The sequence below is a fragment of the Heterodontus francisci genome, unplaced genomic scaffold (assembly GCF_036365525.1).
Source record: "Heterodontus francisci isolate sHetFra1 unplaced genomic scaffold, sHetFra1.hap1 HAP1_SCAFFOLD_405, whole genome shotgun sequence".
In the NCBI taxonomy this organism is placed as follows: Eukaryota; Metazoa; Chordata; class Chondrichthyes; order Heterodontiformes; family Heterodontidae; genus Heterodontus; species Heterodontus francisci.
Genome location: NW_027141857.1, coordinates 555,596 through 626,757, shown reverse-complemented (window position 1 = coordinate 626,757; position 71,162 = coordinate 555,596). Strand labels below are relative to the sequence as shown.

General features: G+C 49.5%; 1 protein-coding gene across 1 annotated transcript; it reads left to right on the top strand.

Annotated features, from left to right (window-relative positions):
* The first annotated feature begins 10,976 nt into the window (after positions 1 to 10,976).
* utp6 (UTP6 small subunit processome component) lies at positions 10,977 to 41,817 on the top strand. The gene is made up of 18 exons (XM_068027951.1): positions 10,977 to 11,082; positions 11,653 to 11,694; positions 11,784 to 11,876; positions 11,981 to 12,028; positions 13,327 to 13,390; positions 13,530 to 13,648; positions 14,160 to 14,237; positions 14,656 to 14,737; positions 16,965 to 17,049; positions 17,605 to 17,783; positions 18,040 to 18,119; positions 18,243 to 18,320; positions 25,147 to 25,326; positions 27,523 to 27,603; positions 27,686 to 27,795; positions 34,991 to 35,057; positions 35,447 to 35,519; positions 40,755 to 41,817. The coding sequence occupies exons 1-18, from the start codon at positions 11,005 to 11,007 to the stop codon at positions 40,946 to 40,948; spliced, it is 1,731 nt and encodes a 576-aa protein (XP_067884052.1). The 5' UTR covers positions 10,977 to 11,004; the 3' UTR covers positions 40,949 to 41,817.
* The last annotated feature ends 29,345 nt before the right edge of the window (positions 41,818 to 71,162 follow it).

The window sequence follows — 71,162 nt, the reverse complement described above, 5'->3', positions numbered from 1 at the left end:
TATGGGAGAGAGAGAGGGAGAGAGTGAGATGGATGGGAGAGAGATGGATGGGAGAGAGAGAGAGAGAGATGGATGGGAGAGAGAGAGAGAGAGATGGATGGGAGAGAGAGAGAGAGAGATGGATGGAGAGAGAGAGAGAGAGATGGATGGGAGAGAGAGAGAGAGAGAGAGATGGATGGAGAGAGAGATGGATGGGAGAGAGAGAGAGAGAGATGGATGGGAGAGAGAGAGAGAGAGATGGATGGAGAGAGAGAGAGAGAGAGAGATGGATGGGAGAGAGAGAGAGAGAGATGGATGGGAGAGAGAGAGAGAGAGATGGATGGGAGAGAGAGAGAGAGAGATGGATGGGAGAGAGAGAGAGAGAGATGGATGGGAGAGAGAGAGAGAGAGATGGATGGGAGAGAGAGAGAGAGAGATGGATGGGAGAGAGAGAGAGAGAGATGGATGGGAGAGAGAGAGAGAGAGATGGATGGGAGAGAGAGAGAGAGAGATGGATGGGAGAGAGAGAGAGAGATGGATGGGGAGAGAGAGAGAGAGAGATGGATGGGAGAGAGAGAGAGAGAGATGGATGGGAGAGAGAGAGAGAGAGATGGATGGGAGAGAGAGAGAGAGAGATGGATGGGAGAGAGAGAGAGAGAGATGGATGGGAGAGAGAGAGAGAGAGATGGATGGGAGAGAGAGAGAGAGAGATGGATGGGAGAGAGAGAGAGAGAGATGGATGGGAGAGAGAGAGAGAGAGATGGATGGGAGAGAGAGAGAGAGAGATGGATGGGAGAGAGAGAGAGAGAGATGGATGGGAGAGAGAGAGAGAGAGATGGATGGGAGAGAGAGAGAGAGATGGATGGGAGAGAGAGAGAGAGAGATGGATGGAGAGAGAGAGAGAGAGGATGGGAGAGAGAGAGAGAGAGATGGATGGGAGAGAGAGAGAGAGAGATGGATGGGAGAGAGAGAGAGAGAGAGAGATGGATGGGAGAGAGAGAGAGAGAGAGAGGAGGGAGAGAGAGAGAGAGAGATGGGAGAGAGAGAGAGAGAGAGATGGATGAGAGAGAGAGAGGAGAGATGGGAGAGAGGGAGAGATGGGAGAGATGGGAGAGATGGGAGAGAGGGAGAGATGGGAGAGAGGAGAGATGGGAGAGAGGGAGAGATGGGAGAGAGGGAGAGATGGAGAGAGGGAGAGATGGGAGAGAGGGAGAGATGGGAGAGAGGGAGAGATGGGAGAGAGGGAGAGATGGGAGAGAGGGAGAGATGGGAGAGAGGGAGAGATGGGAGAGAGGGAGAGATGGGAGAGAGGGAGAGATGGAGAGAGGGAGAGATGGGAGAGAGGGAGAGATGGGAGAGAGGGAGAGATGGGAGAGAGGGAGAGATGGGAGAGAGGGAGAGATGGGAGAGAGGGAGAGAGGGAGAGGAGAGAGGAGAGATGGGAGAGAGGGAGAGATGGGAGAGAGGGAGAGATGGGAGAGATGGGAGAGAGGGAGAGATGGGAGAGAGGGAGAGAGGGAGAGATGGGAGAGAGGGAGAGATGGGAGAGATGGAGAGAGGGAGAGATGAGAGGGAGAGATGGGAGAGATGGGAGAGAGGGAGAGATGGGAGAGAGGGAGAGATGGGAGAGAGGGAGAGATGGGAGAGAGGGAGATGGAGAGAGGGAGAGATGGGAGAGAGGGAGAGATGGGAGAGATGGGAGAGAGGGAGAGGAGGAGATGGGAGAGAGAGAGAGAGAGATGGGAGAGAGAGAGAGAGAGACGGGAGAGAGAGAGAGAGAGACGGGAGAGGAGAGGAGAGAGAGACGGGAGAGGGAGAGAGAGAGACGAGAGGGAGAGGGAGAGACGGGAGAGGGAGAGGGAGAGACGGGAGAGGGAGAGACGGAGAGGAGAGGGAGAGACGGGAGAGGGAGAGACGGGAGAGGGAGAGACGGGAGAGGGGGAGACGGGAGAGGGGGAGACGGGAGAGGGGAGACGGGAGAGGGGGAGACGGGAGAGGGGAGACGGGAGAGGGGGAGACGGGAGAGGGGAGACGGGAGAGGGGAGACGGAGAGGGGAGACGGGAGAGGGGGAGACGGGAGAGGGGAGACGGGAGAGGGGAGACGGGAGAGGGGGAGACGGGAGAGGGGGAGACGGGAATGGGAGAGGGAGAGAGAGAGAGATGGGAATGGGAGAGAGAGAGAGAGATGGGAATGGGAGAGGGAGAGGGAGAGATGGGAATGGGAGAGGGAGAGAGAGAGATGGGAATGGGAGAGAGGGAGAGAGAGAGATGGATGGGAGAGGGAGAGAGAGAGATGGATGGGAGAGAGAGAGAGAGAGATGGATGGGAGAGAGAGAGAGAGAGAGATGGATGGGAGAGAGAGAGAGAGAGATGGATGGGAGAGAGAGAGAGAGAGAGATAGATGGATGGAGAGAGAGATAGAGAGAGAGAGATGGATGGGAGAGAGAGAGAGAGAGAGAGAGATGGATGGGAGAGAGAGAGAGAGAGATGGATGGGAGAGAGAGAGAGAGAGATGGATGGGAGAGAGAGAGAGAGAGAGAGAGAGATGGATGGGAGAGAGAGAGAGAGAGAGAGAGATGGATGGGAGAGAGAGAGAGAGAGAGAGAGAGAGATGGATGGGAGAGAGAGAGAGAGAGATGGATGGGAGAGAGAGAGAGAGAGAGAGAGAGATGGATGGGAGAGAGAGAGAGAGAGAGAGAGAGATGGATGGGAGAGAGAGAGAGAGAGAGAGAGAGATGGATGGGAGAGAGAGAGAGAGAGAGATGGATGGGAGAGAGAGAGAGAGAGAGAGAGAGATGGATGGGAGAGAGAGAGAGAGAGAGAGAGAGATGGATGGGAGAGAGAGAGAGAGAGAGAGAGAGATGGATGGGAGAGAGAGAGAGAGAGATGGATGGGAGAGAGAGAGAGAGAGATGGATGGGAGAGAGAGAGAGAGAGATGGATGGGAGAGAGAGAGAGAGAGATGGATGGGAGAGAGAGAGAGAGAGATGGATGGGAGAGAGAGAGAGAGAGAGATGGATGGGAGAGAGAGAGAGAGAGATGGATGGGAGAGAGAGAGAGAGAGATGGATGGGAGAGAGAGAGAGAGAGATGGATGGGAGAGAGAGAGAGAGAGATGGATGGGAGAGAGAGAGAGAGAGATGGATGGAGAGAGAGAGAGAGAGATGGATGGGAGAGAGAGAGAGAGATGGATGGGAGAGAGAGAGAGAGAGATGGATGGGAGAGAGAGAGAGAGAGAGAGATGGATGGGAGAGAGAGAGAGAGAGATGGATGGGAGAGAGAGAGAGAGAGATGGATGGGAGAGAGAGAGAGAGAGATGGATGGGAGAGAGAGAGAGAGAGATGGATGGGAGAGAGAGAGAGAGAGATGGATGGGAGAGAGAGAGAGAGAGATGGATGGGAGAGAGAGAGAGAGAGATGGATGGGAGAGAGAGAGAGAGAGAGAGAGAGATGGATGGGAGAGAGAGAGAGAGAGAGAGATGGATGGGAGAGAGAGAGAGAGAGATGGATGGGAGAGAGAGAGAGAGATGGATGGGAGAGAGAGAGAGAGAGATGGATGGGAGAGAGAGAGAGAGAGATGGATGGGAGAGAGAGAGAGAGAGATGGATGGGAGAGAGAGAGAGAGAGATGGATGGGAGAGAGAGAGAGAGAGATGGATGGGAGAGAGAGAGAGAGAGATGGATGGGAGAGAGAGAGAGAGAGAGATGGATGGGAGAGAGAGAGAGAGAGAGATGGATGGGAGAGAGAGAGAGAGAGATGGATGGGAGAGAGAGAGAGAGAGATGGATGGGAGAGAGAGAGAGAGAGATGGATGGGAGAGAGAGAGAGAGAGATGGATGGGAGAGAGAGAGAGAGAGAGAGAGAGAGAGAGATGGATGGGAGGGAGAGAGAGAGAGAGATGGATGGGAGAGAGAGAGAGAGAGATGGATGGGAGAGAGAGAGAGAGAGATGGATGGGAGAGAGAGAGACGGGAGGGGAGACAGAGAGAGAGACGGGAGGGGGGGGAGAGAGAGAGAGACGGGAGGGGGGAGAGAGAGAGAGACGGGAGGGGGGGGAGAGAGAGAGACGGGAGGGGGGAGAGAGAGAGAGACGGGAGGGGAGGAGAGAGAGAGAGATGGGAGGGGAGGAGACTGAGGGGGGGGAGAGAGAGAGAGATGGGGGGGGCAGAAGAGAGAGAGGGAGGGGGTCACTCCCCCGCCGTCTCCCCATAACCCTGCACACTCTTCCTTTTCATATGTAATAAAAGCAAAATACTGCAGATGCTGGAAATCTGAAATAAAAACGAGAAATGCTGGAAATACTCAGCAGGTCTGGCAGCATCTGTGGAGAGAGAAGCAGAGTTGACGTTGGTCTTGGGGAGACCAAACGCAGACTGGGTGACCGCTTTGCGGAACACCTCCGTTCAGTCCGCAAGCAGGACCCTGAGCTTCCGGTTGCTTGCCATTTCAGCACTTCCCCCTGCTCTCATGCTCACATCTCTGTCCTGGGATTGCTGCAGTGTTCCAGTGAACATCAACGCAAGCTTGAGGAACAGCATCTCATCTACCGATTAGGCACACTACAGCCTGCCGGACTGAACATTGAGTTCAATCATTTCAGAGCATGACGGGCCCTCCTTTTTACTTTTATTTTGAGTTATTTTTTCTTTTTTACATTTTTTACAACCTTTTTTTGCATTTATTTCATTTCATTGTAGTTTGTTCAGTTTGCTTACCCACTTTTTTTTTCATGTTTGGATTTGCTGCTGTTCAATATTCATTCCTTTAACACCCTATCTGTACTAATGCTTTATCTTTCAACACACCATTAACATATTGTTTGCCTTTGCTCCATGACCTTTTTGTCAGTTATGTGGCCTTGTCCAATCTACACCACCTCCTTTGTTATCTCTTGCCCCACCCCCACCTCACTTGCTTGTAACCTGTGACATTTCTAATATTTGTCAGTTCCGAGGAAGGGTCACTGACCCGAAACGTTAACTCTGCTTCTCTTTCCACAGATGCTGCCAGACCTGCTGAGTGGCTCCAGCATTTCTTTCTTCCTTTTCATATAACTGTCTAATTCCCTTTTGAATGCTTCAATTGAACCTGCCTCCACCACGTTCTCAGGCAGCGCATTCCAGACATTAACCACTTGCTGTGTGATGAAGTTTTTCCTCATGTCACTTTTGCTTCTCTTAGCAAATACTGACAATGCTGCTTTAACATCTCACACTCAAGAGTGCCTGCAGAGTCTCATCGACAGGTTTGCGGCTGCCTGCAATGAATTTGGCCTAACCAGCATCATGGGGCAGGACGTCAGAAATGCTCCATCCATTAATATTGGCGACCACGCTCTGGAAGTGGTTCAAGAGTTTACCTACCCAGGCGCAACTATCACCAGTAACCTGTCTCTAGATGCAGAAATCAACAAGCGCATGGGAAAGGCTTGCACTGCTACGTCCAGACTGGCCAAGAGAGTGTGGGAAAATGGCGCACTGACACGGAACACAAAAGTCCGAGTGTATCAAGCCTGTGTCCTCAGTACCTTGCTCTATGGCAGCGAGGCCTGGACAACGTATGTCAGCCAAGAGCGACGTCTCAATTCATTCCATCTTCGCTGCCTCCGGAGAATACTTGGCATCAGGTTGCAGGACCGTATCTCCAACACAGAAGTCCTCGAGGCGGCCAACATCCCCAGCTTATACACACTACTGAGTCAGTGGCACTTGAGATGGCTTGGCCATGTGAGCCGCATGGAAGATGGCAGGATCCCCAAGGACACATTGTACAGCAAGCTCGCCACTGGTATCAGACCCACCGGCCATCCATGTCTCCGCTTTAAAGACGTCTGCAAACGCGACATGAAATCCTGTGACATTGATCACAAGTCGTGGGAGTCAGTTGCCAGTGATCGCCAGAGCTGGCGGGCAGCCATAAAGGCGGGGCTAAAGTGTGGCGAGTCGAAGAGACTTAGCAGTTGTCAGGAAAAAAGACAGAGGCGCAAGGGGAGAGCCAACTGTGTAACAGCCCCGACAAACAAATTTTTCTGCAGCACCTGTGGAAGAGTCTGTCACTCTAGAATTGGCCTTTATAGCCACTCCAGGCGCTGCTTCACATACCACTGACCACCTCCAGGCGCTTACCCATTATCTCTCGAGACAAGGAGGCCAAAGAAAAGAAGACCCAATACTTCAAATCTGTGCCCTCTCGTTCTCGATCCTTTCACGAGTGGGAATAGTTTCTCTCTATCTACTCTGTCCAGACCCCTCATGATTTTGAATACCTCTATCAAATCACCTCTCAGCCTTCTCTTCTCCAAGGAAAACAGTCCTAACTTCTCCAGTCTATCTTCATAACTGAAATTCCTCATCCCTGGAAACATTCTCCTGAATCTTTTCTCTACTCTCTCCAGTGTCCTCACATCTTCCTCAAATGCGGTGCCCAGAACTGGACGCAATATTCCAGCTGAGGCCGAACTAATGTCTTATACAAGTTCAACATAACTTCCTTACTCTTGTACTCTCTGCACCTCTGTTAATAAAGCCCAGGATACTGTATGCTTTATTAACTGCTCTCTCAACCTGTCCTGCCACCTTCAATGACTTATGCACATACACACCCAGGTCCCTCTGCTCCTGCACCACCTTTAGAATTATACCCTTTATTTTATATGGTCTCTCCAGGTTCTTCCTATCAAAATGAATGACTTCACATTTCTCTGCATTGAACCTCATCTGCCACCTGTCTGCCTATTCCACCAACTTGTCTGTCCTTTTGAAGTTCTACACTATCCTCCTCACAGTTCACAATGCTTCCAAGTTTCGTATCATCTGCAAACTTTGAAATTGTGCCCTGTACACCAAGGTCCAGGTCATTAATATATATCAGGAAAAGCAAGGGTCCCAACACTGATCCCTGGGGAACTCCACTACAAACCTTCCTCCAGCCCAAAAACATCCATTAACCACTACTGTGTTTCCTGTCACTCAGCCACTTTTGTATCCATGTTGCTGCCGTCCCTTTTATTCCATGAGCTATAACTTTGTGCACAAGTCTGTTATGTGACTCTGTATCAAATGCCTTTTGAAGTCCATGTACACCACATCTACCCTCTCTATTACCTCCTCAAAAAACTCCAGCAAGTTAATTAAATCCATGCTGGCTGCCATCCTCCCAAGGTCCCAAGAATCACAAGCCAGTATTAAGTCAATTCGATTCACTCCGCATGTTATCAAGAAACAGCTGAACACACTGAATACTGCAAAGGCTACAGACCCTAATAACATCCTGGCAGTGAACAAAAGAACAGTACATCACAGGAACAGGCCATTCGGCCCTCCAAACCTGCGCCGATCTTGATGCCTGCCTAAACTAAAACCTTCTGCACTTCCGGGACTGTATCCCTCTATTCCCATCCTATTCATGTATTTGTCAAGATGCCTCTTAAATGTCGCTATCGTACCTGCTTCCACCACCTACCCCGGCAGCAAGTTCCAGACACTCACCACCCTCTGTGTAAAAAAACTTACCTCACACATCCCCTCTAAACTTTGCCCCTCTCACCTTAAACCTATGTCCCCTAGTAACTGACTCTTCCACCCTGGGAAAAAGCTTCTGACTATCCACTCTGTCCATGCCGCTCATAACTTTGTAAACCTCTATCATGTCGCCCCTCCACCTCCGTCGTTCCAGTGAAAACTATCCGAGTTTATCCGACCTTTCCTCATAGCTAATGCCCTCCAGACCTTTCCTCATAGCTAATGCCCTCCAGACCAGGCAACATCCTGGTAAACCTCTTCTGTACCCTCTCCAAAGCCTCCACGTCCTTCTGGTAGTGTGGCGACCAGAATTGCACGCAATATTCTAAGTGTGGCCTAACTAAAGTTCTGTACAGCTGCAGCATGACTTGCCAATTTTTATACTCTATGCCCTGACCGATGAAGGCAAGCATGCCGTATGCCTTCTTGACTACCTTATCCACCTGCATTGCCACTTTACGCCCAGATCTCTCTGCCTGTCAATACTCCTAAGGGTTCTGTCATTTACTGTATACTTCCCACCTGCATTAGACCTTCCAAAATGCATTACCTCACATTTGTCCGGATTAAACTCCATCTGCCATTTCTCCACCCAGGTCTCCAACTGATCTATATCCTGCTGTATCCTCTGACAATCCTCATCACTATCCGCAACTCCACCAACCTTTATGTCGTCCGCAAAATTACTAATCAGGCCTGATACATTTTCCTCCAAATTATTTATATATACTACAAACAGCAAAGGTCCCAGCACTGATCCCTGTGGAACACCACTAGTCACATCCCTCCATTCAGAAAAGCACCCTTCCACTGCTACCCACTGTCTTCTAAGACTGAGCCAGTTCTGTATCCATCTTGCCAGCTCACCTCTGATCCCATATGACTTCACCTTTTGTACCAGTCTGCCATGAGGGACCTTGTCAAAGGCTTTACTGAAGTCCATTAAGACAACATCCACTGCTCTTCCTTCATCAATCATCTTCGTCACTTCCTCAAAAAACTCAATCAAATTAGTGAGACAAGACCTCCCCTTCACAAAACCATGCTGCCTCTCGCTAATAAGTCCATTTGTTTCCAAATGGGAGTAAATCCTGTCCCGAAGAATCCTCTCTAATAATTTCCCTACCACTGACGTAAGGCTCACCGGCCTATAATTTCCTGGATTATCCTTGCTACCCTTCTTAAACAAAGGAACAACATTGGCTATTCTCCAGTCCTCTGGGACCTCACCTGTAGCCAATGAGGATGCAAAGATTTCTGTCAAGGCCCCAACAATTTCTTCCCTTGCCTCCCTCAGTATTCTAGGGTAGATCCCATCAGGTCCTGGGGACTTATCTACCTTAATGCTTTGCAATACACCCAACACCACCTCCTTTTTGATAATGAGATGACTGAGACTATCTATACTCCCTTCCCAGCATTTGTTGCCCATCCCTAACTGCCCTTGACAACTGAGTGACTTGTTAGGCCATTTCAGAGGGAAATTAAGAATCAGCCACATTGCTTGAATGGGGAATCCAGCAATGGTAATGCTGTTGAATATCAAGGAGAGGTGGTTAGATTCTCTCGTTGAAGATGGTCATTGCCTGGTACTTGTGTGGCATGAATGTTTCTTGCCACTTATCAGCCCGAGCTTGAAGGTTGTCCAGGTCTTGCTGCATGTGGGCGCAGACTGCTTTGGAATGAGGAGTTGTGAATGGTGCTGAACATTGTGCAATCATCAGTGAACATCCCCACTTCTGATCTTATGTTGAGGAAAGTTCATTGATGAAGCAGCTGAAGATGGTAACTTGGGCGTTACCATTAATTAAGAACTTAACTGGACCAGCCACAAATACTGTGGCTACAAGAGCAGGTCAGAAGCTAGGAATCCTGCATCGAGTAACTCACCTCCTGACTCCCCAAAGCGTGTCCACCATCTACAAGGCACAAGTCAGGAGTGTGATGGAATACTCTCCACTTTCCTGGATGGGTGCAGCTCCAACAACACTCAAGAAGCTCGACACCATCCAGGACAAAGCAGCCCGCTTGATTGGCACCCCATCCACAAACATTCACTCCCTCCACCACCGACGCACAGTGGCAGCAGTGTGTACCATCTACAAGATGCACTGTAGCAACGCACCAAGGCTCCTTAGACAGCACCTTCCAAACCCGCGTCCTCTACCAACTAGAAGGACAAGGGCAGCAGATGCATGGGAACACCACCACCTGCAAGTTCCCCTCCAAGTCACACACCATCCTGACTTGGAACTATATCGTCGTTCCTTCACTGTCGCTGGGTCAAAATCCTGGAACTCCCTTCCTAACAGCACTGTGGGTGTACCTACCTCACATGGACTGCAGCGGTTCAAGAAGGCAGCTCACTACCACCACCTTCAGGGCAATTAGGGATGAGCAATAAATGCTGTTCTGGCCAGCGATGCCCACATCCCATGAACAAATAAATATTTAAAAATCCCGTTCCCTAACACCACCAGTGCTCGCTGACCTACCTTGGCTCCTGGTCAAGTAGCACATCCATTTTAAAATTCTCGTCCTTGTTTTCAAATCCAGGCATTGCCTTACCCTTTGCTATCTCTGTAACCTCCTCCAGCCCCGCAACGCTCCGAGATCTCTGTGTTCATCTAATTCTAGCCTCTTGAACATCCCCAGTTTTAGATATTCCTTTGTTGCTGGCTGTGCCTTCAGCTGCCTGGACTTTAGGCTCTCTAGCTGGGAGGTTATGCTCAAACTATATAAAACGCGAGTTAGGTCACAGCTAAAGCACCATGTACGCTTCTGATCACAACATTACAGGAAGTTGATTGCACTAGAGGGGGTATAGAGGAGATTTGCAAGGATGTTGCCAGGAATGGAAAATTTTTGCTGTGAAGAAAGATTGGATAGACTGGGGCTTTTTTCCATTTGGAATAAAGGAGCCTGAGGGGAGACTTATTTGAGGGGCCTAGATAGAGTGGCTAGGAGGGCCCCTTTTCCCTTCACAGAGCGGTCAGCAACTAGGGGGCAGAGGTTTAAAGTAAATGGTAGTAGAATTAGAGGGGAGTTGAGACTTTTTTTTCACTCAGACGGTGCTGGGGTTCTGGAACTCTGCCTGAAAGGGCAGTCGAGGCAGAAACCCTCATCACACTTAAAACAAAATAAATAAATCAATTTGGATTTGCACTTGAGGTGCTGGAACCTACAGGGCTACGAACCAAGAGCTGGAAAATGGGATTAGGCCGGGTAGCTCTTTCTGGCTGACGCAGACACTATGTGCTGATTGACCTGTTTCTCTGCCGTAAATTTTCTGTGTTTCTACCTCACTTTCTTCCTTCATGACACTCCTAAAACCTACCAATTTGAACAAGCTTTTGGTCATCTGACCTAATAAGTCCTTTTGTGGCTCGGTGTGAAATTGCGCTTGATCACCTTGGGATTTTAAACTCCATTAATATACAAATGCAAGTTGTTGTCTCACTCTGTCTGCCTCTCTGTGATGTTGATTTTGTTTATTTTTGAAGAGCATTAATGAAGAAGGTGACAGCCTTGGAACATAAAGTGCACAGGCGAGCACTCAGTAAGGAGAGCTTCATCAGCTATATCCAGGTGAGTGACGAACATTGGAGCAGCACACACATTAACAAACCTGTAGGGGGTGCCAGGGAGCGTGTTAGTGTATAGCATGGATCTGTCTGACCGGCACAGCGCCAATCGCCCAATCCCCCCCTCGCCCCTTCCCCCCACGCCCAATCCCCCCCATCCCCCCCCGATCCCCCCTCGCCCGATCCTGCCACCCACCACAGCTCTCCCCCTCTACCTGTTCCTACCCTTCCCTCTCTGCCCCCAACCTGCCCACCCTGATCCTACTACCTACCCTCCGCTATCCCTCCATCAGTCCTCCCTCTCCTTTCCCTCAGTTCCTACCCTTCCCTCACTCCCCCCACCCCCATCCCAATCCAACAACCCTGATCCTATCACCCACCCCTGCTATCCCCTCCCGAGCTCCCATTTCCCCAATCCCCACCTAGCCTCGCTCTTGCTATCCCTCCTTCACCTCTTCCCACTCCTCTCCAATCCACCTGCTCTCCACACGTGCTCCCCGCCAGCTGAATGAGGGCTTCATGTGTGGAGTTTGTGCAACTTTTCCATTGAGTGGTGTTTTGATTTATTTTTTAGTATGAAATTAACTTTCTGGAATTGATCAAGAAGAGGCGAGCGGTGAGTGAGAACCAAGTTTCTTTGAAAAGATGAAACTATTTCTGACTGTAATATGACACTTTTTAAACACATTCACTCCCTTGCCACAGCGAGTCGGCTACACCTTTAAGAAAGAGGAGATTGAATACGCCATTGTTAACCGGATTCATGGATTGTTTAAACGAGCCCTGACCAAATGGAAGGTAAGGCTGGGCAGGTCACAGCATCAGTGACAACTCCTCGCGTTAAAGGGATAGTTGAAGGTGCTCACTGCAATTTGACTGAAGGTGTTGACTTTGTGTTACAGGGCGACATTCAATTCTGGTTATCACACATCACCTTCTGCAAGAAATGGGTAAGTATTTCCTTTTCTAACCGCCAGGATTCGTGTCCATCTCTCTTCATCTTAATCCAGCTCCCTCACACTGTCACTCAGTAATCCCTCTCCCCCAGCGCCCTGTGTTACTGACTGTATCTCTACTGATGTTAATCCAGCTCCCTCACACTGTCACTCAGTAATCCCTCTCCCCCAGCACCCTGTGTTACTGACTGTATCTCTACTGATAATCCAGCTCCCTCACACAGTCACTCAGTAACCCCTCTTCCCCCAGCGCCCTGTGTTACTGACTGTATCTCTACTGATAATCCAGCTCCCTCACACAGTCACTCAGTAACCCCTCTCCCCCCAGCGCCCTGTGTTACTGACTGTATCTCTACTGATGTTAATCCAGCTCCCTCACACTGTCACTCAGTAACCCCTCTCCCCCAGCGCCCTGTGTTACTGACTGTATCTCTACTGATGTTAATCCAGCTCCCTCACAGTCACTCAGTAACCCCTCTCCTGCCAGCGCCCTGTGTTACTGACTGTATCTCTACTGATGTTAATCCAGCTCCCTCACACTGTCACTCAGTAACCCCTCTCCTGCCAGTGCCCTGTGTTACTGATTGTATCTCTACTGATGTTAATCTAGCTCCCTCACACTGTCACTCAGTAACCCCTCTCCCCCCAGCGCCCTGTGTTACTGACTGTATCTCGACTGATGTTAATCCAGCTCCCTCACACAGTCACTCAGTAACCCCTCTCCTGCCAGCGCCCTGTGTTACTGACTGTATCTCTACTGATGTTAATCCAGCTCCCTCACACTGTCCCTCAGTAACCCCTCTCCCCCCAGCGCCCTGTGTTACTGACTGTATCTCTACTGATGTTAATCCAGCTCCCTCACACTGTCCCTCAGTAACCCCTCTCCCCCCAGCGCCCTGTGTTACTGACTGTATCTCTACTGATGTTAATCCAGCTCCCTCACACTGTCACTCAGTAATCCCTCTCCCCCCAGCGCCCTGTGTTACTGACTGTATCTCGACTGATGTTAATCCAGCTCCCTCACACTCTCACTCAGTAACCCCTCTCTCCCCAGCGCCCTGTGTTACTGACTGTATCTCGACTGATGTTAATCCAGCTCCCTCACACAGTCACTCAGTAACCCCTCTCCTGCCAGCGCCCTGTGTTACTGACTGTATCTCTACTGATGTTAATCCAGCTCCCTCACACTGTCCCTCAGTAACCCCTCTCCCCCCAGCTCCCTGTGTTACTGACTATATCTCTACGGGTGGATGTTGAAGAGACAGATGTTACAGTTGTTGTTCCTTTCGCAGAATGCCAAGATGAAGCTGAGCAAGGTTTTTTCTGCCATGTTGGCCATTCACCCAGACAAACCAGGTAAGATAGGTGCCCATTTTGTGCGGTCCATACCCAGTGTGGGTAAGTTTAGCATCTCGGACCAGTGGTCTAACCTGTGCCAGACATTGTGCCCGGTGCCTTTCCTGCATCTTTATTTATTCCTTTCATCTACTTCCAGCTTTATGGATCATGGCAGCAAAGTGGGAAATGGAGGATCGATTATCGTCTGAGAACGCGAGGCATTTGTTCTTGCGAGCTTTGCGCTTCCACCCAGACTCTCAGAAACTGTATCAGGAGGTAGGGGCTGTTCTAGGAATGGGTTCCTTTACTTGCCTTTTCTAACCTGAACCTGCACCCGAAGAGGAGCATGGAAAGAGGGGGCAGGGCTGCCGGTCCGGCGGTTGATGGGAACCAGTCCGGGGAACAGGGTCGCTAGTCTGCAGGACGGGGGAACAAGTCCGGGGTGGGGGGGAACAGGGTCGCTAGTCTGCGGGATGGGGGAACCAGTCCGGTGGGGGGCCAGGGTCGCTAGTCTGCGGTGTGGGGGGAGCCAGTCCGGGGTGGGGGGAACAGGGTCGCTAGTCTGCGGGACGGGGGAACCAGTCCGGGGTGGGGGGAACAGGGTCGCTAGTCTGCGGGGTGGGGGGAACAGGGTCGCTAGTCTGCGGGACGGGGGAACCAGTCCGGGGTGGGGGGAACAGGGTCGCTAGTCTGTGAGGTTGTGGGGGTGGGGGCTAGTCTGCAAGGCTGGGGCTGGAGGCTAGTCTGCGGCAGAGGAGCTACTGATCACTTGTTTTTTTTTGCCCAGTATTTCCGGATGGAGCTGATGCATGCGGAGAAGGTGCAGAAGGAGAAGGAACTGTTGGAGGCGGCAAAACTGGAGCTGGTATGGAGCTAAAGAGGGTGTTGAGAGCTCGGGGGGGTGCGGTGGAGGGGTGAGGTGCAAGTGTGAAATGGTGCAAATAGAGAAACGGCAGGCACAGACTGGTTGCAGATATTGTGGAGGGGTGTGGATGGGGGATGGTCTGTTGGTAGGAGGAGGAGGGAGTGGATGAGGTTGTAGGAGTGGGGGTGGGTGGGTGAGGTTGGGTGTACGAGTGGGGGTGGATATGGTGGGGTGGGGGGGGTGGTTTGATGCAGAAATGGGGCTCAGACCTGAGGTTGTGTTTTCTTTGAGCAAGTGAATATCAGACGCTGTCTTGATGCAAAGGGGCAGAATGATGGTGAGGGACAGTGTCTCCAGTTCCTGATGGTGTTGGTGTATTCCTGGCATATTAATGCTGCCACGTGGTGTGTGTCTTTAGGCTGAAACGGAGTATCCCGAGGAGATTGTCCGCGGAGAGTTGGCTCGTGTTGTGTACAAGAATGCCATTCAAAAAGTCCATGGTAAGTTTCTGCCCTGAACCCGCACTCCTGGGCTGCTCTCCCAAGGAGCAGTGGGGAAGGGGTTGTTCCCTTCAGTGCCAGGGATAATAGTGCCCAGTAGAAAGAGGAGCGACACAAATATAATCACACAGAGCATCAGAGAGAGACAGGGAAAACATAGCGTGTGTGTGACACCCACTCCCCATCCCCCCAACCCCTCCGAAAGGATGTGATGCTTGAGTGATGGAATCCCATAGTGTGGAATGCAGAGGTTTAGAATGGCTGCTTGACACAATATCCCCATTACCATTGCAGCAGGGCTGTGAGTGGAGGCTGCGAGGAGGAGAGGGTGCTGCAGAACTGGAAACTGTTGTAACACCTGCTCACACTGGAGCTCGGGTACACAGGAGCCTGCTCACACTCGAGCTCGGGTATACAGGAGCCTGCTCACACTCGAGCTCGGGTATACAGGAGCCTGCTCACACTCGAGCTCGGGTATACAGGAGCCTGCTCACACTGGAGCTCGGGTATACAGGAGCCTGCTCACACTGGAGCTCGGGTATACAGAAGTCTGCTCACACTCGAGCTCGGGTATACAGGAGTCTGCTCACACTCGAGCTCGGGTATACAGGAGCCTGCTCACACTGGAGCTCGGGTATACAGGAGCCTGCTCACACTCGAGCTCGGGTATACGGAAGCCTGCTCACACTGGAGCTCGGGTATACAGGAGCATGCTCACACTGGAGCTCGGGTATAAAGGAGCCTGCTCACACTGGAGCATGGGTATACAGGAGCCTGCTCACACCCGCGCTTGGGTATACAGGAGCCTGCTCACACTCGCGCTCGGGTATACAGGAGCCTGCTCACACCCGCGCTCGGGTATACAGGAGCCTGCTCACACTCGCGCTCGGGTATACAGGAGCCCGCTCACACTCGCGCTCGGGTATACAGGAGCCCGCTCACACTCGCGCTCGGGTATACAGGAGCCCGCTCACACTCGCGCTCGGGTATACAGGAGCCCGCTCACACTCGCGCTCGGGTATACAGGAGCCCGCTCACACTCGCGCTCGGGTATACAGGAGCCCGCTCACACTCGCGCTCGGGTATACAGGAGCCCGCTCACACTCGCGCTCGGGTATACAGGAGCCCGCTCACACTCGCGCTCGGGTATACAGGAGCCCGCTCACACTCGCGCTCGGGTATACAGGAGCCCGCTCACACTCGCGCTCGGGTATACAGGAGCCCGCTCACACTCGCGCTCGGGTATACAGGAGCCCGCTCACACTCGCGCTCGGGTATACAGGAGCCCGCTCACACTCGCGCTCGGGTATACAGGAGCCCGCTCACACTCGAGCTCGGGTATACAGGAGCCCGCTCTCACTCGCGCACGGGTATAAAGGAGCCCGCTCACACTCGCGCACGGGTATAAAGGAGCCCGCTCACACTCGCGCAGGGGTATACGGGAGCCCGCTCACACTCGAGCTCGGGTATACGGGAGCCCGCTCACACCCGCGCTCGGGTATACGGGAGCCCGCTCACACTCGCGCTCGGGTATACAGGAGCCCGCTCACACTCGCGCTCGGGTATACAGGAGCCCGCTCACACTCGAGCTCGGGTATACAGGAGCCCGCTCGCACTCGCGCTCGGGTATACAGGAGCCCACTCGCGCTCAGGTATACAGGAGCCCGCTCGCACTCGCGCTCGGGTATACAGGAGCCCACTCGAGCTCGGGTATACAGGAGCCCGCTCGCACTCGCGCTCGGGTATACAGGAGCCCACTCGCGCTCAGGTATACAGGAGCCCGCTCGCACTCGCGCTCGGGTATACAGGAGCCCGCTCACACTCGCGCTCGGGTATACAGGAGCCTGCTCTCACTCGCGCACGGGTATAAAGGAGCCCGCTCACACTCGCGCACGGGTATACAGGAGCCCGCTCACACTCGAGCTCGGGTATACAGGAGCCCGCTCACACTCGCGCAGGGGTATACGGGAGCCCGCTCACACTCGAGCTCGGGTATACGGGAGCCCGCTCACACTCGAGCTCGGGTATACGGGAGCCCGCTCACACTCGAGCTCGGGTATACGGGAGCCCGCTCACACTCGCGCACGGGTATACGGGAGCCCGCTCACACTCGCGCACGGGTATACGGGAGCCCGCTCACACTCGAGCTCGGGTATACGGGAGCCCGCTCACACTCGAGCTCGGGTATACGGGAGCCTGCTCTCTCTCACTTTGTGTTTGTGTTCAGGGAATGCTGAGTTCCACCTGTCGTTCTGGACAATTGCAGAGCTGTTTAACTTCACACAGGACCTTCAGAAAGAGATTGTGGAGGAGTGAGTATGGTGGTGGTAGTGTGGGAGGTGCACTGTGTCAGTGGGCAGGTGGGGGGTGCGCCGTGTCTGGGGAGGGGCTTTTTTGGGGGGGGTGGGGTTGTTGTGTCTGGGGAGGGTCTGCGTGAAGTGGGGGGTGTGTTGCCGTGGTTGGGGAGGGTCTGCGTGAAGTGGGGGGGTGTGTTGCCGTGGATGGGGAGGGTCTGCGTGAAGAGGAGGGGATGTTTCCGTGCCTGGGGAGGGGTGCGGGAAAGGGAGAGGGTGCGAAAGGGGGTGGGGGGGGGTTGCCGTGCCTGGGGAGGGGCTGTGGGAAGGGGAGGGGGCGTTGCCGTGCCTGGGGAGGGGCTGCGGGAAGGGGGCGGGGAGGTATGTGAAGGGGGCGGGGAGTTGCCATGCCTGGGGAGGGGTGCGGGAAAGGGAGAGGGTGCGTAAAGGGGGGGGGGGGGGGGGGGTTGCCGTGCTTGGGGAGGGGCTGCGGGAAGGGGGCGGCGTTGCCGTGCTTTGGGGCAGGAAGAGAGCTGTTGTGCTGTGATTTGATGATTCACCTTGTTCCTGCAGCCTGCAAACACTGCACCCAAACCACGCGCTGACCTGGGACTTCATGGCCAGGCGAGAGTTAGACACTGAGTCGCTGCCATCGACTGAATGTAGCCAACAGAGAAAAGCTTCTGATATCATTCGCAGGGAGGAGCGTTGCTGGGCTGTGTATGAGGAAGCGGTAGTCTCCGTGACAACAGGTCTGTGCTGATTCCACCCCAGCTGGGGCCTGCGGAGGGAGGAAGGGATGGGAGGAGAAGTGGGTGGGGAAAGTGAGTTGGCGTGGGAGGGGGATTTGGGTGGAGGAAGGGGGGGTGCCCGGCCCCAACTTGACTCATTCCTTCAGAGGCAGAGCCTGATGGTGCTTGGAGGGAGGTTGTTTGCTGTAGGTTTGTCATTGCTTTTCTCTGGCCCAGTTAAGCTGACTTTTACCAGTTGGGTGTGTTCTGATTGCAGAGGCTATGTGGAAATGTTACATCACTTACTGCCTGGAGAGGCTTAAACGAAGAACCAACAATGAGGTTCTTCGAAAGAAGGTGAGTTCAAGGGCAGAGATTCCTCTCCATCCAGATTGAGCGCCGTCTCGGCTTGTGTTCTGATCTCATGCAGCTGGTCCTGCAGGGGCTGCTTTAATTCTCTCCTTTCTATCTGTGTTTCAGAGACTGGAGAAGTTGCTGTCTGTCTTTGATAGGGCCAGTGAAGCCTCACTCCTACCTGAGGCACTCTACAAACAGTGGGTATGATTCTTTATGTCCTAATGTCTGTCATAGATTTAAGAATATACACCTGAGAAATTATAATTATCGGGTCAAACTGAACAGGCTGAGGCTCTTCTCTCTTGAAAAAACGCTGAGGGTTGATCTGATCAAGGTCTTTAGGATTATGATGGAGTAGATCCACTTGTTCAGAACAATGGAACTAGCCCCCATCAATATAAGATAGTCACTAATAAACCCATTAGGGAATTTAGGAGAAACGACATTACAGTTAAGGTGAGATGAAAAGGGGCAAGAGGAGGCTTATGGAATTAAAGGGTTAGTGGTAAAGGCTGGGAAATTGGCTAAGGGATAGGAGGCAGGCAGTAGTGGTGAACAGACGTGTTTCTGACTGGAGAGAAGTATACAGTGTGCAGTGGGGTCTACCAGGGGTCAATATTGGGACTATTGTTTTTGTTCTATAGAAATGATCTAGACTTGGGTTGAGAGAGTACATTATTGAAGTGTGCGGATGGTACATAACATGGCAACGTAATATATAGTTACAGAATATCAGCAGGCTTCAGGAGGTCACAAACAGACTGGTGAAATTTATTGGAGACAGATGTCTGGTGATGTACTTTGGAGAAATGACCTGGAGAGGCAGTATAGTCTAAATGGTGCTGGTGAGTCGGGGTGGGGGAAGGAGGTACAAGAACTAAAAGGATCTGGAGGTGAATATTCACAAATTCTTGAAGGTGGCAGTGCTAATTGATAAAGTGGTTAAGAGTATGTGTGGGCTACTTGTCTTTGTAAATAGGGGTATTAAATACAACATTTTGATACAGCAAGTAGAGAGAAACTGTTTCCTCTAGCAGTAACCAGTTGTCATAAATTTAAAATGATTGCCAAAAGAACAAGAAGGAGAATTTTCTTTCCCCAAAGATGGTTATTAAGATCTGGAATGCATTAGCTGAAAGGGCGATGGAAACAGATTCCACAGGAATTCTCAAAAGGTAATTGGACATATAAAGAACAAAGATAATTACAGCACAGGAACAGGCCCTTCGGCCCTCCAAGCCTGCGCCGATCCAGATCCTCTCTCTAAACATGTCGCCTATTTTCTAAGGTTCTGTATCTCTTTTCTTCCTGCCCATTCATGTATCTGTCTAGATACATCTTAAAAGACTCCATCGTGCCCGCATCTACCACCTCCGCTGGCAACGCGTTCCAGGTGCCCACCACCCTCTGCGTAAAGAACTTTCCACGCATATCCCCCCTAAACATTTCCCCTTTCACTTTGAACTCGTGTCCTCTAGTAATTGAAACCCCCACTCTGGGAAAAAGCCTCTTGCTGTCCACCCTGTCTATACCTCTCATGATTTTGTACACCTCAATCAGGTCCCCCCTCAACCTCCGTCTTTCTAATGAAAATAATCCTAATCTACTCAACCTCTCTTCATAGCTAGCGCCCTCCATACCAGGCAACATCCTGGTGAACCTCCTCTGCACCCTCTCCAAAGCATCCACATCCTTTTGATAATGTGGCGACCAGAACTGTACGCAGTATTCCAAATGTGGCCGAACCAAAGTCCTATACAACTGTAACATGACCTGCCAACTCTTGTACTCAATGCCCCGTCCGATGAAGGAAAGCATGCCGTATGCCTTCTTGACCACTCTATTTACCTGCGTTGCCACCTTCAGGGAACAGTGGACCTGAACACCCAAATCTCTCTGGACATCAATTTTCCCCAGGACTTTTCCATTTACTGTATAGTTCACTCTTGAATTGGATCTTCCAAAATGCATCACCTCGCATTTGCCCTGATTGAACTCCATCTGCCATTTCTCTGCCCAACTCTCTAATCTATCTATATTCTGCTGTATTCTCTGACAGTCCCCTTCACTATCTGCTACTCCACCAATCTTAGTGTCGTCTGCAAACTTGCTAATCAGTCCACCTATACTTTCCTCCAAATCATTAATGTATATCACAAACAACAGTGGTCCCAGCACGGATCCCTGTGGAACACCACTGGTCACACGTCTCCATTTTGAGAAACTCCCCTCTACTGCTACTCTCTGTCTCCTGTTGCCCAGCCAGTTCTTTATCCATCTAGCTAGTACACCTTGGACCCCAAGCGCCTTCACTTTCTCCATCAGCCTGCCATGGGGAACCTTATCAAACGCCTTACTGAAGTCCATGTATATGACATCGACAGCCCTTCCCTCATCAATCAACTTTGTCACTTCCTCAAAGAATTCTATTAAGTTGGTAAGACATGACCTTCCCTGCACAAAACCATGTTGCCTATCACTGATGAGCCCATTTTCTTCCAAATGGGAATAGATCCTATCCCTCAGTATCTTCTCCAGCAGCTTCCCTACCACTGACGTCAGGCTCACCGGTCTATAATTACCTGGATTATCCCTGCTACCCTTCTTAAACAAGGGGACAACATTAGCAATTCTCCAGTCCTCCGGGACCTCACCCGTGTTTAAGGATGCTGCAAAGATATCTGTTAAGGCCCCAGCTATTTCCTCTCTCGCTTCCCTCAGTAACCTGGGATAGATCCCATCCGGACCTGGGGACTTGTCCACCTTAATGCCCTTTAGAATACCCAACACTTCCTCCCTCCTTATGCCGACTTGACCTAGAGTAATCAAACATCTGTCCCTAACCTCAACATCCGTCATGTCCCTCTCCTCGGTGAATACCGATGCAAAGTACTCGTTTAGAAACACCCATTTTCTCTGAGTCCAAGCATAACATTCCTCCTTTGTCCTTTAGTGGGCCAATCCTTTCTCTAGTTACCCTCTTGCTCCTTATATATGAATAAAAGGCTTTGGGATTTTCCTTAACCCTGTTTGCTAAAGATATTTCATGACCCCTTTTAGCCCTCTTAATTCCTCGTTTCAGATTGGTCCTACATTCCCGATATTCTTTCAAAGCTTCGTCTTTCATCAGCCGCCTACACCTTATGTATGCTTCCTTTTTCCTCTTAGCTAGTCTCACAATTTCACCTGTCATCCATGGTTCCCTAATCTTGCCATTTCTATCCCTCATTTTCACAGGAACATGTCTCTCATGCACGCTAATCAACCTCTCTTTAAAAGCCTCCCACATATCACATGTGGATTTACCTTCAAACAGCTGCTCCCAATCTACATTTCCCAGCTCCTGCCGAATTTTGGTATAGTTGGCCTTCCCCCAATTTAGCACTCTTCCTTTAGGACCACTCTCGTCTTTGTCCATGAGTATTTTAAAGCTTACGGAATTGTGATCACTATTCCCAAAGTAGTCCCCTACTGAAACTTCAACAACCTGGCCGGGCTCATTCCCCAACACCAGGTCCAGTATGGCCCCTTCCCGAGTTGGACTATTTACATACTGCTCTAGAAAACCCTCCTGGATGCTCCTTACAAATTCTGCTCCATCTGGACCTCTAACACTAAGCGAATCCCAGTCAATGTTGGGAAAATTAAAATCTCCTATCACCACCACCCTGTTGCTCCTACATCTTTCCATAATCTGTTTACATATTTGTACCTCTATCTCACGCTCGCTGTTGGGAGGCCTGTAGTACAGCCCCAACATTGTTACCGCACCCTTCCTATTTCTGAGTTCTGTCCATATTGCCTCACTGCTCGAGTCCTCCATAGTGCCCTCCTTCAGCACAGCTGTGATATCCTCTTTGACCAGTAATGCAACTCCTCCACCCCTTTTACCTCCCTCTCTATCCCGCCTGAAGCATCGATATCCTGGGATATTTAGTTGCCAATCATGCCCTTCCCTCAACCAAGTCTCAGTAATAGCAATAACATCATACTCCCAGGTACTAATCCAAGCCCTAAGTTCATCTGCCTTACCTACTACACTTCTTGCATTAAAACAAATGCACCTCAGACCACCAGTCCCTTTATATTCATCATCTGCTCCCTGCCTACTCTTCCCCTTAGTCACACTGACTTCATTATCTAGTTCCTTACAGGCTTTTGTTACTACCTCCTTACTGTCAACTGACCTCAATTGGTTCCCATCCCCCTGCCACATTAGTTTAAACCCTCCCCAACAGCGTTAGCAAAAGCACCTCCAAGGACATTGGTTCCAGTCCGGCCCAGGTGTAGACTGTCCAATTTGTAATAGTCCCACCTCCCCCAGAACCGGTCCCAATGTCCCAAAAATCTGAACCCCTCCTTCCTGCACCATCTCTCAAGCCACGCATTCATCCTGACTATTCTTTCATTTTTACTCTGACTATCACGTGGCACTGGTAGTAATCCTGAGATTACTACCTCTGAGGTCCTACTTTTTAACTTGGCTCCTAACTCCCTAAACTCTGCTTGTAGGATCTCATCCCGTTTTTTACCTACATCATTGGTGCCTATGTGCGCAATGACAACTGGCTGTTCACCCTCCCCCTTTAGAATGTTCTGCAGCCGATCTGAGGCATCCCTGACCCGTGCACCTGGGAGGCAACATACCATTCGGGAGCCTCGTTTACGACCACAGAACCGCCTATCTACTCCCCTTACAATCGAATCCCCTACGACTATAGCCCTTCCACTCTTTTTCCCGCCCTTCTGAATAGCAGAGCCAGCCACGGTGCCATGGACCTGGCTACTGCTGCCTTCCCCTGGTGAGCCATCTCCCCCAACAGTATCCAAAACGGTATACTTGTTTTGGAGGGAGATGACCGCAGGGGACTCCTGCGCTGCCTTCCTGCTCTTTCTCTGCCTTTTGGTCACCCATTCCCTTTCTCCCTCAGCAATCCTAATCTGCGGTGTGACCAATTCACTAAACGTGCTATCCACGACCTCCTCAGCATCGCGCATGCTCCAAAGCGAGTCCATCCGCAGCTCGAGAGCCGTCATGCGGTCTAACAAGAGCTGCAGTTGGACACACTTCCTGCACGTGAAGGAGTCAGGGACATCAGCCGTGTCCCTGAGCTCCCACATTGAGCAAGAGGAGCATGACACGGGTCTGAGATCTCCTGCCATTTTTAATCTTAAGCTTAACTTAGTTAAATGAAAAAGGAACGAAAAGTTTTTACCAATCACAATAAAACCAGAGAAATCGAAAAAGCCTTACCTTATAAACACCCCACCGAGTCCTTTTTTTTTTGGTTAGAGGAGGAGGGCGGGTGGGAGACACGACAAGTGTGGTGTCTCGGGTTCAGAAACCGCCCAAATATATAGTGTTTTACTTACCCAGCAGCCCCCTGGCCTCCGCCGAAAAACAAAAGGAAATTAAATTTACTTTCAAACTGACCTTCCCAGCTGCTCACTCTCTGCTCCCGAAAAAGCTGCTGCAATGAAAGGAAAGTTATTTTAAACCGCCCAAATATATAGTGTTTTACTTACCCAGCAGCCCCCTGGCCTCCGCCGAAAAACAAAAGGAAATTAAATTTACTTTCAAACTGACCTTCCCAGCTGCTCACTCGCTCATTCTCTGCTCCCGAAAAAGCTGCTGCAATGAAAGGAAAGTTATTTTAAACCGCCCAAATATATAGTGTTTTACTTACCCAGCAGCCCCCTGGCCTCCGCCGAAAAACAAAAGGAAATTAAATTTACTTTCAAACTGACCTTCCCAGCTGCTCACTCTCTGCTCCCGAAAAAGCTGCTGCAATGAAAAATATAGTTAAGGGAACTAATTTACAGGGTTAAGGGGAAAGTGTGGGGGGAATGGCACTAATTGGACAGCTCTTTCAAGGAGCCAGTACAGGAACAATAGGCCAAATGGCCACCTTCTGTGCTGCAAGATTCTGAGAGGTTTGTGTGGAATAGTAACACCAGTTTAGAGCAAAAGCAAAATACTGCGGATGCTGGAAATCTGAAACAAAAACAAGAAATGCTGGATTCACTCAGCAGGTCTGGCAGCATCTGTGGAAAGAGAAGCAGAGTTAACGTTTCGGGTCAGTGACCCTTCTTTGGAACTGACAAATATTAGAAAAGTCACAGATTATAAACAAGTGAGGTGGGGGTTGGGCAAGAGATAACAAAGGAGAAGGCGTAGATTGGACCAGGCCACATAGCTGACCAAAAGGTCACGGAGAAAAGGCAAACAATATGTTAATGGTGTTTTGTAATTCCTTTTTACATTTTTTGCATTTATTTCATTTCATCTTAGTTTGTTCAGTTTGCTTACCCACTGTTTTTTTCAGGTTGTTTTTCTTCAGGTTTGCACTTGCTGATGTTCTATATTCAGTATATTCACACCTAATCTGTACTAATGCTTTGTCTTTCAAAACACCATTAACATATTGTTTGCCTTTGCTCCGTGACCTTTTGGTCAGCTATGTGGCCTGGTCCAATCTGCACCTTCTCCTTTGTTATCTCTTGCCCAACCCCCACCTCACTTGTTTATAATCTGTGACTTTTCTAATATTTGTCAGTTCCGAAGAAGGGTCACTGACCCGAAACGTTAACTCTGCTTCTCTTTCCACAGATGCTGCCAGACCTGCTGAGTGAATCCAGCATTTCTTGTTTTTGTACCAGTTTAGAGCAGTTGGGCTGAATGGCCTGCTTCTGTGCTTTATTTTTACTGACCTTTCCTTTGGTTGCTGTTGGCCACTTGGCCCATGGTGTCTGCACCAGCCGAAAAACGACCCACCCATTCTAATCCCACCTTCCAGCATTTGGTCTGTAGCCCTGCACATTACAGCACTTGAGGTGCATCTCCAGCCTCTTTTTAAATGAGTTGAGGGTTTCTGCCTCAACTACCCTTTCAGGCAGTGAGTTCCAGACCATTATCACCAACCTGTCGTTCACTGTGAAGAGTGCCAAGACTGCTCCTTTCTGTTAGCTCTGTGCCTGGAAGTTGTGGCTTATTGGAACGATGGTTTAATTGTTTCTCTTTTTGCAGCTTCGATTGTTAGTGGACCTTGGTGATACCGAGAAAGCTGCCCGAGTAGTCGAGTCTGCGAGTACCGGCTTTGGTCATTCGGTGGAGATGTGGCAGTGCAGCCTGGAGCTACTGATGGAGCTGCAGAGTGCTGACATCGGGCGGCTCTTCCAGGAAGCTTTCCGGCAGGTCACACCCACAGTGAGTTACCCGCCTGTGAGCACACCGTGTGGTATAACCATGTGCCAGAGAGTGGGCAGAGTCACAGAGTGACAGTGGCTGTATGAGAGGGGGAACCACAGTGCAGTGTAGAATGGGAGAAACACCTCATACTGACCAGCTCGTAGCAGCATTTTAAATTGAGCCAGTGAGCTGCCATTGCCTTCCACTCCTGGACAGGGATACATTGGTGCAGGAGAGAGAATGTGCTACAGACATAGGCTCCTCTAAAAACTGATTTAAGCCGAGTACCATGAGCGCCTCCAGGAACTCGGGAGTAAAGATTCTGCCTTAATGTGACATTGAGTCACAGATCATAGGAGTCCAGTTAGTATTCCAAATCTGCAGTCATTGCACAGCCCTCAGCTAAAGGCATTGGGGAACCTTCTGGGGAGTTCACACGTGAGATTGGAGTCAGTCTCCCCAAAACTCTGTGTCCAGGCTGATATGTGGCCAACACTTGATGCATTTGGGATCTGTACCCAGCCTGAACCAGAGAGCAAGACCATTAGTTAGAATGTAAGCCTGTCTCAGTGCTCTGGGCAGCTGCTCACAACCTCAAACCCCTAACTGAAGCTGGGGGTCCACTGGGGCTCAACAATGCTTTCTCCAACACACTACATTCTGATACTTGTGCTAACCTTTCACTAAAGAGTTCCAGTGCCATGTGTGTGCTTTCAGTGTAAAATGATGTGATAGTTACTGATGAGGAAGGTCATACAGCCAATCCAGATCAACCCAAACTGCCATTGATGCTTTCGACTCTTTCTGAAACAATTCCAGTGTTTATGCCTCCGTTTACTCTGGACAAGTACATTCCCCAGCATCAATCCCTGGGACAGTCCACTCAGTACATTCCCCAGCATCAATCCCTGGGACAGTCCACTCAGTACATTCCCCAGCATCAATCCCTGGGACAGTCCACTCAGTACATTCCCCAGCATCGATCCCTGGGACAGTCCACTCAGTACATTCCCCAGCATCAATCCCTGGGACAGTCCACTCAGTACATTCCCCAGCATCAATCCCTGGGACAGTCCACTCAGTACATTCCCCAGCATCGATCCCTGGGACAGTCCACTCAGTACATTCCCCAGCATCAATCCCTGGGACAGTCCACTCAGTACATTCCCCAGCATCGATCCCTGGGACAGTCCACTCAGTACATTCCCCAGCATCAATCCCTGGGACAGTCCACTCAGTACATTCCCCAGCATCGATCCCTGGGACAGTCCACTCAGTACATTCCCCAGCATCGATCCCTGGGACAGTCCACTCAGTACATTCCCCAGCATCAATCCCTGGGACAGTCCACTCAGTACATTCCCCAGCATCGATCCCTGGGACAGTCCACTCAGTACATTCCCCAGCATCAATCCCTGGGACAGTCCACTCAGTACATTCCCCAGCATCGATCCCTGGGACAGTCCACTCAGTACATTCCCCAGCATCGATCCCTGGGACAGTCCACTCAGTACATTCCCCAGCATCAATCCCTGGGACAGTCCACTCAGTACATTCCCCAGCATCGATCCCTGGGACAGTCCACTCAGTACATTCCCCAGCATCGATCCCTGGGACAGTCCACTCAGTACATTCCCCAGCATCGATCCCTGGGACAGTCCACTCAGTACATTCCCCAGCATCAATCCCTGGGGCACTTCATTCAGAGCTTCGCCCCAATGCGACTCCTCTCATCAGCAATCGTGTTTTCTATCATTTAGCCAATTTTTAAAATCTTCCCTATGTAATCCCAGTTTTGAGTTTAACAAACAGCTTTTCATGATGAGCTTATATCAAATGCCATCTGGAAACTTGGTGCAACTGAAAGGCTTTCCATTGTCAACCTGGGATGTCCCTTCCTGAAAGAAGGTGCAATTGGTTCGGGCGAATATTCTCCTCAATCCGTGTTGTCTGCGGCTCACTTAGTTAATTGCTTCATCTTAATTCCATTTTCTTACGATTGTTTGTCTCTGTCTTGTCCTTTTTCTAAATAAAGTCCCAGTTGTCCTGATTCTAATTTCCTCCTTCCCCTGTGATTGTTCTTGTACCTATTTTTTTTCATATTTTCCTGTTCTTGCCTCTGATTTGCTGCTTTACTGGAAGTACCTAGCAATTGGTTTTAACCTTTGCCATCTTCACGCTCCCTTTGATCTCTGTCTCCCCTCTCTGTTACAGGACAGTTTACCACTGTGGCACCTCTACCTGGCATGGAGCGAACGTACAAACAGCGTTAATGAGACAGAAGCCCTGTATCAGGTAGGTTCCTGAGTGTTTGAACCTCTCCACACTGAACTGTTTAAAGAAGTGACACTGAGTGACTTTCTGTTTTTACCCACAGCGCGCGCTGCATACAGCGATCCCAGGCATCTCTGTAACTGTGAAGGAGAAATACCTGGAGTGGGCCCTTAAAGCAGGGGGCTACAGGAAAGCAAGAAAAGTGTTCACTAGGTAACAGCTGGGTACTCGCAGCATGCAGTTAATATATGTAATAACTCAAGTGATCAAAGCGTTGTTCTCTCTTCGCTGCTAATTCTGCAACTAAATGTTTAAACTATAAGTACATACGAACATACGAATTAGGAGCAGAAGTAGGCCGTTCGGCCCCTCTAGCCTGCTCAGCCATTCAGTAAGAGCATGGCTGATCTGTTTGTGTCTCGAATTTCACACTCCTATCTCCCCCGATAATCTTAGATTCTTGTTAGGCAAGGGAATCGGTCTACCTCCACCTTAAAAATATTCAATGACCCCGCCTCCACCACCTTCTGAGGCAGAGAGTTCTAAAGTCGCACAACTCACAGAGAAAAAAATTTCTCCTCATCCCTGTCCTAAAAGAGCGACGCCTAATTTTAAAACCGTGCCTCCTAGTTCTGGACTCACCCACAAGAGGAAACATCCTTTCCACATCCACCTTGTCAAGACCGTTCAGGATCTTATAGACTTCAGTCAAGTCTCCCCTCACTCTTCTAAACTCAGCTGAAAACAAGCCCGGTTTCTCCAACCTTTCCTCATAAAACAACCTGCTCATTCTAGATATCAATCCAGTAAACCTCCTCTGAATCACCTCCAACGCATTCACATCCTTCCTTAAATAAGGAGACCAAAACTGCACACGGTATTCAAGGTGTGGTCTCACCAATGCCCTGTATAACTGAAGCATAACATCCTTACTTTTATTTTCAATTCCTCTCGTAATAAAGGATAGCATTCCATTAGCCTTCTTTATTACTTGCTGTACCTGTATACTAACTTGTTGTGACTCCTGCACTGCACCTCGGAATTCTGCAGTCAATTAGAATTAGAACATTACAGCGCAGTACAGGCCCTTCGGCCCTCGATGTTGCGCCGACCTGTGAAACCATCTGACCTACACTATTCCATTTTCATCCATATGTCTATCCAATGACCACTTAAATGCCCTTAAAGTTGGCGAATCTACTACTGCTGCAGGCAGGGCGTTCCACGCCCCTACTACTCTCAGTAAAGAAACTACCTCTCACATCTGTCCTATATCTATCACCCCTCAACTTAAAGCTATGTCCCCTCGTGTTTGCCATCACCATCCGAGGAAAAAGACTCTCACTATCCACCCTATCTAACCCTCTGATTATCTTATATGTCTCTATTAAGTCACCTCTCCTCCTTCTCTCCAACGAAAACAACCTCAAATCCCTCAGCCTTTCCTCGTAAGACCTTCCCTCCATACCAGGCAACATCCTAGTAAATCTCCTCTGCACCCTTTCCATAGCTTCCACATCCTTCCTATAATGCGGTGACCAGAACTGCACGCAATACTCCAGGTGCGGTCTCACCAGAGTTTTGTACAGCTGCAGCATGACCTCGTGGCTCTGAAACTCGATCCCCCTACTAATAAAAGCTAACACACCATATGCATTCTTAACAGCCCTATTAACCTGGGTAGCAACTTTCAGGGATTTATGTACCTGGACACCAAGATCTCTCTGTTCATCTACACTACCAAGAATCTTCCCATTAGCCCAGTACTCTGCATTCCTGTTACTCCTTCCAAAGTGAATCACCTCACACTTTTCCGCATTAAACTCCATTTGCCATCTCTCAGCCCAGCTCTGCAGCCTATCTATGTCCCTCTGTACCCTACAACATCCTTCGGCACTATCCACAACTCCACCGACCTTAGTGTCATCTGCAAATTTACTAACCCACCCTTCTACACCCTCTTCCAGGTCATTTATAAAAATGACAAACAGCAGTGGCCCCAAAACAGATCCTTGCGGTACACCACTAGTAACTAAACTCCAGGATGAACATTTGCCATCAACCACCACCCTCTGTCTTCTTTCAGCTAGCCAATTTCTGATCCAAAGCTCTAAATCACCTTCAACCCCATACTTCCGTATTTTCTGCAATAGCCTACCGTGGGGAACCTTATCAAACGCCTTACTGAAATCCATATACACCACATCCACTGCTTTACCCTCATCCACCTGTTTGGTCACCTTCTCGAAAAACTCAATAAGGTTTGTGAGGCACGACCTACCCGTCACAAAACCGTGCTGACTATCTCTAATGAACTTATTCTTTTCAAGATGATTATAAATCTTGTCTCTTATAACCTTTTCCAACATTTTACCCACAACCGAAGTAAGGCTCACAGGTCTATAATTACCAGGGCTGTCTCTACTCCCCTTCTTGAACAAGGGGACAACATTTGCTATCCTCCAGTCTTCCGGCACTATTCCTGTCGACAATGACGACATAAAGATCAAGGACAAAGGCTCTGCAATCTCCTCCCTAGCTTCCCAGAGAATCCTAGGATAAATCCCATCTGGCCCAGGGGACTTATCTATTTTCACACTTTCCAAAATTGCTAACACCTCCTCCTTGTGAACCTCAATCCCATCTAGCCTAGTAGCCAGAATCTCAGTATTCTCAACAACATTTTCTTTCTCTACTGTAAATACTGACGCAAAATATTCATTTAACACTTCCCCTATCTCCTCTGATTCCACACACAACTTCCCACTACTATCCTTGATTGGCCCTAATCTAACTCTAGTCATTCTTTTATTCCTGATATACCTATAGAAAGCCTTAGGGCTTTCCCTGATCCTATCCACCAATGACTTCTCGTGTCCTCTCCTTGCTCTTCTTAGCTCTCCCTTTAGATCCTTCCTGGCTAGCTTGTAGCTCTCAAGCGCCCTAACTGAGCCTTCACGTCTCATCCTAACATAAGCCGCCTTCTTCCTCTTGACAAGCGCTTCAACTTCTTTAGTAAACCACAGCTCCCTCGCTCGACAACTTCCTCCCTGCCTCACAGGTACATACTTATCAAGGACACACAGTAGCTGCTCCTTGAATAAGCTCCACATTTCGATTGTTCCCATCCCCTGCAGTTTCCTTCCCCATCCTACGCATCCTAAATCTTGCCTAATCGCATCATAATTTCCTTTCCCCCAGCTATAATTCTTGCCCTGCGGTATATACCTGTCCCTGCCCATCGCTAAGGTAAACCTAACCGAATTGTGATCACTATCACCAAAGTGCTCACCTACATCTAAATCTAACACCTGGCCGGGTTCATTTCCCAGTACCAAATCCAATGTGGCATCGCCCCTGGTTGACCTGTCTACATACTGTGTCAGAAAACCCTCCTGCACACACTGGACAAAAACTGACCCATCTAAAGTACTCGAACTATAGTATTTCCAGTCGATATTTGGAAAGTTAAAGTCCCCCATAACAACTACCCTGTTACTCTCGCCCCTGTCGAGAATCATCTTCGCTATCCTTTCCTCTACATCTCTGGAACTATTCAGAGGTCTATAAAAGACTCCCAACAAGGTAACCTCACCTCTCCTGTTTCTAACCTCGGCCCATACTACCTCAGTAGACGAGTCCTCAAACGTCCTTTCTGTCGCTGTAATACTCTCCTTGATTAACAATGCCACACCCCCCCTGTCTTTTACCATCTTCTCTGTTCTTACTGAAACATCTAAATCCCGGAATCTGCAACATCCATTCCTGCCCCTGCTCTACCCATGTCTCCGAAATGGCCACTACATCGTGATCCCAGGTACCAACCCATGCTGCAAGCTCACCCACCTTATTCCGGATGCTCCTGGCATTGAAGTAGACACACTTTAAACCAGGTTCTTGCTTGCCAGTGCCCTCTTGCGTCCTTGTAACCATATCCCTGACCTCACTACTCTCAACATCCTGTACACTGGCACTACAATTTAGGTTCCCATTCCCCTGCTGAATTAGTTTAAACCCCCCCGAAGAGCACTAGCAAATCTCCCCCCCAGGATATTGGTACCCCTCTGGTTCAGGTGAAGACCATCCTGTTTGTAGAGGTCCCACCTACCCCAGAAAGAGCCCCAATTATCCAGGAAACCAAAACCCTCCCTCCTGCACCATCCCTGCAGCCACGTGTTCAACTGCTCTCTCTCCCTATTCCTCGCTTCGTTATCACGTGGCACGGGCAACAACCCAGAGATAACAACTCTGTTTGTTCTCGCTCTAAGCTTCCACCCTAGCTCCCTGAATTTCTGTCTTAAATCCCCATCTCTCTTCCTACCTATGTTGTTGGTGCCTATGTGGACCACGACTTGGGGCTGCTCCCCCTCCCCCTTAAGGATCCCAAAAACACGATCCGAGACATCACGAACCCTGGCACCTGGGAGGCAACATACCAACCGTGAGTCTCTCTCGTTCCCACAGAACCTCCTGTCTGTTCCCCTAACTATGGAGTCCCCAATGACTAATGTTCTGCTCCTCTTCCCTTCTGAGCAACAGGGACAGACACTGTGCCAGATACCTGTACCCCATTGCTTACCCCTGGTAAGTCGTCCCCCACAACAGTATCCAAAACGGTATACCTGTTGTTGAGGGAAACGGTCATAGGGGATCCCTGCAATGCCTGCTGGTTCCCTCTCCTTCCCCTGACGGTAACCCATCTACCTACTACTTTTACCTGAGTCGTTCTCCGTTTAAGTAATACTCTGCTTTTTTATTCTTCCTGCCAAAGTGAACAACTTCACATTTCCCACATTATACTCCATTTGCCAGATTTTTGCCCACTCATTCGACCTATCTGTATCGGTCTGCAACCTCCTAATGTCCTCTTCACAACATACTTTCCTACCTATCTTTGTGTCATCTGCAAATTTAATTACCATGCCATCACTCCCCTCATCTAAGTCATTGATATAAATTGTAAAAAGTTGAGGCCCCAGTACAGACCCCTGTGGGACTTCACTCGTCACATCCTGCCAATCAGAAAAGGACCCATTTATGCATACTCTCTGTTTTCTGCCAGCCAGCCAATCTTCTGACCATGCTAATATGTTACCCACTACACCAAGGTTGTCCAACATACGGCCTGCGGGTCAGGATCTGGCCCGTGGATGTAAACTGCTCCCGGGTCTGGCTGTTCTCGGTGTTACGACCAGGTGAGAAAGCTGTCCAGGGTTTCCTTTCAGCCTTCACCTGGTCTTACTGTAACCGGGTTTAATTTTAAACAGTGTTTTTAGCTCCTCCTTGGTGAATCCTTGTTCACTGCTTTCCAATTATAAGGCAAAGAAACCAGCACAAGCAGGCTTTCTTAGGTTTAAAGAAGTGAAATTTTATTAAACTTAAACTGTAATATGGTTAATGCCTATGGATACATGACGAGCCCACCCTAGTATGCATACGTGATATGCACATGCAGATAGGGACAGAAAAGAGCAGAAGAAATAAAGTGGAAAAGTTTGAGGCAATATCTGAAGAGTTTTTGTTACGGGTCTTCGGGCTCACTGTAGAGTCCTTGCTTGTAGGTCTTGCTTTTTGTTGGGGCCCAATATTCTTCTTAAACCTTGTTCACTGTAGGAGACTTTTCTCTTGCGGTTCATGTGTCTTCAGTGGTTTTTGGAGTTCCGTGAGAAAGAGATGAGAGCAGACAGACAGGAGAGGAGGTCTGCTTCAGTCCAGGAGCAACCAGCTTTCTGCCAGTTCAAACACTGTCTCGAATTTGAAACTCAGTTCAAACTCTGCAACAGCCAGTTAGTCATGTGACTAACTGGTCTGACCATGTCTTGGCTCTGTGTATTGTGCATCAGGGAATGGTCCTTTGTCTACAAACACTGTTAATATGCAAAAATGTCTTTCCAGCAAGGGGCCTGGCAACCCCTTGTAACAGGCCTTCTCTTCTTCCCAGCAACAATTTGAAATTTAATGTCCATGTGATGAAATTCATAATACCTCATCATTGGCAGATGGGGGCCTGCATGACACCAGCTTTTAAACTATTGTGCTGTCAGTTTCACAGGTGACAGCTGCTGACTCTCAGAGTTGCAGAGAGTCGAACGCTGTTTTAAAGGTCTCGAGACGCACACAGACGGTGGGGGGGTGGGTGGGAGAGAGAGAGAGATCAAGGTTTCTCCTGAAAAATGGACCTCTATCCAGAATACTCTGCACTGCTACATCAAGTGTGTGGGCAGAGATTGACTACTTATGCAAGCAAAAACAATGCCAGGTATGTCACTAAATCAGGTTTCAATATAGTGACGAGAAAGTAAGTCAATAAATGAATCTTCTCATCTAAAGCTTCTTCATAAAAACGTGCATTTGTTGTTTTTATTAGTAAGATAAATTTTTATTGCCTTTATCTTTCGAAATTTGCTCACCGGTCCCCTGGGCTGAGCAAAAATTGCAATGCGGCCCTCAGCCCGAAAAGGTTGGGACAACCCTACCATACACCATGAGCTCCTAATTTGTGCAATAACCTTTTATGTGGCACCTTGTTAAATGCCTTCTGGAAAAAGTACAGTACGTCAAAGGGCTCCCCTTTATCCACAGCGCACATTATTCTATCAAAGATGTAGTTTAATTTGAAGTCACATGACAGCGAACGCAAGAAATAGAAGTAGGAGTAGACCATGTGACCCATTGAGCCTGCTCCAGTATGTCCCTCTGACCAGTGATTGGGAGTTCTGACAAATGACTTGGTGAGGTGGAGGGTGCATGGTGAGGGTTGTGATATGATCGTTTAGGTTAAGTAACCCTTGATACCCTTTCCTAACAAAAATGGATTCATCTCTGTTTGGAAAGCCCCAATTGACCTTCAAAATCCAGAGAGAGACTTCCAGATTTCCACTCCCTTCTGTGTGAGGAAGTGATTCTCATCATCCCTGAACAGCCTGGTTCTAATTTTAAGGTTCTGCCCCCTTCTAAGCTCGAGGGAATACAAGCCCAGTTTGTGTAACCTGTCCTCATAATTTAACCCTTTTCGCCCTGATCATTCTGGTCAATCTGTGCTGCACCCTTTCCTGACACAGTGTCCAGAACTGAATGCAGAAATGTAGAAGAAATGTTTCCACAGTGGGGATGTTCGAACTGGAAATGGTTTACCACAGTGGGGATGACTGAGGGAAAGACTAATATCATTTAAAGGGCAAGTGAATTGGGGGTTGAAAAGGTGAAAGGATAGGGGAGTGGAGGGCGCTACAGTGGAATTCGAGTGGAAAGTTCCTGTATAAGACGAGACACTGAGACAGGAGCAGTGGGCTGAATGGACCCATGCTATAAGTTGCCATTTCAGTACTGGAGGAGCTGTATCTCTCAAGCTACTAAGTGCAAAGGTTCGGAAAGAGTTTTCATATTTTTGATATCTGGTTTCTTTCAGTCTCCGTCAAAACAGACCCTTGTCTTTGGAGTTCTTCAAGAAAATGATTGCAATCGAAAAGGAGCTGGTGAGTTATTGGGCGCTGGACGAAACCCTTTTATAAACCGCTTAATGTTTGCCAACTTGTTCATAGGCAGTGGCCAGTGATCCTGTGTGGGCACTGCCCAGTGATCCTGAGACTCTGCACTGCTATTCTTTTCATAGGTTTTACCATGTATATAGAATAAGGAGTAAAGTCCCCTTTATCCTGATAGCACTGTCTCTGTACAGTACAGCACAAGGAGTTGATTGTAAGTGGGTTAATGGGATGCAGTGTGTGTGGACAGAGTGGTGACTGTAGAATCCAGGATTAGTCGGGTATTTGCCCGCTTCGGTGAGTGATATTCTGATTTCTTACTGGTTATTGGTAATATTCAGTCTTGGTTTGAAATGCTGGATGTGTCTTTTCCCCACAAGGAATGCAGTAAAATGCAGCATCTGAGGGAATATTACGAGCAAGCTCTCCAAGAGTTTGGGTCTACAAGTGCCGGTAAGAACCTCTTAACCTATTTATCAGAAACTAATATTGCGACATTATTAAAAACTGAGAAAGGATCAGCCTTTGAGCATCGTTTCCCCAAACTATTGCTTGGTAAGTTCTGCTCTGTTGATGGCGTTGATAGGACAGTCACTATCGGTTGCTGCTGGTACCTCAACCTCTAAACTCGCAACTATCTCATTGTCAGGTTATTAACCCAAGAGTGGAAATGGGGAGGTTACAGTAGAAAATGGTATAATGTTTATTGCTTTATTGTACTGCACTGTCCCCATCAAACACTCCCAGGACAGGTACAGCAGTTAGATACAGAGTAAAGCTCCCTCTACACTGTCCCCCATCAAACACTCCCAGGACAGGTACAGCACGGGGGTTAGATACAGAGTAAAGCTCCCTCTACACTGTCCCCATCAAACACTCCCAGGACAGGTACAGCACGCAGTTAGATACAGAGCAAACCTCCCTCTACACTGTCCCCATCAAACACTCCCAGGACAGGTACAGCATGGGGTTAGATACAGAGTAAAGCTCCCTCTTCACTGTCCCCATCAAACACTCCCAGGACAGGTACAGCACGCAGTTAGATACAGAGTAATGCTCCCTCTACACTGTCCCCCATCAAACACTCCCAGGACAGGTACAGCACGCAGTTAGATACAGAGTAAAGCTCCCTCTACACTGTCCCCATCAAACACTCCCAGGACAGGTACAGCACGGGGTTAGATACAGAGTAAAGCTCCCTCTACACTGTCCCATCAAACACTCCCAGGACAGGTACAGCACGGGGTTAGATACAGAGTAAAGCTCCCTCTACACTGTCCCCATCAAACACTCCCAGGACAGGTACAGCACGGGGTTAGATACAGAGTAAAGCTCCCTCTACACTGTCCCCATCAAACACTCCCAGGACAGGTACAGCACGGGGTTAGATACAGAGTAAAGCTCCCTCTACACTGTCCCCATCAAACACTCCCAGGACAGGTACAGCACGGGGTTAGATACAGAGTAAAGCTCCCTCTACACTGTCCCCATCAAACACTCCCAGGACAGGTACAGCACGGGGTTAGATACAGAGTAAAGCTCCCTCTACACTGTCCCCATCACACACTCCCAGGACAGGTACAGCACGGAGTTAGATACAGAGTAAAGCTCCCTCTACACTGTCCCCATCAAACACTCCCAGGACAGGTACAGCACGCAGTTAGATACAGAGTAAAGCTCCCTCTACACTGTCCCCATCAAACACTCCCAGGACAGGTACAGCACGCAGTTAGATAGAGTAAAGCTCCCTCTACACTGTCCCCATCAAACACTCCCAGGACAGGTACAGCACGCAGTTAGATACAGAGTAAAGCTCCCTCTACACTGTCCCATCAAACACTCCCAGGACAGGTACAGCACGCAGTTAGATACAGAGTAAAGCTCCCTCTACACTGTTCCATCAAACACTCCCAGGACAGGTACAGTACAGGGTTAGATACAGAGTAAAGCTCCCTCTACACTGTCCCCATCAAACACACCCAGGACAGGTACAGCACAGGGTTAGATACAGAGTAAAGCTCCCTCTACACTGTCCCCATCAAACACTCCCAGGACAGGTACAGTACGGGGTTAGATACAGAGTAAATCTCCCTCTACACTGTCCCATCAAACACTCCCAGGACAGGTACAGCACGACCTGGGCCTGGCCAAGGTGGCAATTCACAGGTCCAGGTTGCGGGCCGTCGGGGGGTCCGTCCTCCCCGATTGCCTGCCCCTCTTCCGCGGTTACGTTCGCGCCCGGGTGTCCCTGGAAAAGGAGCATGCGGTGTCCGCCGGTACGCTTGAGGCCTTCCGCGACCGGTGGGCACCGCAGGGACTGGAGTGCATCGTCGACGCCGAGAATGTCATTTTAATTTGAGTTTTTTTTGTTTATTAATCTGGTTTTAATAAAGTTATTAAAAAAAAAACGGGGGTTAGATACAGAGTAAAGCTCCCTCTACACTATCCCCATCACACACTCCCAGGACAGTTACAGAACGTTGTTAGATACAGAGTAAAGCTCCCTCTACACTGTCCCCCATCACCCACTCCCAGGACAGGTACAGCACGGAGTTAGATACAGAGTAAAGCTCCCTCTACACTGTCCCCCATCACACACTCCCAGGACAGGTACAGCACGGAGTTAGATACAGAGTAAAGCTCCCTCTACACTGTCCCCCATCACACACTCCCAGGACAGGTACAGCACGGAGTTAGATACAGAGAAAAGCTCCCTCTACACTGTCCCCCATCAAACACTCCCAGGACAGGTACAGCACGGGGGTTAGATACAGAGTAAAGCTCCCTCTACACTGTCCCCATCACACACTCCCAGGACAGGTACAGCACGGGGGTTAGATACAGAGTAAAGCTCCCTCTACACTATCCCCATCACACACTCCCAGGACAGTTACAGAACGTTGTTAGATACAGAGTAAAGCTCCCTCTACACTGTCCCCCATCACCCACTCCCAGGACAGGTACAGCACGGAGTTAGATACAGAGTAAAGCTCCCTCTACACTGTCCCCCATCACACACTCCCAGGACAGGTACAGCACGGAGTTAGATACAGAGTAAAGCTCCCTCTACACTGTCCCCCATCACACACTCCCAGGACAGGTACAGCACGGAGTTAGATACAGAGTAAAGCTCCCTCTACACTGTCCCCATCACACACTCCCAGGACAGGTACAGCATGGAGTTAGATACAGAGTAAAGCTCCCTCTACACTGTCCCCCATCACCCACTCCCAGGACAGGTACAGCACGGAGTTAGATACAGAGTAAAGCTCCCTCTACACTGTCCCCCATCACACACTCCCAGGACAGGTACAGCACGGAGTTAGATACAGAGTAAAGCTCCCTCTACACTGTCCCCCATCACACACTCCCAGGACAGGTACAGCACGGAGTTAGATACAGAGTAAAGCTCCCTCTACACTGTCCCCCATCACACACTCCCAGGACAGGTACAGCACGGAGTTAGATACAGAGTAAAGCTCCCTCCACACTGTCCCCCATCAAACACTCCCAGGACAGGTACAGCACGGAGTTAGATACAGAGTAAAGCTCCCTCCACACTGTCCCCCATCACACACTCCCAGGACAGGTACAGCACGGAGTTAGATACAGAGTAAAGCTCCCTCTACACTGTCCCCCATCACACACTCCCAGGACAGGTACAGCACGGAGTTAGATACAGAGTAAAGCTCCCTCTACACTGTCCCCCATCACACACTCCCAGGACAGGTACAGCACGGGGTTAGATACAGAGTAAGATATAGAAATGGGCAAGAACATAGCAGATGGAATGTAATGTAGAAAAATGTGAGATACTACTTTGGTAAGAGGAATAGATGTGCAGAGTATTTCTTAAATGGTAGGAGATTAGAAAGTATAGATGTACAAAGGGACCTGGGTGTCTTCGTCAATAAGTTTTTGGAAGCTAATATGCAGGTGCAGCAAGCAATTAAGAAGGCTAATGGTATGTTCGCCTTTATCGCAAGAAAATTTGAGTACAGCAGTAGTGAAGTCTTGCTTCAATTGTGCAGTTTTGGTCCCCTTGCCTTAGGAAGGATATTGTCATAGAAGGAATGCAACAATGATTCACCAGACTTGTTCCCAGGATGGCAGGACTGTCCTATGAAGAGAGATTGGGGAAACTGGGCCTGTATTCTCTAGAGTTTTGAAGAATGAGAGGTGATCTCATTGAAACCAACAAAATACTTAAAGGGATAGACAGGGTAGATGCAGGTAAGATGCTTCCCGTGGCTGGGGAGTCTAGAACCAGGGGACACAATTTCAAAATAAGGGGGAAGCCACTTAGGACAGAGATGAGGAGAAATTTCTTTACTCAGAGGGTTGTGAATCTTTGGAATTCTCTACCCCAGAGGGCTGTGGAAGCTCAGTCATTGAGTATGTTTAAAGCAGAGATTGATAGATTTCTAAATACCAATGATATAAAGGGATATGAGGATAGTGTGGGAAAAGACATTGAAGTGGATGATCAGCCATGATCGTATTGAATGGTGGGGCAGGCTGGATGGGCTGAATGGACTACTCCTGCTCCTATGTTCCTAGAGCTCCCTCTATGCCAGGGTTGTCCAACATGAGGCCCGTGGGCCATAATCCAGCCCGTCAAAGGTTTCCATTTCAGCCGCAGATGATGTATTTCAGAGATGAGAGTTTTCCATTGTCGTCTTCCAAACCGGCATTTAAAGCATCACGCTGTCAGTTTCACAGCTGACAGGTGCTGACATCGCAAACAGCGGGTTCCCAACTTCGGTTCCGACAGGTTCCGACTTTTTTAAAAGCCTGCTGGAAAACCCCGACATCAGCACATGTCAGCTGTGAAACTGACAGCGTGATGCTTTAAAAACACTGATCAACCACAAAGCTGCTGTGCTGAGTGCTCCTCCTCCCTGCAACTGTCAGAGAGTGGGGGGGGGAGGGGCGGAGAAGGAAAGTGGGGGGGTGCGGGGGGACACAGGGAGAGAGACAGAGAGAATGATCAAGGTCTCTCCTGACAGATGGTCATCCATCTGGAATACTCCACATCACTCCAAGAAGTGCGCGGGCAAATGTCGACTACTTGTGCAAGCAAAAAAATGCCAGGTATCTGACTCAATCAGTGTCCAACATAGTGACGGGAAAGTAAGTCAATAAATTCATCATCTCATTTATAGCTTCTTCACAAAAATGCACATTTGTTGTTTCGATGATGAGATAAATTTTTCATGTCTTTATCTTTCTGAAGTTGTCTCATCGGCCCCCTATGTAAGACAAAAATTGTATTGTGGCTCCCCCTTGCTCCACACTGTCTCCGTCAAAAACTCCCAGGGCAGGTACAGCCTGGGTTAGATGCAGAGTAAAGCTCCCTCTACACTCAGTCAAGGTACTTTTAATTCTAGTTTAGGCAGCTGAATAGCTGACTGGAAAATAAGAAGGGGACTGACAGTTTTTTGAAAGGAAAGGGTACTGTGAAGTGAATTGAGAAGTTTCCGATGATGGAGAGTGGGGAACAGGGTGTAGTTTGTGGGTGACAGGAAAAGTGAGAATTTGAGAGTCCATACACTGAGGGTATTTGCTCATTCTTGCTGTGATTGGTTCCAGCTGGGTAGTGAGCAGCCGGGGGTGGTTGCTAATGATTCTGGGGGAGTGAGGTGTCATAGTTCATTGATTTAATGGTTCCCTGCATTTTTCCTGCAGATCTGTGGCTGGAATATATTGAGGAGGAATGGAGTCATCCACAGGGCAAACCTGAGCACACAGGACAGATCCACTGGAGAGCCATGAAAACACTGAGTGGAGTGGAAGTGGAGCAATTTGTGTCTCAATACACATTGCTGCAGACTGGACACCTGCAACACACACCCGCACCTCACTCAGACCAAAGTCCTTAGTCTCTGAACATTTAATCCCATCCTGGTGATTCCTGGTGCTGTCTCTCGTTCTGTTGCAGACTTTACACATTTATTTAAAATATATATTGTTTGTATTCCAGGATCTGATCAGGATCCCAGGAGTTTACTCCTGCCTGACTTCAGAGCAGACTCCCTTGTCCTGTAGACTGCACAGGGGAGGGGTCATGACCACTCACCTGCAGGATGGAAGACTGACCATTCACTGGATTGAAATGCTTACAGCAATGTTTTTGATGTAATGATGTATTTGTGTAGTTGCTCCGTCTAATCCCAACTCTTAACCTGAATGAGAATAAAACCTAGATCCTGCAGGTAGCTTCAGATTGCAGCTAGAAGACGGAGTTGAGGAACGATGTATTCTATTCAGCTGATGAATATTCATGAGTTTGACTGTAGCTTTGTGCTGATATCACGATTCTGTGAAACAGTTGTGCCTGTTACAGTACAGTGCCTGAGAGTGCTGCTAATATGGTAGAGTGGAGGGGGGGGGGGGTCAGAGAGACTCAGATGCAGCTGCCATTGATCTAGAATGCAGAAGTCTTGCCGCTGTTTGTGGTGCTGAGAGATTTGAGATTGGCACCAAGATTCTGACTGGCCAATCCGATTGTGAGATTCCATCCATCTCCCTGTAGCCAGCTGCCAGAGCAATGAGTCCTGCTCATCTTTCCCCTCACTCTGGCACTTCACCTAGTCCCATTCCTCTTGTTTAATTCTAGCCTATTCAACAAGGAGAGGAATCACCCAACCCACCCTCTTCCCTGACCCCCAGGCAGAATGTGCACTCTCTCCCCTCCCTTGGGCTCTGCCTATTTGGTTTTTTAATTAAAATGAACAATGAAACTACTGAATCCATTGAGTCTGTTGCAAAATGTAATTTATTTTTAAAGATTAATGGCTAAACTGAAAGAAAATCAATATCCAGCAATAACCAGCTGACCCAACAGAGCTGCAGAGTAGCAAAGAATGATGACCGGTTTCAAGTTTTACAGCTAAGAGAATTTAAGCTGTTTTGTTTCCCATCACTTGGGTGCAAGAAAAAGAATAGTGACAGAACCATGTGGAGGAAGTGGCTTCTGGATAATAACTCGGATCTGGGGTTAGTGGAATAAAGCCCTACTTGGACAGTGGGGGAGGTGGTTTGGGTTCAGTGTGTGTGTACAAGGAGGAGATATCATTGTCATTCTCCTGGTTTATACTCAGATGTCAGTCTGTATTTCACTAAACTGATTACCCTGACACTAAACTGGCTACAGATTCCTGGGTTCCCCCAGGGCCACTGAGCTCCTGACCTTGTTACAGCCTTAGTTCAAACATGGACAAAAGAGCTGAATTCAAGATGAGGTGAGAGTGACTGCCCTTGACATCAAGGCAGCATTTGACAGAGTATAGTATCAAGGAGCCCTAGCAAAACTGGAGTCAATGGGAATCGGGGAAAACGCTCCACTGTTTGGAGTCATACCTAGCGCAAAGGAAGATAGTTGTGGTTGTTTGAGGTCAATCTTCTGACCTCCAGCACATCACTGCAGAAGTTCCTCAGGGTAGTGTCCAAGGCCCAACCATCTTCAGCTGCTTCATCAATGACCTTCCTTCAATCATAAGGTCAGAAGTGGGGATGTTCGCTGATGATTGTACAATGTTCATCATTCGCAACTCCTCAGATTCTGAAGCCATCCATGTCCATATGCAGCAAGACCTGGACAATATTCAGGCTTGGGCTAATGTGTGGTGATGTGATGTGTTACTTAGGAACATGGGAAATAGGAGCAGGAGTAGGCCATTTGGCCTGTTGAGCCTGCTTCGCCATTCAAACAGATCATGGCTGATCATCTACCTCTACATCATTTTCTCTCACTATCCCCATATCCCTTGATGTCATTAATATCCAGATATCTATCGATTTCTCATTTGAACATGCTCAATGATTGAGCTTTCATAGCCCTCGTGGTAGAGAATTCCACAGATTCACCACCCTCTGAGTGAAGAAATTCTTCCTCATCTCGGTATTAAATGGCCTGCCTGATGTGTGTCCCCTGGTCTAGACTTACCAGCCAGAGGAAACTTCCTATCCACGTCTACCTTGTCCTCCCCTGTAGGAATTTTGTAAGTTTGAATGCGATTACCTCTCAGTCTTTGAAACTCTAGAGAATATAGGCCCCGTTTCCTCAATCTCTCCTCATAAAACAATCCTGTCATCCCAGTGCCTAATCTGGTGAACCTCGGCACTCCCTCTATGGCAAGTATATCCTTCCTTAGATAAGGAGACCAAAACTGTACACAATACTCCAGGTGCAGTCTCACCAAGGATCTATACAATTGAAGCAAGACATCTCTACTCCTGTATTTACATCCCCTTGCAATGAAGGCCCATGTACCATTTGCCTTCCTAATTGCTTACTGCACCTGCATACTAGCTTTGTGACTCATGAACACTTTCCTGCCTCTCTCCATTTAAGAAATACTCTGCCTTTTTTTCTACCAAAGCGGATCACTTCACTCTTATTCACATTATATTCCATCTGCCATATTCTTGCCCATTCACTTAGCCTGTCCAAATCCCCTTGAAGCCTCCTTGCATCCTCCTCACAACTTACACTCCCTCCTAGTTTTGTGGCATCAAATTTGGAAATATTACATTTGGTCCCAACATCCAAATCATTGATATAGATTGTGAGCAGCTGTGGCCCAAGCACTGATCTTTGTGGTACCCCACCGTAACAGCTTGTCATCCTGAGAATGACCCATTTATTCCTACTTTCTGTATGTTAACCAATTTTCAATCCATAGTGTATTATCCTGAATCCTATGTGCTCTAATTGTTTACTAGCCTTCTGAAAATCCAAATACACCACATCCACTGGTTCTCCTTTATCTATGTTACAAGTAACATCCTCAAAGAACTCCCAACAGGTTTGTCAAATATGATTTTCCCTTTAATGAATTCATATTGACTCCGCCCAATCATATTATTTTCCAAGTGTCCAGTTATCTCATCCTTTATAAAAAATTCTAACATTTTCCCAACTACTGATGTCAATTTAACAGGTCTGTAGTTCTCCGTTTTCTCTCTCGCTCCCTTCTTAAATTGTGAGGTTACATTTGCTGCTTCCCAGTCTGCAGGAACCCTTCCAGAATCTAAAGAATTTTAAAAGATAACCACCAATGCATCTACTATCTCTATAGCCACCTCCTTCAATACTCTGGGATGTAGCTCATCTAGTCCAGGGGATTTATCAACTTTCACTGCCACTTAAGTGACAGGCAATGATCATCTGCAGCAAAAAGAATCTCTAACCATCTCCCCTTGACAGTCAATGGCATTACCATTGGCCTGAAAGTGAACTGCAGTAGTCATACAACTGTGGCTACAAGAGCATGTCAGAGGCTGGGAATTCTGTGGTGAGTGCCTGGAACTTGTTGCCGGGGGAGGTGGTGGAAGCAGGTACCATAGAGACGTTTAAGAGGCATCTTGACAAATACATGAATAGGATGGGAATAGAGGGATACGGACCCGGGAAGTGCAGAAGGTTTTAGTTTAGGCAGGCATCAAGATCGGCGCAGGCTTGGAGGGCCGAATGACCTGTTCCTGTGCTGTACTGTTCTTTGAGTAACTCCTGACTCTCCAAAGCCTGTCCACCATCTACAAGGCACAGGTCAGAAGTGTGATGGAATACTCTCCAGTTGCCTGGATGGGTGCAGCTCCAACAACACTCAAGAAGCTCAACACCATCCAGGACAAAGCAGCCTGTTTGATTGGCACCCCGTTAACTCCCTCCATCACTGGTGCACAGTGGCAGCAGTGTGTACCATTTACAAGATGCAGTACAACAACTTGCCAAGGCTACTTCCAAACCCACAACCTCTACCATTTAGATGAACAAGGGCAGTAGACACATAGGAACAACAGCACCTGCAAATTCTCCTCAAGTCACACACCATCCTGACTTGGAACTATATCGCCGTTCCTTCACTGTCGCTGGGTCAAAATCCTGAAACTCCCTTCTTAACAGCACTGTGGGTGTACCTACCCCATATGGACTGCAGTGGTTCAAAAGGCAGCTCACCACCACCTTCTCAAGGGCAATTAGGGATGGGCAATAAATGGTGGCCTGGCCAGTGACACCCACATCCCATGAACAAATTATAAAAAGTACTAAACAAGCTCCAAATACCTGGATATTGATACTGTTGCAGGGTACAGACAGAGATTATTACTTGAGTAGGAGGAGATTATTGATGGGGTTTAGCAGTTATAATCCCCTCATGTGTTGTAGTGCATTGGAGGCTTAGGATTTATCATGGAGCAATGCAACGGGGAGGAGAATGGTGTGCAGGACTCTGGGGCCAGTTAGTTGTGGCAGTTTTAAACATTAACTTGAGCTCTCTGGCTAATGGGATGTGTTATTGTGTATTCTCTACTTTTACTGCCATGACTGGGTTTGTGCATTGTTCTTCCATTGGTGCCACTTACTGACTTGCTGCTTTGGATGTTGAAGATTGTAGTAAGAGCGTAGCTGCTTCAGACCGGTCTCAGTGTCCAAACATTTGATGTAGAGAAGAGACTTTCTTTAGAATATTCTTAACCAGTGGTTGCATTTAGGATCAGAGGGATGGTGCTTCAGTGAGAACTGTTTTCAGGTCGATTTTGCTTTCTCCAAGCTCTTTGCCTAGACCTGGCTCTGTGGAATATTTGAATTTCTTGGTAGAATTCCCTGGCTTAATCAGATGTCATGGTGTTGTCTCTGAGATGTATGATGGCCTCCTCAAGCTCTTCATTCCGTTTCTGTTTAAATTTTACTTCCTCCTCAAGCTCTTCATTCCGTTGTCTTAGAGACTGGAGTTGTGTTATTTCCCTTTGTAGTTGGGAAATCCTACTCATCTGGTTTGCTTTCTCTTCTTGGATTTGATTAATTTCCCTTCTCGAATTCCTGTCTGTCAGTTCCTGGATTCTACGGTGAAGTCTCAATGTGTAGCAAACAATGGCCATCAGCACAGCCAACATTAGGGTGAAGGCAATAGTTATCACCCATTTGTAAACCCTTTCTTCTTCCAGTTCTCGAGAAAGATTTTCAGTCTGTCTTTGATAGTTGAACATAGAGAGGCGTTTGTCAATGTCATTTTTAAACAGAGATTGCAGGTACTCCAATATTTCATCAAACATTCCTGTCTCGCAGTTTACCAACTTTGCCTAGAATGAAAAGCACATTTTTGGTGTAATGTAAATTGGTATTGGTTACTGAAATATCACCACATGCCCAGCCTCCTCTGCCACATCCACTCCCTCATGCCACAAAACCCTCCATCTCTCCAGCATTCACCTCTTCTTCCTTTCCTTATCCTCCTGCCCTGTGCTTTGACACCCTTCTCTATCCCTCCACAGAACCATATAGGAGGCCATTCAGCCCACCTTCTGTTTATTGCCCATTCCTGCCATCCTTCTAACCTTTGGTGTAAAATGACCCAGTACAGAACCAAGGCATTCACTTTTCAACACTTTGTATCTCTAACAGCACTGTACAGGTGAGATTCCTGGACAGTTTAAACACAGGGCGGCACAGTGGTTAGCACCGCAGCCTCACAGCTCCAGCGACCCGGGTTCAATTCTGGGTACTGCCTGTGTGGAGTTTGCAAGTTCTCCCTGTGTCTGCGTGGGTTTTCTCCGGGTGCTCCGGTTTCCTCCCACAAGCCAAAAGACTTGCAGGTTGGTAGGTAAATTGGCCATTATAAATTGCCCCTAGTATAGGTAGGTGGTAGGGAAATATAGGGACAGGTGGGGATGTGGTAGGAATATGGGATTAGTGTAGGATTAGTATAAATGGGTGGTTGATGGTCGGCACAGACTCGGTGGGCCGAAGGGCCTGTTTCAGTGCTGTATCTAAACTAAACTCACCCATGGCCCCCTGTAAACCTACTGAGTAAACTGTAACCAGATAAATGTAACGACTGCTTGTGATGTTGTTCCCACAGAATGACCTAATTAGCTAGTCAGCACCTAGTTTCGGGAGGTTATATTACAGGAAATTTATTACAAACACCCAGTTGCCTGGAAACCTGACTTTCACTGTTGTGTTTCTCGTAGCCCCAACCATTTCCAACTTCTATTGTTTGTATCTAATTAATGGACAAACAATCACAGTGCCTTTTACCTTAGTCACTGAGGAGTGAAGTTTCAATGTCTCCAGGAGATTGAGCTCCAAACAGTCCTGCAGCAGCCTCTGAATGGGACGGAAATTGTGAGCTGATCACCAAGAAATATGATAACAAGGATGCACCAACCATGGCTAATGCAGGAAGTTAAGGATGGTATCAAATTGAAAGAAAAGATGTACAATTCTGTGAAGATTACTGGTAGGCCAGAAGATTGGGAAAATTTTAGAAACTAGCAACAAAAAAGGGAGAAAATGGAATGTGACAGAAAACTAGCAAGAAATATCAGAACAGATAGTAAAAGTGTTTACAAATATATAAAAAGGAATAGAGTAGCGAAAGTGAGCATTGATCCGTTAGAGGATGAGACTGGGGAATTAATAATGGGAAACAAGGAAATGGCAGAGACTTTGAACAAGTATTTTATATCTGTCTTCACAGTAGAAAACACAAAAAGCATCCCAAGAATAGTAGAAAATCAAGAGGCAAAAGAGAGGGAAGAACTTAAACAATTACCATCTCTGCAGAATAATGGGAGTAAAGGTTAGCAAGTTCCCAGGTCCTGATGGCCTGTTCCCAAGGGACTTAAAGGTATAAAACATAGTGAACGCAGAGATTGTAATCTTCCAAAATTCCCTAGATTCTGGAAAAGTCCCTGAAGATTGGAAAAATGCAAACGTAACAACTCTGTTCAAGAATGCAGACAGAAAGCAAAAAACTGTAGGCCTAACATCTGTCATTGGGAAAATGCCAGAGTCCATTATTAAAGATGCAGTAGCAGAACATTTAGAAAATCACAATACAATCAGGCAGAGTCAACTAGGTTTTATAGAGTCGTACAGCATAGAAACAGGCCGTTCGGCCCACCGTGTCCATGCCGACCATAATGCCTATCTATACTAATCCCATCTGCCTGCATTAATTCCATATCCCTCTATGCCTTGCTCATTCAAGTACCTGTCCAGATGCCTCTTAAATATCGCTACTGTTCCTGCCTCCACCACCTCCTCAGGCAGCTCATTCCAGATACCCACTATTCTTTGTGTGAAACATTTACCACTCTGATCCCCTTTAAACCTCCTCCCTCTCACCTTAAATCTATGCCCTCTAGTTTTAGTCACCCCTACCAAGTGAAACAGACTCTGGCTATCTACCCTATCTATGCCCCTCAATTTTATATACCTCTATCATGGGCGGCGCAGTGGTTAGCACCGCATTGTAAATTGTTCCTAGTGTAGGTAGGTGATGGGGAATATGGGATTACTGTAGGGTTAGTATAAATGGGTGGTTGTTGGTTGGCACAGACTCAGTGGGCCGAAGGGCCTGTTTACTGTATCTCAAAATAAAAAATAAATAAAATATCTGCTCTCAGCCTCCTTTGCTCCAGGGAAAACAGACCCAGCCTATCCAATCCCTCTTTATAACTCAAGCCCTCCAAACCAGGCAACATCCTTGTGAATCTTTTCTGCACCATCTCTAGCTTAATCACATCTTTCCTGTAGTGCGGAGACCAGACCTGCACACAGTACTCCAAATGCGGCCTAACCAACGTTATGTAGAACTGTAACATGACGTCCCAACTCTTGTACTTAATGCCTCGGCCGAAGAAGGCAAGCTTGCCATACGCCTTCTTCACCACCCTGTCTACCTGTGTTGCCACTTTCAGGGAACTATGTACTTGCACCCCAAGGTCTCTCTGCTCAACAACACTCCCCAAGGCCCTGCCATTCACAGCATATGTCCTGCCCTGGTTTAACTTCTTTGCCATTTCTCCGCCCAAGTCTCCAACCGATCTATATCCTGCTGTATCCTCTGACAGTCCTCATCACTATCCACAACTCAACCAAACTTTGTGTCGTCCGCAAACTTACTAATCAGACCAGCTACATTTTCCTCTAAATCATTTATACATACTACAAACAGCAAAGGTCCCAGCACTGATCCCTGCGGAACACCACTAGACACAGCCCTCCATTCAGAAAAGCACCCTTCCACTGCTACCCTCTGTCTTCTATGACAGAGCCAGTTCTGTATCCATCTTGCCAGCTCACCTCTGATCCTGTGTGACTTCACCTTTTGTACCAATCTGCCATGAGGGACCTTGTCAAAGGCTTTACTGAAGTCCATGTAGACAACATCCACTGCCCTTCCTTCATCAATCATCTTCGTCACTTCCTCAAAAAACTCAATCAAGTTAGTGAGACACGACCTCCCCTTCACAAAACCATGCTGTCTCTCGCTAATGAGTTTGTTTGTTTCCAAATGGGAGTAAATCCTGTCCCGAAGAATCCTCTCTAATAATTTCCCTACCACTGACGTAAGGCTCACCGGCCTGTAATTTCCTGGATTATCCTTGCTACCCTTCTTAAACAAAGGAACAACATTGGCTATTCTCCAATCCTCTGGGACCTCACCTGTAGCCAATGAGGATGCAAAGATTTCTGTCAAGGCCCCAGCAATTTCTTCCCTTGCCTCCCTCAGTATTCTAGGGTCGATCCCATCAGGCCCTGGGGACTTATCTACCCTAATGTTTTTCAAGATGCCCAACACCACCTCCTTTTTGATAATGAGATGACTGAGACTATCTACACTCCGTTCCCTAGACTCATCATCCACCAAGTCCTTCTCTTTGGTGAATACTGATGCAAAGTACTCATTTAGTACCTTGCCCATTTCCTCTGGCTCCACACATAGATTCCCTCCTCTGTCCTTGAGTGGGCCAACCCTTTCCCTGGTTACCCTCTTGCTCTTTATATACGTAGAAAAAGCCTTGGGATTCTCCTTAATCCTGTTTGCCAATGACTTTTCATGACCCTTTTTAGCCCTCCTGACTCCTTGTTTAAGTTCCTTCCTATTGTCTTTATATTCCTCAAGGGCTTCATCTGTTCCCAGCCTTTTAGCCCTTACGAATGCTTCCTTTTTCTTTTTGACTCGGCTCACAATATCCCTCGTTATCCAAGGTTCCTGAAACTTGCCAAACTTAGCCTTCATCCTCACAGGAACGTGCCGGTCCTGGATTCTAATCAACTGACGTTTGAAAGACTCCCACATGTCAGGTGTTGATTTACCCTCAAACAGCCGCCCCCAATCTAAATTCTTCAGTTCCTGCCTAATATTGTTATAATTAGCCTTCCCCCAATTTAGCACCTTCACCCGAGGACTACTCTTATCCTTATCCACAAGTACCTTAAAACTTACGGAATAATGGTCACTGTTCCCGAAATGCTCCCCTACTGAGACTTCGACCACCTGGCCGGGCTCATTCCCCAATACCAGGTCCAGTACGGCCCCTTCCCTAGTTGGACTATCTACTTATTGTTTCAAGAAGCCCTCCTGGATGCTCCTTACAAATTCTGCTCCATTCAAGCCCCTAGCACTAAGTGAGTCCCAGTCAATATAGGGGAAGTTAAAATCACTCACCACAACAACCCTGTTACCTTTACATCTTTCCAAAATCTGTCTACATATCTGCTCCTCTACCTCCTGCTGGCTGTTGGGAGGCCTGGAGTAAACCCCCAACATCGTGACTGCACCCTTCCTATTCCTGAGCTCCACCCATACTGCCTCGCTGCATGACCCCTCCGAGGTGTCCTCCTGCAGTACAGCTGTGATATTCTCCTTAACCAGTAATGCAACTCCCCCACCCCTTTTACATCCCCTTCTATCCCGCCTGAAGCTTCTAAATCCTGGAACATTTAGCTGCCAATCCTGTCCTTCCCTCAACCAAGTCTCTGTAATTTATTTTATTTATTTAGAGATACAGCACTGAAACAGGCCCTTCGGCCCACCGAGTTTGTGCCGACCATCAACCACCCATTTATACTAATCCTACATTAATCCCATATTCCTGCCACATCCCCACCTTCCCTCAATTCCCCTACCTATACTAGGGGCAATTTACAATGACCAATTTGCCTATCAACCTGCAAGTCTTTGGCTGTGGGAGGAAACCAAAGCACCCGGCGAAAACCCACGCAGTTACAAGGAGAACTTGCAAACTCTACACAGGCAGTACCCAGAATCGAACCCGGGTCGCTGGAGCTGTGAGGCTGCGGTGCTAACCACTGCGCCGCCCAAATAGCAACAACATCATTGTCCCAAGTACTAATCCAAGCTCTAAGTTCATCTGCCTTACCTGTTATACTTCTTGCATTGAAACAAATGCACTTCAGACCACCAGTCCCGCTGTGCTCCGCAACATCTCCCTGCCTGCTCTTCCTCTTAGTCTTACTGGCCTTATTTACTAGTTCCCCCTCATTTATTTCACCTGCTGTCCTACTGCTCTGGTTCCCACCCCCCTGCCACACTAGTTTAAACCCTCCCGAGTGACACTAGCAAACCTTGCAGCCAGGATATTTGTGCCCCTCCAGTTTAGATACAACCCGTCCTTCTTGTACAGGTCCCATCTGTCCCTGAAGAGATCCCAATGGTCCAGATATCTGAAACCCTCCCTTCTACACCAGCTGTTCAGCCACATGTTTAGCTGCACTATCTTCCTATTTCTAGCCTCACTGGCACGTGGCACAGGGAGTAATCCCGAGATTACAACCCGAGAGGTCCTGTTTTTTTTAAACTTACTACCTAACTCCCTAAATTCCCCCTGCAGGACCTCTTCACTCTTCCTGCCTATGTCGTTGGTACCCATATGTACCACAACCTCTGGCATTTCACCCTTCCCCTTCAGAATGCCCCCTGTCCGTTCAGAGACATCCTTGACCCTGGCACCCGGGAGGCAACATACCATTCTGGAGTCTCTTTCACATCCACAGAAGTGCCTATTTGTGCCCCTGACTATAGAGTCCCCTATAACTATTGCTCTTCTGCGCTTTGTCCCTCCCTACTGAACAACAGTGCCAGCCGTGGTGCCACTGCTCTGGTTGCTACTGTTTTCCCCTGATAGGCCATCGCCCCCCAACAGTATCCAAAACGGTATACTTGTTAGAGAGGGGGATAGCCACAGGGGATTCCTGCACTGACTGCCTGCCCCTTCTAGCGGTCACCCATCTATCTGCCTGCACCTTGGGTGTAACCACTTCTCTAAAACTCCTGTCTATGACGCTTTCCGCCACCTGCATGCTCCTAAGTGCATCTAGTTGCCGCTCCAACCGATCCATGCGGTCTGTGAGGAGCTGCAACTGGGTACACTTCCTGCAGATGTAGTCGTCCGGAACGCTGGAAGCGTCACGGACTTCCCACATCTCACAGGTGAAGCACTTCACCCCTCTAACTGTCATTTCTAACACTAATTAATAAATTAATTTAAAATAAATAAATACTTATTAAATCCTCACTAAATTGGATCACAATTAACTGGATGGTCCAGAGTGCTAGCTTTCTACTGTAAATATTAAATGCTAAATACAGTAATCTCCCTCCTGTTTAGTTACTCCTTTACTTATGAATTAATTAGTTAATTAACAGTTCCACACACACTGACTCTCACTGGGGTACGGGTTCTAGACACACTGACTCTCACTGGGGTACAGTTTCTCACACACACTGACTCTCACTGGGGTACAGTTCCACACACACTGACTCTCATTGGGGTACAGTTCCACACACACTGACTCTCACTGGGGTACAGTTTCTCACACACACTGACTCTCACTGGGGTACAGTTCCACACACACTGACTCTCACTGGGGTACAGTTTCTCACACACACTGACTCTCACTGGGGTACAGTTCCACACACACTGACTATCATTGGGGTACAGTTCCACACACACTGACTCTCACTGGGGTACAGTTCCACACACACACTGACTCTCACTGGGGTACAGTTCCACACACACTGACTCTCATTGGGGTACAGCTCCACACACACTGACTCTCACTGGGGTACAGTTCCACACACACTGACTCTCATTGGGGTACAGTTCCACACACACACTGACTCTCACTGGGGTACAGTTCCACACACACTGACTCTCATTGGGGTACAGTTCCACACACACTGACTCTCACTGGGGAACAGTTTCTCACACACACTGACTCTCACTGGGGTACAGTACCACACACACTGGCGTACAGTTTCTCACACACACTTATTCTCACTGGGGTACAGCTCCACACACACTGACTCTCACTGGGGTACAGTTCCACACACACTGACTCTCACTGGGGTACAGTTTCTCACACACACTGACTCTCACTGGGGTACAGTTCCACACACACTGACTCTCATTGGGGTACAGTTCCACACACACTGACTCTCATTGGGGTACAGTTCCACACACACACTGACTCTCACTGGGGTACAGTTCCACACACACTGACTCTCATTGGGGTACAGTTCCACACACACTGACTCTCACTGGGGAACAGTTTCTCACACACACTGACTCTCACTGGGGTACAGTACCACACACACTGGCGTACAGTTTCTCACACACACTTATTCTCACTGGGGTACAGTTCCACACACACTGTCTCTCACTGGGGTACAGCTCCACACACACTGACTCTCACTGGGGTACAGTTCCACACACACTGTCTCTCACTGGGGTACAGCTCCACACACACTGACTCTCACTGGGGTACAGCTCCACACACACTGACTCTCACTGGGGTACAGCTCCACTTGCACTGACTCTCATTGGGGTACAGTTTCTCACACGCACTGACTCTCACTGGGGTACAGTTCCACAGGCACTGACTCTCACTGGGGTACAGTTCCACACATACTGACGCTCACTGGGGTACAGTTCCACACACACTGACTCTCACTGGGGTACAGCTCCACACACACTGACTCTCACTGGGGTACAGCTCCACACACACTGACTCTCACTGGGGTTCAGTTCCACACACACTGACTCTCACTGGGGTACAGTTTCCCACACACACTGACTCTCACTGGGGTACAGTTTCTCACACACACTGACTCTCACTGGGGTTCAGTTCCCAACATACTGATTCTCACTGGGGTACAGTTCCACACACATTGACTCTCACTGGGATACAGTTCCACACACACTGACTCTCACTGGGGTACAGTTCCACACACACTGACTCTCACTGGGGTACAGTTCCACACACACTGACTCTCACTGGGGTACAGTTCCACACACACTGACTCTCACTGGGATACAGTTCCACACATACTGACTCTCATTGGGGTACAGTTCCACACACACTGACTCTCACTGGGTTACAGTTTCTCACACACACTGACTCTCACTGGGGTAGAGTTCCACACGCACTGACTCTCACTGGGGTACACTTCCACACGCACTGACTCTCACTGGGGTACACTTCCACACGTACTGACTCTCACTGGGGTACAGTTCCACACGCACTGACTCTCACTGGGGTACAGTTCCACACACACTGACTCTCACTGGGGTACAGTTCCACACACACTGTCTCTCACTGGGGTACAGCTCCACACACTCTGACTCTCTCTGGGGTACAGCTCCACACGCACTGACTCTCACTGGGGTACAGCTCCACACGCACTGACTCTCACTGGGGTACAGTTCCACACGCACTGACTCTCACTGGGGTACAGTTCCACACGCACTGACTCTCACTGGGGTACAGTTCCACACGCACTGACTCTCACTGGGGTACAGTTCCACACGCACTGACTCTCACTGGGGTACAGTTCCACACACACTGACTCTCACTGGGGTACAGTTCCACACACACTGACTCTCACTGGGGTACAGTTCCACACACACTGACTCTCACTGGGGTACAGTTCCACACACACTGACGCTCACTGGGGTAGTTTCTCACACACACTGACTCTCACTGGGGTACAGTTCCACACGCACTGACTCTCATTGGGGTTCAGTTCCACACGCACTGAGTCTCACTGGGGTACAGTTCCACACGCACTGACTCTCACTGGGGTACAGTTCCACACGCACTGACTCTCACTGGGGTACAGTTCCACTCACACTGACTCTCACTGGGGTAAAGTTCCAGACACACTGACTCTCACTGGGGTACAGTTTCTCACACACACTGACTCTCACTGGGGTACAGTTCCACTCACACTGACTCTCACTGGGGTACAGTTTCTCATACACACTGACTCTCATTGGGGTAGAGTCCCACACGCACTGACTCTCACTGGGGTACAGTTCCACACGCACTGACTCTCACTGGGGTACAGTTCCACACGCACTGACTCTCACTGGGGTACAGCTCCACACACACTGACTCTCACTGGGGTACAGTTCCACACACACTGACTCTCACTGGGGTACAGTTTCTCATACACACTGACTCTCATTGGGGTAGAGTTCCACACGCACTGACTCTCATTGGGGTAGAGTTCCACACGCACTGACTCTCACTGGGGTACAGTTCCACACGCACTGACTCTCACTGGGGTACAGTTCCACACACACTGACTCTCACTGGGGTACAGTTTCTCACACACACTGACTCTCACTGGGGTACAGTTCCACATACACACTGACTCTCATTGGGGTAGAGTTCCACACGCACTGACTCTCACTGGGGTACAGTTCCACACGCACTGACTCTCACTGGGGTACAGTTCCACACGCACTGACTCTCACTGGGGTACAGTTCCACACGCACTGACTCTCACTGGGGTACAGTTCCACACGCACTGACTCTCACTGGGGTACAGTTCCACACGCACTGACTCTCACTGGGGTACAGTTCCACACGCACTGACTCTCACTGGGGTACAGTTCCACACGCACTGACTCTCACTGGGGTACAGTTCCACACGCACTGACTCTCACTGGGGTACAGTTCCACACGCACTGACTCTCACTGGGGTACAGTTCCACACGCACTGACTCTCACTGGGGTACAGTTCCACACGCACTGACTCTCACTGGGGTACAGTTCCACACACACTGACTCTCACTGGGGTACAGTTCCACACGCACTGACTCTCACTGGGGTACAGTTCCACACACTGAGTCTCACTGGGATACAGTTCCACACACTGAGTCTCACTGGGATACAGTTCCACACACACTGACTCTCACTGGGGTACAGTTCCACACAGACACTGACTTTCACTGGGGTTCAGTTCCCAACATACTGATTCTCACTGGGATTCAGTTCCACACACACTGACTCTCACTGGGATACAGTTCCACACACACTGAGTCTCACTGGGATACAGTTCCACACACACTGACTCTCACTGGGGTACAGTTCCACACAGACACTGACTTTCACTGGGGTTCAGTTCCCAACATACTGATTCTCACTGGGATTCATTTCCACACACACTGACTCTCACTGGGATACAGTTCCAAACACACTGAGTCTCACTGGGATACAGTTCCAAACACACTGAGTCTCACTGGGATACAGTTCCACACACACTGACTCTCACTGGGGTACAGTTCCAGACGCATTGACTCTCACTGGGAAACAGTTCCAGACACACTGACTCTCACTGGGGTACAGTTCCACACACACTGAGTCTCACTGGGATACAGTTCCACACACACTGAGTCTCACTGGGATACAGTTCCACACACACTGAGTCTCACTGGGATACAGTTCCACACACACTGAGTCTCACTGGGATTCAGTTCCACACACACTGACTCTCACTGGGATTCAGTTCCACACACACTGACTCTCACTGGGATACAGTTCCACACACACTGAGTCTCACTGGGGTACAGTTCCACACACACTGAGTCTCACTGGGGTACAGTTCCACACACTGAGTCTCACTGGGGTACAGTTCCACACACTGAGTCTCACTGGGGTACAGTTCCACACACACTGACTCTCACTGGGGTACATTTCCACACACACTGACTCTCACTGGGGTACAGTTCCACACGCACTGACTCTCACTGGGGTACAGTTCCACACGCACTGACTCTCACTGGGGTACAGTTCCACACGCACTGACTACAACTGGGGTTCAGTTCCCAACATACTGATTCTAACTGGGGTACAGTTCCACACACACTGACTCTCACTGGGGTACAGCTCCACACACACTGACTCTCACTGGGGTACAGTTCCACACACACTGACTCTCACTGGGGTACAGTTCCACACACACTGACTCTCACTGGGGTACAGTTCCACACGCACTGACTCTCACTGGGGTGCAGTTCCACACGCACTGACTCTCACTGGGGTACAGTTCCACACACACTGACTCTCACTGGGGTACAGTTCCACACACACTGACTCTCACTGGGGTACAGTTCCACACGCACTGACTCTCACTGGGGTACAGTTCCACACGCACTGACTCTCACTGGGGTACAGTTCCACACGCACTGACTCTCACTGGGGTACAGTTCCACACACACTGACTCTCACTGGGGTACAGTTCCACACACACTGACTCTCACTGGGGTACAGTTCCACACACAGTCTCACTGGGATACAGTTCCACACACTGAGTCTCACTGGGATACAGTTCCACAAACACTGACTCTCACTGGGTTACAGTTTCTCACACGCACTGACTCTCACTGGGGTACAGTTCCACACGCACTGACTCTCACTGGGGTACAGTTCCACACGCACTGACTCTCACTGGGGTACAGTTCCACACACACTGACTCTCACTGGGGTACAGTTCCACACACACTGACTCTCACTGGGGTACAGTTCCACACACACTGACTCTCACTGGGGTACAGTTCCACACACACTGACTCTCACTGGGGTACAGTTCCACACACACTGAGTCTCACTGGGGTACAGTTCCACACACTGAGTCTCACTGGGGTACAGTTCCACACACTGAGTCTCACTGGGGTACAGTTCCAAACACACTGACTCTCACTGGGGTACATTTCCACACACACTGACTCTCACTGGGGTACAGTTCCACACACACTGACTCTCACTGGGGTACAGTTCCACACACACTGAATCGCAGTAGGATACAGTTCCACACACACTGAGTCTCACTGGGGTACAGTTCCACACGCACTGACTCTCACTGGGGTACAGTTCCACACGCACTGACTCTCACTGGGGTACAGTTCCACACGCACTGACTACAACTGGGGTTCAGTTCCCAACATACTGATTCTCACTGGGGTACAGTTCCACACACACTGACTCTCACTGGGGTACAGTTCCACACACACTGAATCGCAGTAGGATACAGTTCCACACACACTGACTCTGACTGGGATATAGTTCCACACACACTGACTCTCACTGGGGTACAGTTCCACACACACTGACTCTCACTGGGGTACAGTTCCACACACACTGACTCTCACTGGGGTACAGTTCCACACACACTGACTCTCACTGGGGTTCAGTTCCACACACACTGACTCTCACTGGGGTTCAGTTCCACACACACTGACTCTCACTGGGATACATTTCCACACACACTGACTCTCACTGGGGTACAGTTCCACACACACTGACTCTCACTGGGGTACAGTTCCACACACACTGACTCTCAGTGGGGTACAGTTCCACACGCAATGACGCTCAGTGGGGTACAGTTCCACACGCACTGACTACAACTGGGGTTCAGTTCCCAACATACTGATTCTCACTGGGGTACAGTTCCACACACACTGAGTCTCACTGGGATATAGTTCCACACACACTGACTCTCACTGGGGTACGGGTTCCACACACACTGACTCTCAGTGGGGTACAGTTCCACACACACTGACTCTCAGTGGGGTACAGTTCCACACACTGAGTCTCACTGGGATACAGTTCCACACACACTGAGTCTCACTGGGGTACAGTTCCAAACACTGAATCTCAGTAGGATATAGTTCCACACACACTGACTCTCACTGGGGTACGGGTTCCAGACACACTGACTCTCACTGGGGTACGGGTCCCACACACACTGACTCTCACTGGGGTACGGGTTCCACACACACTGACTCTCACTGGGGTACGGGTTCCACACACACTGACTCTCACTGGGGTAGAGTTCCACACACACTGACTCTCACTGGGGTAAAGTTCCAGACACACTGACTCTCACTGGGGTACAGTTTCTCACACACACTGACTCTCACTGGGGTACAGTTCCACACACACTGACTCTCACTGGGGTAAAGTTCCAGACACACTGACTCTCACTGGGGTAAAGTTCCAGACACACTGACTCTCACTGGGGTACAGTTTTTCACACACACTGACTCTCACTGGGGTACAGTTCCACAGGCACTGACTCTCACTGGGGTACAGTTCCACAGGCACTGACTACAAGTGGGGTTCAGTTCCCAACATACTGATTCTCACTGGGGTACAGTTCCACACACACTGACTCTCACTGGGGTACAGTTCCACACACACTGAATCGCAGTAGGATACAGTTCCACACACACTGAGTCTCACTGGGGTACAGTTCCACACGCACTGACTCTCACTGGGGTACAGTTCCACACGCACTGACTCTCACTGGGGTACAGTTCCACACGCACTGACTACAACTGGGGTTCAGTTCCCAACATACTGATTCTCACTGGGGTACAGTTCCACACACACTGACTCTCACTGGGGTACAGTTCCACACACACTGAATCGCAGTAGGATACAGTTCCACACACACTGACTCTGACTGGGTTATAGTTCCACACACACTGACTCTCACTGGGGTACAGTTCCACACACACTGACTCTCACTGGGGTACAGTTCCACACACACTGACTCTCACTGGGGTACAGTTCCACACACACTGACTCTCACTGGGGTTCAGTTCCACACACACTGACTCTCACTGGGGTTCAGTTCCACACACACTGACTCTCACTGGGGTTCAGTTCCACACACACTGACTCTCACTGGGGTTCAGTTTCTCACACACACTGACTCTCACTGGGGTACAGTTTCTCACACACACTGACTTTCACTGGAGTTCAGTTCCCAACATACTGATTCTCACTCGGATTCAGTTCCACACACACTGACTCTCACTGGGGGACAGCTCCACACACACTGACTCTCACTGGGGTACAGTTCCACACGCACTGACTCTCACTGGGGTACAGTTCCACACGCACTGACTCTCACTGGGGTACAGTTCCACACACACTGACTCTCACTGGGGTACAGTTCCACACGCACTGACTCTCACTGGGGTACAGTTCCACACGCACTGACTCTCACTGGGGTACAGTTCCACACGCACTGACTCTCACTGGGATACAGTTCCACACACACTGACTCTCACTGGGGTACAGTTCCACAAACACTGACTCTCATTGGGGTACAGTTCCACACACACTGACTCTCACTGGGATACATTTCCACACACACTGACTCTCACTGGGGTACAGTTCCACACACACTGACTCTCACTGGGGTACAGTTCCACACACACTGACTCTCAGTGGGGTACAGTTCCACACGCAATGACGCTCAGTGGGGTACAGTTCCACACGCACTGACTACAACTGGGGTTCAGTTCCCAACATACTGATTCTCACTGGGGTACAGTTCCACACACACTGAGTCTCAATGGGGTACGGGTTCCACACACACTGACTCTCAGTGGGGTACAGTTCCACACACACTGACTCTCAGTGGGGTACAGTTCCACACACACTGACTCTCAGTGGGATACAGTTCCACACACACTGAGTCTCACTGGGATATAGTTCCACACACACTGACTCTCACTGGGGTACAGTTCCACACACACTGACTCTCAGTGGGATACAGTTCCACACACACTGAGTCTCACTGGGGTACAGTTCCACACCCTGAATCTCAGTAGGATATAGTTCCACACACACTGACTCTCACTGGGGTACGGGTTCCACACACACTGACTCTCACTGGGGTACGGGTTCCACACACACTGACTCTCACTGGGGTACGGGTTCCACACACACTGACTCTCACTGGGGTACGGGTTCCACACACACTGACTCTCACTGGGGTACGTGTTCCACACACACCGACTCTCATTGGGGTAAAGTTCCAGACACACTGACTCTCACTGGGGTACAGTTTCTCACACACACTGACTCTCAGTGGGGTACAGTTCCCAACATACTGATTCTCACTGGGGTACAGTTCCACACACACTGAGTCTCACTGGGATATAGTTCCACACACACTGACTCTCACTGGGGTACGGGTTCCACACACACTGACTCTCAGTGGGGTACAGTTCCACACACACTGACTCTCAGTGGGGTACAGTTCCACACACTGAGTCTCACTGGGATACAGTTCCACACACACTGAGTCTCACTGGGGTACAGTTCCAAACACTGAATCTCAGTAGGATATAGTTCCACACACACTGACTCTCACTGGGGTACGGGTTCCAGACACACTGACTCTCACTGGGGTACGGGTCCCACACACACTGACTCTCACTGGGGTACGGGTTCCACACACACTGACTCTCACTGGGGTACGGGTTCCACACACACTGACTCTCACTGGGGTAGAGTTCCACACACACTGACTCTCACTGGGGTAAAGTTCCAGACACACTGACTCTCACTGGGGTACAGTTTCTCACACACACTGACTCTCACTGGGGTACAGTTCCACACACACTGACTCTCACTGGGGTAAAGTTCCAGACACACTGACTCTCACTGGGGTAAAGTTCCAGACACACTGACTCTCACTGGGGTACAGTTTTTCACACACACTGACTCTCACTGGGATACAGTTCCACAGGCACTGACTCTCACTGGGGTACAGTTCCACAGGCACTGACTACAAGTGGGGTTCAGTTCCCAACATACTGATTCTCACTGGGGTACAGTTCCACACACACTGACTCTCACTGGGGTACAGTTCCACACACACTGAATCGCAGTAGGATACAGTTCCACACACACTGAGTCTCACTGGGGTACAGTTCCACACGCACTGACTCTCACTGGGGTACAGTTCCACACGCACTGACTCTCACTGGGGTACAGTTCCACACGCACTGACTACAACTGGGGTTCAGTTCCCAACATACTGATTCTCACTGGGGTACAGTTCCACACACACTGACTCTCACTGGGGTACAGTTCCACACACACTGAATCGCAGTAGGATACAGTTCCACACACACTGACTCTGACTGGGTTATAGTTCCACACACACTGACTCTCACTGGGGTACAGTTCCACACACACTGACTCTCACTGGGGTACAGTTCCACACACACTGACTCTCACTGGGGTACAGTTCCACACACACTGACTCTCACTGGGGTTCAGTTCCACACACACTGACTCTCACTGGGGTTCAGTTCCACACACACTGACTCTCACTGGGGTTCAGTTCCACACACACTGACTCTCACTGGGGTTCAGTTTCTCACACACACTGACTCTCACTGGGGTACAGTTTCTCACACACACTGACTTTCACTGGAGTTCAGTTCCCAACATACTGATTCTCACTCGGATTCAGTTCCACACACACTGACTCTCACTGGGGGACAGCTCCACACACACTGACTCTCACTGGGGTACAGTTCCACACGCACTGACTCTCACTGGGGTACAGTTCCACACGCACTGACTCTCACTGGGGTACAGTTCCACACGCACTGACTCTCACTGGGGTACAGTTCCACACGCACTGACTCTCACTGGGATACAGTTCCACACACACTGACTCTCACTGGGGTACAGTTCCACAAACACTGACTCTCATTGGGGTACAGTTCCACACACACTGACTCTCACTGGGATACATTTCCACACACACTGACTCTCACTGGGGTACAGTTCCACACACACTGACTCTCACTGGGGTACAGTTCCACACACACTGACTCTCAGTGGGGTACAGTTCCACACGCAATGACGCTCAGTGGGGTACAGTTCCACACGCACTGACTACAACTGGGGTTCAGTTCCCAACATACTGATTCTCACTGGGGTACAGTTCCACACACACTGAGTCTCACTGGGGTACGGGTTCCACACACACTGACTCTCAGTGGGGTACAGTTCCACACACACTGACTCTCAGTGGGGTACAGTTCCACACACACTGACTCTCAGTGGGATACAGTTCCACACACACTGAGTCTCACTGGGATATAGTTCCACACACACTGACTCTCACTGGGGTACTGGTTCCACACACGCTGACTCTCACTGGGGTACAGTTCCACACACACTGACTCTCAGTGGGGTACAGTTCCACACACACTGACTCTCAGTGGGATACAGTTCCACACACACTGAGTCTCACTGGGGTACAGTTCCACACCCTGAATCTCAGTAGGATATAGTTCCACACACACTGACTCTCACTGGGGTACGGGTTCCACACACACTGACTCTCACTGGGGTACGGGTTCCACACACACTGACTCTCACTGGGGTACGGGTTCCACACACACTGACTCTCACTGGGGTACGGGTTCCACACACACTGACTCTCACTGGGGTACGTGTTCCACACACACCGACTCTCATTGGGGTAAAGTTCCAGACACACTGACTCTCACTGGGGTACAGTTTCTCACACACACTGACTCTCATTGGGGTAGAGTTCCACACACACTGACTCTCACTGGGGTAAAGTTCCAGACACACTGACTCTCACTGGGGTACAGTTTCTCACACACACTGACTCTCACTGGGGTACAGTTCCACACACACTGACTCTCACTGGGGTAAAGTTCCAGACACACTGACTCTCACTGGGGTAAAGATCCAGACACACTGACTCTCACTGGGGTACAGTTTTTCACACACACTGACTCTCACTGGGGTACAGTTCCACAGGCACTGACTCTCACTGGGGTACAGTTCCACAGGCACTGACTCTCACTGGGGTACAGTTCCACAGGCACTGACTCTCACTGGGGTACAGTTCCACAGGCACTGACCCTCACTGGGGTACAGTTCCACAGGCACTGACTCTCACTGGGGTACAGTTCCACAGGCACTGACTCTCACTGGGGTACAGTTCCACAGGCACTGACTCTCACTGGGGTACAGTTCCACAGGCACTGACTCTCACTGGGGTACAGTTCCACAGGCACCGACTCTCACTGGGGTACAGTTCCACAGGCACCGACTCTCACTGGGGTACAGTTCCACAGGCACCGACTCTCACTGGGGTGCAGTTCCACAGGCACCGACTCTCACTGGGGTACAGTTCCACAGGCACCGACTCTCACTGGGGTACAGTTCCACAGGCACCGACTCTCTCTGGGGTACAGTTCCACAGGCACCGACTGTCACTGGGGTACAGTTCCACAGGCACCGACTCTCACTGGGGTACAGTTCCACAGGCACCGACTCTCACTGGGGTACAGTTCCACAGGCACCGACTCTCACTGGGGTACAGTTCCACAGGCACCGACTCTCACTGGGGTACAGTTCCACAGGCACCGACTCTCACTGGGGTACAGTTCCACAGGCACCGACTCTCACTGGGGTACAGTTCCACAGGCACCGACTCTCACTGGGGTACAGTTCCACAGGCACCGACTCTCACTGGGGTACAGTTCCACAGGCACCGACTCTCACTGGGGTACAGTTCCACAGGCACTGACTCTCACAGGGGTACAGTTCCACAGGCACTGACTCTCACTGGGGTACAGTTCCACAGGCACTGACTCTCACTGGGGTACAGTTCCACACGCACTGACTCTCACTGGGGTACAGTTCCACACGCACTGACTCTCACTGGGGTACAGTTCCACACGCACTGACTCTCACTGGGGTACAGTTCCACACGCACTGACTCTCACTGGGGTAAAGTTCCAGACGCACTGACTCTCACTGGGGTAAAGTTCCACAGGCACTGACTCTCACTGGGGTCCAGTTCCACACGCACTGACTCTCACTGGGGTACAGTTCCACACGCACTGACTCTCACTGGGGTAAAGTTCCACAGGCACTGACTCTCACTGGGGTACAGTTCCACAGGCACTGACTCTCACTGGGGTACAGTTCCACAGGCACTGAAACTCACTGGGGTACAGTTCCACAGGCACCGACTCTCACTGGGGTACAGTTCCACAGGCACCGACTCTCACTGGGGTACAGTTCCACATGCACCGACTCTCACTGGGGTACAGTTCCACAGGCACCGACTCTCACTGGGGTACAGTTCCACAGGCACCGACTCTCACTGGGGTACAGTTCCACAGGCACCGACTCTCACTGGGGTACAGTTCCACAGGCACCGACTCTCACTGGGATACAGTTCCACAGGCACCGACTCTCACTGGGGTACAGTTCCACAGGCACCGACTCTCACTGGGGTACAGTTCCACAGGCACCGACTCTCACTGGGGTACAGTTCCACAGGCACCGACTCTCACTGGGGTACAGTTCCACAGGCACCGACTGTCACTGGGGTACAGTTCCACAGGCACCGACTCTCACTGGGGTACAGTTCCACAGGCACCGACTCTCACTGGGGTACAGTTCCACAGGCACCGACTCTCACTGGGGTACAGTTCCACAGGCACCGACTCTCACTGGGGTACAGTTCCACAGGCACCGACTCTCACTGGGGTACAGTTCCACAGGCACCGACTCTCACTGGGGTACAGTTCCACAGGCACCGACTCTCACTGGGGTACAGTTCCACAGGCACCGACTCTCACTGGGGTACAGTTCCACAGGCACCGACTCTCACTGGGGTACAGTTCCACAGGCACCGACTCTCACTGGGGTACAGTTCCACAGGCACCGACTCTCACTGGGGTACAGTTCCACAGGCACCGACTCTCACTGGGGTACAGTTCCACAGGCACTGACTCTCACTGGGGTACAGTTCCACAGGCACTGACTCTCACTGGGGTACAGTTCCACACGCACTGACTCTCACTGGAGTACAGTTCCACACGCACTGACTCTCACTGGGGTACAGTTCCACACGCACTGACTCTCACTGGGGTACAGTTCCACACGCACTGACTCTCACTGGGGTACAGATCCACACGCACTGACTCTCACTGGGGTACAGTTCCACACGCACTGACTCTCACTGGGGTACAGTTCCACACGCACTGACTCTCACTGGGGTACAGTTCCACACGCACTGACTCTCACTGGGGTACAGTTCCAGACGCACTGACTCTCACTGGGGTACAGTTCCCAACATACTGATTCTCACTGGGGTACAGTTCCACACACTGAGTCTCACTGGGATACAGTTCCACACACACCGACTCTCACTGGGGTACAGTTCCACATACCCTGAATCTCAGTAGGATACAGTTCCACACACACTGACTCTCACTGGGGTACAGTTCCACACACTGAATCTCAGTAGGATACAGTTCCACACACACTGACTTTCACTGGGGTACAGTTCCACACACTGAGTCTCACTGGGATACAGTTCCACACACACTGAGTCTCACTGGGATAAAGTTCCACACACTCTGAGTCTCACTGGGGTACAGTTCCACACACTGAATCTCAGTAGGATACAGTTCCACACACACTGACTTTCACTGGGGTACAGTTCCACACACACTGACTCTCACTGGGGTACAGTTTCTCACACACACTGACTCTCACTGGGGTACAGTTCCACACGCACTGTCTCTCACTGGGGTACAGCTCCACACACACTGACTCTCACTGGGGTACAGCTCCACACACACTGACTCTCACTGGGATAAAGTTCCACACACACTGAGTCTCACTGGGATAAAGTTCCACACACTGAGTCTCACTGGGATACAGTTCCACACACACTGACTCTCACTGGGGTACAGTTTCTCACACACACTGACTCTCACTGGGGTACAGTTCCACACGCACTGTCTATCACTGGGGTACAGCTCCACACGCACTGACTCTCACTGGGGTACAGCTCCACACGCACTGACTCTCACTGGGGTACAGCTCCACACGCACTGACTCTCACTGGTGAACAGTTCCACACGCACTCACTCTCACTGGGGTACAGTTCCCAACATACTGATTCTCACTGGGGTACAGTTCCACACACACCGACTCTCACTGGGGTACAGTTCCACATGCACTGAATCTCAGTAGGATACAGTTCCACACACACTGACTTTCACTGGGGTACAATTCCACAGACACTGACTCTCACTGGGGTACGGGTTCCACACACACTGACTCTCACTGGGGTACGTGTCCCACACACACTGACTCTCACTGGGGTACGTGTCCCACACGCACTGACTCTCACTGGGGTACAGTTCCACACGCACTGACTCTCATTGGGGTACAGATCCACACGCACTGACTCTCACTGGGGTACAGTTCCACACGCACTGACTCTCACTGGGGTACAGTTCCACACGCACTGACTCTCACTGGGGTACGTGTCCCACACACACTGACTCTCACTGGGGTACGTGTCCCACACACACTGACTCTCACTGGGGTACGTGTCCCACACACACTGACTCTCACTGGGGTACAGTTCCACACACACTGACTCTCACTGGGGTACGTGTCCCACACACACTGACTCTCACTGGGGTACAGTTCCACACACACTGACTCTCACTGGGGTACGGGTTCCACACACACTGACTCTCACTGGGGTACAGTTCCACACACACTGACTCTCACTGGGGTACAGTTCCACACACACTGACTCTCACTGGGGTACGTGTCCCACACACACTGACTCTCACTGGGGTACAGTTCCACACACACTGACTCTCACTGGGGTACGGGTTCCACACACACTGACTCTCACTGGGGTACGGGTTCCACACACACTGACTCTCACTGGGGTACGTGTCCCACACACACTGACTCTCACTGGGGTACGTGTCCCACACACACTGACTCTCACTGGGGTACGTGTCCCACACACACTGACTCTCACTGGGGTACGTGTCCCACACACACTGACTCTCACTGGGGTACAGTTCCACACACACTGACTCTCACTGGGGTACGTGTCCCACACACACTGACTCTCACTGGGGTACAGTTCCACACACACTGACTCTCACTGGGGTACGGGTTCCACACACACTGACTCTCACTGGGGTACAGTTCCACACACACTGACTCTCACTGGGGTACAGTTCCACACACACTGACTCTCACTGGGGTACGTGTCCCACACACACTGACTCTCACTGGGGTACAGTTCCACACACACTGACTCTCACTGGGGTACGGGTTCCACACACACTGACTCTCACTGGGGTACGGGTTCCACACACACTGACTCTCACTGGGGTACGGGTTCCACACACACTGACTCTCACTGGGGTACGGGTTCCACACACACTGACTCTCACTGGGGTACGGGTTCCACACACACTGACTCTCACTGAGGTACGGGTTCCACACGCACTGACTCTCACTGGGGTACATAGAACATAGAACATAGAACATACAGCACAGAACAGGCCCTTCGGCCCACAATGTTGTGCCGATCCTTTGTCCTCTGTCAAGGACAATTTAATCTATACCCCATCATTCTCCTTTATCCATATACCTATCCAAAAGCCTTTTGAAAGTCCCTAAAGTTTCTGACTCAACAACTTCCCCGGGCAAGGCATTCCATGCCTCGACCACTCTCTGGGTAAAGAACCTTCCCCTGACATCCCCCTTATATCTCCCACCCTTCACCTTAAATTTATGACCCCTTGTAACGCTTTGCTCCACCCGGGGAAAAAGTTTCTGACTGTCTACCCTATCTATTCCCCTGATCATCTTATAAACCTCTATCATGTCACCCCTCATCCTTCTCCTTTCTAATGAGAAGAGGCCTAGAATGTTCAGCCTTTCCTCGTAAGACTTATTCTCCATTCCAGGCAACATCCTGGTAAATCTCCTCTGCACCCTCTCCAAGGCTTCCACATCCTTCCTAAAATGAGGCGACCAGAACTGCACACAGTACTCCAAATGAGGCCTTACCAAGGTCCTGTACAGCTGCATCATCACCTCACGGCTCTTAAATTCAATCCCTCTGCTAATGAACGCTAACACCCCATATGCCTTCTTCACAGCCCTATCCACTTGAGTTGCAACTTTCAATGATCTATGCACATAGACCCCAAGGTCTCTCTGCTCCTCCACATGCCCAAGAACCCTACCGTTAACCCAGTATTTTGCATTCATGTTTGTCCTTCCAAAATGGACGACCTCACACTTTTCAGGGTTAAACTCCATCTGCCACTTTTCAGCCCAGCACTGCAACCTATCCAAGTCCCTTTGCAGACGACAATAGCCCTCCTCGGTATCCACAACTCCACCAACCTTTGTATCATCTGCAAATTTACTGACCCACCCTTCGACTTCCTCATCCAAGTCGTTAATAAAAATCACAAACAGGAGAGGACCCAGAACTGATCCCTGCGGCACGCCACTGGTAACTGGGCTCCAGGCTGAGTATTTACCATCTAAGACCACTCTCTGCCTTCTATCAGTTAGCCAATTCTTAATCCAACTGGCCACATTCCCCACTATCCCATGCCTCCTGACTTTCTCCATAAGTCTACCATGGGGGACCTTATCAAATGCCTTACTAAAATCCATGTACACCACATCCACTGGTTTACCCTCATCCACTTGCTTGGTCACCTGCTCAAAGAATTCAATCAGGCTTGTGAGGCAAGACCTACCCCTCACAAAACCGTGCTGACTGTCCCGAATCAAGCAGTGTCTTTCCAGATGCTCAGAAATCCTATCCCTCAGCACCTTTTCCATCAACTTGCCTACCACCGAAGTAAGACTAACTGGCCTGTAATTCCCAGGGTTGTTCCTATTCCCTTTCTTGAACAGGGGCACAACATTTGCCACCCTCCAATCACCTGGTACCACCCCCGTCAGCAGAGAAGATGAAAATATCATTGCCAGCGGCTCTGCAATTTCATCCCTTGCTTCCCATAACATCCTTGGATATACCCCGTCAGGCCCGGGAGACTTGTCTATCTTCAAGTTATTCAAAAACCCCAACACATCTTCCCTCCTAACGAGCACTTCCTCGAGCTTACCAGTCTGCTTCCCACCGTCCTCTTCAGTAATACACCCCTTCTCATTCGTAAATACCGAAGAGAAGTACTCATTCAAAACCTCACTTATCTCTTCCGGCTCAACACACAGTCTCCCGCTATTGTCCTTGAACGGACCTATGGTCCCCCTAGTCATCCTCATATTTCTGACATACGCGTAAAAGGCCTTGGGGTTTTCTTTTATCCTACCCGCCAAGCATTTTTCATGCCCTCTCTTAGCTCTCCTAATCCCTTTCTTCAGATCCTTCCTGGCCAACTTGTATCCCTCCAGAGCTATGCCTGTGCCCTTTTTCCTCAACTTTATATACGCATCCTTCTTCTTCCTAACAAGACTCTCAACCTCTCTTGTCAACCACGGTTCCCTCACATGACCATCCCTTCCCTGTCTGACAGGGACATGCTTATCAATGGCCCCTACTATCTGCTCCTTGAAAAAGTTCCACATTTCGACCGTGCCCTTCCCTGCCAGCATATGCTCCCAACTTATGCTCCTCAGTTCCTGCCTGACAGCATCATATCTACCCTTCCCCCAATTGTAAACCTTGCCCTGTTGCACATACCTATCCCTCTCCATTACCACAGTGAATGCTACAGAATTGTGATCACTATCTCCAAAGTGCTCGCCCACCAACAGCTCTATCACTTGCCCTGGTTCATTACCTAGTACCAAATCCAATATTGCCTCCCCTCTGGTCGGGCAGTCTACATACTGAGTCAGAAAAGCTTCCTGGACATACTGCACAAACACTACCCCATCCAAACTATTCGATCTAAAGAGTTGCCAATCAATATTTGGGAAGTTGAAATCCCCCATAATTACTACCCTGTGACTTCTGCTCCTTTCCAAAATCTGTTTCCCAATCTGCTCTTCCACCTCCCTGCTGCTATTGGGGGGCCGATAGAAAACTCCCATCAAGGTGACTGCTCCTTTCCTGTTCCTGACCTCAACCCACAGTGCCTCAGTCGGCAGATCCTCCTCGAAAATTCTTTCAGCAGTTGTTACACTATTTCTAACTAACAATGCCACCCCCCCACCTCTTTTACCACCATTCCTAATCTTATGAAAACATCTATAACCAGGTACCTCCAAAAACCATTCCTCCCCCTCACCTATCCACGTTTCAGTGATGGCCACAACATCGTAGTCCCAAGTGCCCATCCACGCCTTCAATTCACTCA

Coding starts and splice junctions, on each gene's coding strand:
- utp6 (XM_068027951.1), top strand. CDS start 11,005: ATGAAGAAGGTGACAGCCTTGGAACATAAAGTGCACAGGCGAGCACTC. Junction 11,083..11,652: donor GCTTCATCAGCTATATCCAG/GTGAGTGACGAA, acceptor TTTATTTTTTAG/TATGAAATTAACTTTCTGGA. Junction 17,050..17,604: donor CAGAAAGAGATTGTGGAGGA/GTGAGTATGGTG, acceptor TTGTTCCTGCAG/CCTGCAAACACTGCACCCAA.